Source organism: Anas acuta, chromosome 10 (genome assembly GCF_963932015.1).
Source record: "Anas acuta chromosome 10, bAnaAcu1.1, whole genome shotgun sequence".
Lineage (NCBI taxonomy): Eukaryota > Metazoa > Chordata > Aves > Anseriformes > Anatidae > Anas > Anas acuta.
Window position 1 is genome coordinate 2,259,202 of NC_088988.1, and position 60,948 is coordinate 2,320,149.

At 44.8% G+C, this 60,948-nt stretch overlaps 2 protein-coding genes across 5 annotated transcripts in view; both read left to right on the plus strand.

Annotated features, from left to right (window-relative positions):
* CA5A (carbonic anhydrase 5A) overlaps window positions 1-16,777 on the plus strand; it is a 23,399-nt gene extending 6,622 nt beyond the window's left edge. Inside the window, exons 1-7 of one of the 3 annotated variants that reach the window (XM_068693775.1) lie at window positions 1,169-1,518; window positions 2,856-3,053; window positions 6,331-6,449; window positions 7,816-7,911; window positions 8,070-8,132; window positions 10,007-10,162; window positions 12,044-16,777. In XM_068693775.1, coding sequence (XP_068549876.1) covers window positions 1,227-1,518; window positions 2,856-3,053; window positions 6,331-6,449; window positions 7,816-7,911; window positions 8,070-8,132; window positions 10,007-10,162; window positions 12,044-12,223 — 1,104 coding nt within the window. In that variant the 5' untranslated portion in view covers window positions 1,169-1,226 and the 3' untranslated portion in view covers window positions 12,224-16,777. Of the gene's footprint in view, window positions 1-1,168; window positions 1,519-2,855; window positions 3,054-6,330; window positions 6,450-7,815; window positions 7,912-8,069; window positions 8,133-10,006; window positions 10,163-12,043 lie in introns of those variants that run through there. The other 2 variants (XM_068693777.1, XM_068693776.1) reach the window with 2 other exon arrangements.
* A 2,607-nt stretch (window positions 16,778-19,384) lies between these two features.
* SLC7A5 (solute carrier family 7 member 5) lies at window positions 19,385-59,587 on the plus strand. Of its 2 annotated transcripts, XM_068693774.1 has the most exons (10): window positions 19,834-20,558; window positions 32,875-33,000; window positions 45,314-45,419; window positions 46,242-46,286; window positions 47,674-47,797; window positions 48,916-49,019; window positions 49,803-49,899; window positions 50,226-50,375; window positions 51,687-51,864; window positions 53,742-59,587. In XM_068693774.1, the coding sequence occupies exons 1-10, from the start codon at window positions 19,946-19,948 to the stop codon at window positions 53,795-53,797; spliced, it is 1,599 nt and encodes a 532-aa protein (XP_068549875.1). In that variant the 5' UTR covers window positions 19,834-19,945; the 3' UTR covers window positions 53,798-59,587. The 2 variants fall into 2 exon arrangements, 1 of the variants encoding a protein (XP_068549875.1); XR_011100063.1 differs by lacking the exons at window positions 48,916-49,019; window positions 53,742-59,587 and having other exon boundaries at window positions 19,385-20,558; window positions 51,687-51,826.
* Window positions 59,588-60,948: the final 1,361 nt, after the last annotated feature.

Below are 60,948 nucleotides of genomic sequence, written 5' to 3' on the forward strand. Positions count from 1 at the left end.
TGCTGAATACAAGGGCATAAGCATAAAACTACTGAGCTGTTATTAAGCCTGAATGAATAATGACCTTTAGGAGCAGCAACTGTTTTCAATTTTATCAAGTACCTATCTCTTCTTTTTAAGTTGTAGGAAGAAGCCGTGTGTGGATGGTAATAAGCTTAGCCATCCTGAAAAGCATTGACAGACAAATGAAGAATTCACTGTGTTTGCAACTGAATACTAAAAAAAAAAAAAAATACTGCATTTAACAGAAAGCGTACCTAGATGTGGGTGGAAGTAAAATGAGCTTCAAACCCAGATTCAAAAGATCCTAATACTTGTATATGATCACATTGCTTGTCTTTATTCATCTCCCGATGACAGGTCGTGTGATCACGTAGCCATTCAAAGCAAATCGCTTGCCAGATTTTGACCTCTTTTTACTCAGTTCAGGGGTGTTTTATAAATACTGTAGCGTGGATGCAATGGAGACTTCTTACACAGTATTGCAATCTCCAAAAGGTAAATAAGATTTGCAAAATGTTTTTAATAGACTAACAAGTAACTATGATTCAAAGCAAGTGGTAAGATGTTGAGTTGAGCATTCTGCTCCTGCCTGCCCAATGGACCCAGCCAAAATCGTAACACTTACGTCATCTCTGTGCTATCACAAATGCTATCAGCTTTCTGTGGACTTCTCTTGTTTGCTTTGTGTGCCCACTGGCAGCTGTAATACAGAAAAGGTGCGTGAATTAACCAAGGTTTTAACTAACATTTTATCTAAGGCCTGCCTCAGGCAGTTTCAGACAAATGCTAGACGAATTGGCCCTTCTTACAATCCTTGTAACAGCTGTATTTTGACTTTTAGCTTTTGGGGCGGATAGAGGTAGGTGAAGTGGCCGTAATGTTAACTTTTCAATGCATGGTGTGGGGTGGCACCGCAGGGCTCCATCTCTGTGGGAGAGGGATCAGGCTGGAAGCCTTCCTGCCTTCAGCTGGGAGAAACCAAATCCTGCAACTGGTGCAAAACTAACTAACTAAGGCTATTTGCTAATATCCTAAGGCATGTAGGCAAGCCCTCGCAGTTTTTTACCTCAGAGGAAATACATGTTTTGGACGAGTCACACACATGGGTTAGCTTGACCATATGGCTAACACGCACCCACAGGGAACCACAGTGTCTTCTCTAGCACTACCCCAAGACAAAACTCATCTAAAAACCCAGTATTAAAAAAGTCCCGGCCCTGCAGATGCCGCTTTCCCCGCTTGGCTTCGCCTCAGGGGCAGCGGGTGGCGCTGAGGGCGCCATGGCGGCGGGCGGGGCGCGGGGCCGTGCCGGAAGGGGCCGCTCCGTGCCGGGCAGGGCGGTGGCGGTGATCGGCGGGGTGCCGGGAGGTTCTTCACGGTTCTGTACGGTTTTGTGCGGTGCCGAGCGATGCTGCCGCTGCTACGCCGAGCCCTGGGGGCCGCCACTTCGTGGCGGGGGACGCGACGGTGCAGCTTGGGTGCCTGCTGCTCCTACCGCCTGCGGAACGCCCGTGAGTGAGTGCCGCCGCCCTCCCTCATGGGGGGCACGGGCGCCCCGTACTCCCTCGCCTGAGGAGAGCAGGGCTCAACCCCGAACCCCTTCGCTGTCCCTGCCCGGTTCCTTGCCCCTCTCCGTGCCGCCCCTGCCCTCCCGCAGCCCAGCTGAGGGCTCCCTGGGCGGGCGGGCAGCGCCCGTTCCCCCCTCCCGGCCGTCCCCGGGCTCCTCAGGGTTTCTCCTCGCAGAAAGTTTAGCCTCGCTTTGTCTTCGCTTCCTGCGCTGAAGCATCAGGAAATGGCAGTGATGGTGACAGGAGGCGGCTGTGGTGCTCTGGGAGGATATTTTGGTCCCCCGCCGCTGCCTTACCTGCGTGCGGTGACCTTGTGCAGGCCGATAAAGTTTGCCACTTGTTGAAGCCAGTGAGTGGTTTGATAAAAAGTTCAGTTTAAGGTAATTTTTTCACCTTGTGAAGGGCCATAAAGTGGCTGTGTTGAAGCAGCCAGCAGCACAGTGCTTTGGAGTCATGGTATTTTGGGGTCAGAGAATGGCCAAGGCACAAAAACCTCTGTGGGTCATCGGTGTCTGGGGGCTGCAGGTGAACAAGTGCTCCCCAAATCCACACAGCTCTCGGTTGTGTTTTTAAGCTGAATAAAATCCCAAGGAAACCACCTAAATGCGTCTACCCTGCTTGTGAAAGCTTGAAAAGCCCAAGCTGACCCCAAAACTGGTAGTTTAGCATTTTCCTGGTGCCAAGATCAGCTTTGTATCCTGACTGCGTAAGAAGCTCTTACTCAATATTGCTGCGGGTGCTTCAGGAGCACTGCACCCTCAGCACTGATGTAACCCCTGAGCACGGGTACGTAGGCGAGGGGCTGGCACCTTCACGGGAGTATTTCTGCATTGTAGGAGTCATCCTGGCTGGTGCCGTCTGACGTAGGTTAATGGCAGCGGTGTGTGAAGAAAGCTGAAGCGGTGTGGTGAGGCTCTGGCAAAGTTATAAAGCAGAAGCTACCTTAAAGTCCATTTGCAATAAGAGGAGAACAATTTTGTGACAAATAAAGGGGACAACTTCTTCGAAGAGCATTTTGCAAATGAAAAAGGTGTCACCACAGATACTAAGATCTTAAGTCAAACTAAGGCACTTCCCTGTGTAGCTCTGAGTCACACAACTGGCATGTTTTTCTTTCCTTATTTTTTTTCTTTTTTAACTTTCATGTGCATCAGCTGACTTGAACTAATCCTTTGGAGCCAATATTCCAAACCACCTTTTCTCGCCAAAAATTCTGAAGTGTTTAGTCTTAAATTCTGGAATCATGCGTTAGAGTCTGACTTGATTCTCTTCATTATCTTCTAGTGCATCCACTTTGGCAGAGTCCACTTTCAATTCCTGGGGGCAGTCGACAGTCTCCTATCAACATCCAGTGGAGAGATAGCGTTTATGACCCCTTTCTGAAGCCTCTGAAAATCAGCTATGACCCAACGACGTGTCTTCACATCTGGAACAATGGGTATTCATTCCTGGTTGAGTTTGATGATTCTACTGATAGATCAAGTAAGCAAAACTCAGATCTATTTAATGTGTTGTTAATGCTTTGAGTGGAGAAATCTTTGCATGCTGTAAACCCTTGGGTTCAATAACAACATCACAAATGTTGAAAATGGTAGAAAGCTTTAGCTAAACACAGGTTTACAGAGATGGAAACTGTAATACAGAAGTTCTGTGTCTAACTTTTACTGTGTGTTTATTACCATGGCTGTTGTGCACAGATCCTGTTGTAGGGTGAAATTTATTCTTTCTACACAAGCCCTAATGCCCAGCCTTTTGATAAGGTCTTGTAATAACACAGCTTTGCTTACATGAGTCAATCTTCAGTCATGTATGTGTGTATCTACTTAATTTTAAATGAGGTTCCATCATTCAGCTTTATTAAAGTAATCTGCCACTTATCTCTTTTGCAATGTTAACAGATATACTTAATGCATGTGAAATAACTAGTAGCAAAATGACTTTCACTTGGAAAGCATACATCCTTATCTCAATAAGCTTTTGTAGGTTTAAATAATACTGAGCTGTGACCACAGGGAGCAGGTGCAAGTGTTCCTGTTGCTATAGTCTAAGCATAAGTCCGTGCATGTAAAATCCAATTATGCATTCCAGCAATTTGTTTTGAATAAGCACTCTGACCTGAGCAGCTAATTTCTTTTTAATGCTCGGTAGAATTAAGTGATTTAAAATCAAGATATTGTTACCAAATTCCAGTTTACTGGCAGATTGTTCCGTTTGAAACTTGTTTACTGTTACTATTATACATCAAGAGGATATTTTGTAACGGTAGGTGAAGTGGTAGTTGTTGGTCAGGGATATTGAGAAACACATGATTCATGTCAATTATTCAGCTCCTCTTGGAGGGAAGAATTGTGGGACACTGGGCAAAACTGAACCTGTTTGACTAGAGGTGTTTATGTTTAAGATGATGACTGCTTACCATGAGAGATTCTAAAACTTCTTACGGGATTTTGCAGTGTTCTGGGGAAGGATGCTTTCAGTGTGCTAATGGACAATGCTGTGTCCCTAATGTCAGTATTTTTGGTTGATATTTGGGTAGAGGCTGATAAAACAATGCAGCAAAAGCAGTAGTGGTAGAATGCATGGACCTTTCAGGGACTTGTGAAAAGTGTTCTTGTTTTTATCTTTTTTATTGATTTTTATTTATTGCACCCAGGAAATATTCTCACCCTTGTTCACTTGAGGGCTATGATAAGTAATGAAGAAGCCATCTGTTTTTACAATGTAAACTTCAAGTGCATTAGTCAGAGGAGAGATTAAGATGGAGATGCACTAACAAGCTCATCAGTGATTTTTGCTTACTCATTTCAGCTCTGTTTTGCTTTTAATTTAAGTCTTTCACTTTATGCAGCCATACCCTGCTATCTGTTTATGCATTCCTGAAAAGTGTAATGGTTTGCAGTTCAGTGGATAACAAAGTCATTTTTCTCTGCAAGAATTGAAGTACTAGAGGGGAGTTGCCAGCAGGAGATTAAGAAATGTGCAATATTTAATACACAGGAACAGTATTTGTGACAAAAAATGCAAGCATAAGAGTATTGAGACTGTCAGTTAGAGGGGGACCTTTTAGAGGCTGAGTATTCAAAGTGCATCACAGCTCTGAAAGATCTTTTCTGCTTTATTCTCCACGACTAAACACTTGAGGTAAATCTTTATGTGAGCATTCTTGCTTGCCTCTTTCTGGATGGCTGCCTTTTCATCATCATCATCATCTTCCTCAAATGAATTAAAGCCAATGAAGGATGATGATGGCTGATGATGGTATTGAGCAAATCAGTGATAGAGTTCCGAAGTGACAGAAGCAACAGGTTATGGGTTGTTGCTGTATAAATGGCCTGTTTTCCAACTGCCTGCCTCTCTCTCTGCCACCTTTCTCTTTACTATTGCTATTTCTCATTTTTCTTTCTGCCAGCTTCTGTCTAACAATAATAGAAATCTAGAGAAGGAAGTTTATGAATGAACAAACAAGAAAAAAGCAACAAAATTGAAACAGAAGATGAAAGTGTGCATCCAGGATAGACAAAAAATGCCCAACTCCTCAGATGAGGCAAAACAAGGCTTTGGCAAAAGATGAAGGTAGTGCTACAAGGGGGTGTTTGCTTTTGAGCAGAACAGGATGAAAAAGAGGGTGTGGAGAAGGTATGTACAGAATGTGGTCCTGTCCGTATGCATGAATGGCTTCCTCTGCAAAGAAACAAGCAACTGATGTGATTCTTTCCTCTTACTATTAGTTTTTTTGTTTGTTTTTTAAATCTTCTATTTTACCTTAAACTTATCAAAACTGTGGTAAATTGAGAGGAAATGGAAGGTGAAAATGCTGATAAAGGGATTGTAAGCTCCTGTTTCTTTCTTGTCACTTTCTACTGCCTGCTATAAGAACTTGATTTTCTATATATGTGTGCCTGTGCCTACCTTGTGAGCAAAGATTCAGGTGAATGTGATTATTCACATGAATATATGCACAGATGCAAACACACAAGTGACTAATCAGGAATTGATAGTGTTAGAGCACAGAAGCCTTAATTCTGACTTGGAGCTGTGGGCCTCATCTCCATCCCATCACTGAAAGTTACCTTATTCCATTGTGATATTTTTTTTTAGTGATGGTCAGTTTTGTATTTCTGTTAAGAGCTCAGGAGCAGTGGATGAGATTTAATTAAATGTCAATATGCATGACTTGTTTGCATTACATGTGTAACTATCTAGTTAGAATTTCAAAACTGCTGGCATTAAAAAAAAAAAAGGGGGGGGGGGAGGGGGAAGCCTTTTAATGCCTCTCATTTTTTTCTCCTTAGCGTTAAACTGATTAACTTCTTTCCTGAAGTAGTGTTGGGATTATGTACTTTATACAGTAGTTTGCTATTAAATTGAAGCATGTTGTACAGTTAAGTAAAAATCAGCAAACTGTTCTCTATAGCTACGTATTTGTTATTAGTCCTTTGGAAGTAGTTACAGTCTCTAATTTACCAGATGCTCTGATGTAATAATTAGCAGGAAGACTTTGCTGGATATTCCTGGTTCAAATAGGAGGAAATGAGTGGGGGGAAAAAAAAGGACACAGAAAAAACAGGCATAATTTTTTGGTTTTGTTTTGTTTTGTTTTGTTTTTCATTGATGTATTTACAAAATTATGAGGTTTTCAGTAAGATAACTGCTTCAAATTCTTTTTTCTTTGAGCAAATTTATTTGAAGGGGGACTTTAATGTGCTATTTGTCTGGACAATTCTAAATCATATTTATTAATGTATGTCTTGTTTTTTAGTAATCGTCGGAGGTCCCTTGGAAAACCAATACAGGCTAAAGCAGTTCCACTTCCACTGGGGAGCTATAAACGAGTGGGGTTCGGAGCACACAGTTGACAGTAAATTTTACCCAGCAGAGGTATGATGAAAAATCTTAACGCGGATACCAGAGTCTACATCCCAGGCTGTCTGTAACTATTGTGCTTTTTCGAAAGCTCTGTGTCTGTAAGGAATTGCAGCTTACTCTTAAGGATAAAGCCTGGTAGGTGCTACAGCTCATCTACCTTTGTGTTAGTAAGCTCATATTGACTTAATTTTCTGGAGGAGAACTCGGGCTTAAAGTAAACATGAGCCCCGTGACTGAAAGTTTCAATGTTTTCTTCTCCCTGAATGCCCACAGTGGTAGCTGTGGGACAAGCCAATAGCAGGCAGCAAAGCATAATTGCTATTCAAGCTCTGTCAGGATGGAATGGCACAAATTGCTTGCCTTTCCTCCTTTTAAAGGGGAAAAGGATCACAGAGCAGACTTCTTCGCAGCCAGGACAGGTATTTGTTCTTGCTTAATGAACTCCCAGGTCCCAGCTGATGTGGTGCAGATCTGGTGGACAGCAAATGCTGAGGTAAAATGCACAAACTCGCATCTTGTGTTGTTTGTTTGTTATTTAAGTGCTTTACATCTGAACTGCAATAAGCTAAGAATTCATGTGAAGTGTAGGATCTCTTCTTGACAGTACGGTGAATGTGCTGCATGTCACCTGATGTCTAGTGGATGTCCAAAACTTTCAATCCTTGCTGCATTAAAACCACCTTGCTTATTATTACTGGACATGGTTTTATGCTTTCTAAACATTTATTATTGCTTAAGGTGGTTTATTATTAATAAAGGTTTATTATTACTACAGGAAGGCGTCCCTGCCTGTGGCAGGGTAGTTGGAATTAGATGGACCTTTAAGGTCCCTTCCAACCTGTACCATTCTATGATAACTTGCAGCACACTTCAGCACAGCTGGGATTTTTAATAAAATCTCAGAAACCTTTCAGTTATTAGATAATACAGCAGGAGAGCTGGGTATGTCAGGAGCCTGGAGCACTATGGAGTTTGACAGTTTAAATTCTGAACTGGCAAGACGGAACAGATCATGTCATAAGAGTAGGAAGGAAGAAGAGAATCAATGAAGGAAAGAGTTTCCAGCAGGTATATCTAAGGAAGGTTTCCTGTTGTAAATCTGATACATGCCAGAGCTCTGAGAGCATGAGGAGTATCACAAGTACCTGTAAGAAAAAAAAAAAAATTAAAAAAAAAATATATATAGTCATCAAAAAAGAAGGGCAGTACCATTATTTTCTAAAAACACTTTGGTCTTCATTTTTGTGCTCCCTGATTTCTGTAGTAGCTGACTACAGTGTTGCAAATTGCCCAGGACCGAATGTAGCAAAAATCAAATTTCTTGCTACCATTGCCCTGCAGTCTGCATGTGCTGTTTTCTCATTCATTTGTATTTCAGCTGCATTTGGTACACTGGAATGCTGTTGTATACCCATCTTTTGAAGAAGCTGTGATGGAAGGCAATGGCTTAGCTGTTATTGGAGTGTTTTTAAAGGTAATTTCACTTTGTATAATAAGCTGCAATGATACCTTCTTAGTTTTAATTTGTTAAAACACAGTTAGTAAAATATACCTCTAGATGGCTTTTTTGATTGTCTCAAAGTTCTGATTAAGGCAGATGCATAGAATGTAATGCATATTCATCTTTTGTAGCTAGGAGCACATCATGAAGGGCTGCAGACCTTGGTTGATGCCTTGCCAGCAGTGAAACACAAAGTAAGTGTCTTCAAGTATTCCACCATTTATCATTCAACATAGTTAATGGTTATTCAACATAAATGATAGTTTAGGCATAACAAAATGCTAGTAAATGCTTTAAGTGTCAGCAAGGGGGCTGATTGGTGTGTAGGGTAAGTTATTCAATATACTGGAGAAAAATGCTATTTTTAAAGGATGAGATTGTATACTTCAAGCTTTCCAAACATATTGGTTTAAGAAATGGTGCTCTTGAGATTGTATCCCCTTAGAAGAGCATGTACATGTTTAATATGCTCCTCATTGAAGCTTTCTTTCTTCTTCTGTGAAAACAGATACCATTTTTTCTATTTTCTTTATTTTATTTTATTTTAGAATGAACTTTCTGTGTTGTGTAAAGTGGTAGTTTGTTTCTTATGTAATTAAGACTTACTGATTTTTGTCTGGTCTTTGAGGAGATAAATTTTACTAGCAGACAATATATTAAAAAACTGTAAAATTTTCTGCTAAGGCAACGTGATTTTATCTTCATAGCTCAGTTCTGACTTCTGCCAGGAGAGGGAGTGCTGTGTCTCTCTGATCTGGTACACAAGCAGTTCATGTTCCTCCAGGTGTTGATTCCATTTTGAAAGTACACAGAAAAAAGACGTGTCAGAAATATTTCTGGCTTGCAAGCACACTCAGTTGAAGTTGCTGTACCATTATTTATTGCAGTGAGGATTGTTTTTACTGCCATAAATATTTGTTTTAATTCAGATATAGTGGAAACCCAGCTGAATGACAAACAAGTTGGTTCAGTGCAAAAATAGACTTACAAAAATCAGTAAATATACATCCATTATGGAAAATATAGTATTTTATAGCATCTGGATTTGAAGTAAACTCAGGATAAGGTATTTAAAAATAATAATAATATCAAATGTTAGTTTCATTGAGCTGCATGTGGGCTTCTCTGAAAGGATTCTTGTTTCCAAAGGATGTTGGTCACCCAGAAATTCATCAACACTTGTTTTAAAATGTTTGAATGCCCCTTTTGCCTTGCCAGCCTCATCACTTGACTTAAGCACCAAGCCTTAGGAAATATCATCCTGGTCTGGTGGAGGAGGAAGGACAGTTGATAACTGCTCTGTCTTCACGCCTTCCTTTCTCACATGATGAATGAGAATTCCCACCCAGAATCTCTTATCCAACTTCCTATTTTAAAAAAATTCTTTACTGCAGTATTTCTTATTCTCAGTGGGGAACTGATAAAGCCTATCTCAGGATAAACAGGATCTTCCTTCCCTGCATTGCCGTTATATCCAGGAAATACCCCAGGAGTAAAATATTTGTGTAGAAAATCATGGGTTCTGAAGCTCCTATAGCCTGACTGTATCTCACTTGTGGGAGCACACAGTCTTAGAGACATGAATAATGGATGTGGTTTAAATAGAATTTTTGTCCTTTTCCCTCTCCCTTCTGCCTAAAATAATTTAGTGGAAAAACAAAACCAGTATTGTTTGTGATCTTTTAAGCATATATTCCCTGAATTTATTCCCTCGTTCATTCTTTTTTTTGTTCATGTTTGCATCTACCTCTCACAAAGATGCAGTCTGTTGCTTCTTTACACATCTTTTTTTCTTCTGTGCTGAATTCCTAGTGGCTTGTGTGGAGAACGGAAATATTTAAATGTTTACTCACTAGCTGCCTCTGCCTCAAACCCAGCTTAACAATTTGTTACAAGTTTTAGGTTTTAAATTACTGTTTTATGTATATTATTACTGATATTCACAACACATAATTTTGCAGACGTGACATGTACAGTATTTAATCTTATTGTTATGATCTTTAAATCTTCTGTCCTTTTTCTTTTCTCAAATTGCAAATTTTAAAAGTAAGTTCTTTCTGGGATTTAGGACACTGTTATTGAGTTTGATGTCTTTGACCCCTCCTGTTTGATACCTTCGTGCCCTGATTATTGGACCTATGCGGGCTCCTTGACTACTCCTCCACTTACCGAATCAGTCACGTGGATAATTAAGAAGAAGCCAATAGAGGTCGACGAGAATCAGGTAAATCTCTTTCTAACATTTAATGCCATGCCTGTTTAGCTGTCTGCTGCCACAGATGCACAGAAGTAGCTGCTTCCCAATACTAGTAACTTTGTGTATACACAGAGATCAGCAGCTGCTTCACCCCAGTATTTGTGTGCGTGGGGTATCCTGACCTTAACAACAGATACTGAAAGACTTAAGACCTCAGCAGTAAGCAGTTTAAGGTGCTTTTCCAGGTTTCCAGACAATTGTATCCTGATCTCTGATAAACAATGCCTTATACTGGAAACCATGCCTTAAACTTATAAGGTTATTTACTAGAAAAATGTGTGATTTTGCTCTCTTTACCACTGTGCAGTCACTTTTGTGGTAGGTAGGGAAGAGAAAAGGCAAATTTTGTGAAGTTCTGACCTCCGCTCTCTTGTGCATATTCCTGATAGTGTGGCATTCACATAGAAGTCTTGCAGAGCCTGCAAGGGCTAATTCTCTGTTCTTCCCTTGGGCAGGCTCTGAAGCTACCAAAGGGTGGCAGCTCTGAGTCATTCACATGCCATTCTGACAGCCAAAGATAGAATTCCCATTAGGTTTTTTCCTTTGCCTTTTTGTAGGCATGTTTACTTGGTAGTTGGCTGTAATGTCCTTGATTTATTTATTTTTAAATATATTTATTAAACTTCCTTTTAAAACAAAGATTTCAGCAAATGCTAATTCACAGAAGTTAGTTCAAATGGAGGAGCTGATGATCAGTAGTCTGTTCTGACACCAGCCCTAAATTGTTATCATATGCCCTCTTGTTTTTAATTTTAGTACTTTGTTGTACAATGTGCTGTTATTCCTTGGCATGAAATAGATGTAGAGATGAGTAAAAAATGGTCAGAAGGAGGACAACTGTATTTGTTATTGGTAGTTTTCAGGACTTTTTTGTCTGTTCAAAGAAGTGGAATAAATAGAAAGGCCTTACAGCATGGAACAAATCTTGGCGATGGCTGCAAATAAGTAAAAAAGAGCTATGATCCTATCTACTTTTTTTTTTATGGTTTGAGGCACTGAAAGTTTCCTCTGCACTGTCCCTGTGTTTTCTATTTTTATTCTTTTTTTTTTTTTTTGAGACTTTGGTTAATAATGAAATGCAAGTGGAATCACAGGAGGCAAAATACATTTTTTTTAATAGAACTTCTGCATTCAGCTACACCATCTGGGAAGTAATATCTTAACCCTGAAGAATAAGCATGTATGTGATCTTAATGCTTTAGTATATATAAAGGAACAGGATGGCAAGAACTGAGGATTGTAAGACAGCAAGGAGAACTGAATGGATAACTTTTTTTTCCAATTCAAACTTTTACTCATTTTCTTGCCTCTTCTTCACTTATTCTTTTATGGCATAGAAAGATGTATAGTTGACTTAATGTTGTATTGCCTTTGTGAGCATTAAAAATCTGATCTGCTGCACACTTTAATCCCCAGTTCTCAACCACTGTTGAGAACAGCTACGCAGGTTGTTGCTTGTTGAGATTGTCTCTTTTCTGGGTGTCAACATACGCAACAGAACTCCAGGAAGGGTGCAAATTAAGAAGTTGGGAGAGATTTAATTAAAGATAGCATAAGTTCCAATGTTCAAATGGGAATTGGTTCTATCTAAGACCTAACACATTTGAAATCAAGTTTGCCTAAAGATGGCAGGTGATCCACAGCTCCTCTTCTGCATTGATAAGGATGATGACATAATCTTTACCAGCAGATGACAAAGAAGTCCCAGAAGGCCATGCTAAAGTTTCTCAGAATGGGAATGCAATAGTACCTCTGATAATTTCCAAGCAGGAATGACTGTGTGTTGTCATGTACTCCAAAAATTCTACAGTTAGCAAAGTCACAAAATTGGCCATTTCTCATTCTCAGCTGGAGGCGTTTCGGATGCTGCTCTTTACTTCAGATGGTGAAGAAGAAAAGAGGATGGTAGACAACTTTCGCCCTCTTCAGCCATTAATGAATCGAACTGTTCGTTCATCCTTCCAAAGCAGCCATGTCTTGAATATGGAAGCACAGCACTCGGACCATGCCCAGCAGATCAGACCATAGCTGGCCCATGAAATGCCAGTCCAGACTGCAGTAACTGGGTTTTACTTTACTTTGTAATTATTTTTTTCCTTTTTTTGCAGCGTGGGTATGCCATACAGTTTCACACTTAGCTAGTTTCAGTTCTGCTAAGTGCCATTTTTTTCTTTTCTTTAGGTAAATGATAGAAACTCTTAACAAACTTACTCACTTGAAAGCAGAGATCAATGAGGAACTATTTTGAAAGTTAAAGGGGAAAAAAAAGGCAGGAGATCTTCTTCCTCTTTCTGTCTTCTGAATTGTTCTGTCTTTTCAAAAGCTCTTTCAGTGACTTGCATGAATTAATAGTCCCAACTAAAAACACTTTAACAAGCAGATAGTGTGAAGAAGTGAGAAGTCTATTAATCCTGATAAAGCTCCTTTGTGGAACTGCTTCAGAGTTTTGGGAAGAGAACTATCATCTCTAGTCACATACACAGAGATGTTTTTGTCTTTTTCCTTTTTTTTTTTTTTTTTTTTTTTTTTTTCAAAACAACAAAAAGACTTGGTGCTCAGAATGACAAGAGGAGAAGGAAAAAAATGGCTTACAGAACCTAGCCTGTTCCTGTTACATTGACTGTAAGACCTGTGTTTGATATGGATGATACAGACTGTCTGCTCTATCTGTACCCCAAGCCAGATGCCTTTTTCCAAAACCTTGTAACAAATGGAGAAGCTTTTGATTTTTGCAGCTTTTACTTTTCCATGGTGATAATGTGCCAGGAGAAGAGATCAGGAGAAAAGAATCTGCTGGTATCTCAAGACTGGCAAGAGCAGCGAATTAGGTGAAAATGTCCTATGGAACCCAGGAAATTGATCACATCAGGGGAAAACAAAATTGGATGGGTACCAGCTGATCCCCTGCCCCCTCTCAGTGGGATTTGGGGGAAAATTTTAGTTTTGAAACCTAATTCAGTGCTAGAACATGGACAAAATGTGGCATTCAAATACCTGAAAGATTTTCTTCAGCAGTTTGTAGAGCACTAGTGCACTCTTTCCACAGTTCTGTCTTAAGCTTCTCTTAAGAGATACCTGCCTTCATGACAACTGGGGACCAGGTTATATTACAGCACCTTATGATAACAAAGTTAAGTGATGGTTGAAACTTACTTGTGGACCACACAAATTGTTGCGTAAGTTGCCAGTTGTGGAGCCTTATGCTAAAGTTCTGGTCCAATTGCCACAAACGTTGTCTACCTCTGAAGTATACTGCTAGCCATAATTTTCTTTAGTGCACCTTTCTCAGTGGCTTCTTACGCTTTACTGTATTTAACAGTGTGCCTGTGCATGAACTTGTGTACAAAATGTACAGTCTCATTTTCTGATGAGGAACACTTCTGTCTGTAAACTCATGATACAATCTTAATTGGTCCGCTTCTGTCATTAAGCAGTCACTGGTTGCTGGTGTCACTCAGTACGAACAATGCCAGGACGCTAGCTTGTCAATGATAAATTCAGAACTTCAAAATCAATGCTTTCCAATTCCAAGTGTTCACTTTAAAAGCACTTTAACACTTTTCAGTGTGACCCTAATGATTTTCAAGCTTTTGAATCTTCTTGTTTAACCCATTAAGTTCCTGCCTTTGCTTCCTTAATAGCTCTACCTCAGGCGTTTGCTGGATTGCAACAGTTGTGCCTTTCTCCTGGGCAATATAAAGTGTGCCCACTTAACTTTAGGGTGACTACAGAGTAAAGACAAGAAAATCTCTCTCCATTCCCTGTGTAATAGTGTGTAAATACATATATCTTCACTGCATGGTATATTTAAAATGGCAGGATGTATCTTTAGTTTCATCACCTCTTCCAAACCCTTACAGCTTAGTTGAACTATACCATGTATGTCTTCGGCATCATCAACCAGATCTCTTACTGTGTTTCTGGTGCACAGAACCATGTCAGTAATGGTTTTTCCAGAGAATGACAGGTTCTAAAAACAGTTTTAGAAGAGACATCTGCAGATGTGAAATTAGGAAGAGAATTCTTTTACTTTCTGCCTGAGTGTACTCAGGATCTAGTCATTGGTAAACTGGAGGTTTTCTTTCAGTGCCGTTCAAATGTGTTGTGTGTTTTTTTTTCTGAGCAGGACCCCTTGGAAAAATGGCAGTGATCGAGAACTGGCTGCCTTGCAAATTATCTTGTATGTATTTGAGATTTTTGTTTCCCATTATTAGCAGTTAAGATGGCTTTGTTGTTTTTTTTTCCTAACCTTTATATCTAAAAATGCAGGTGACTCAACAGCACTAAGCTAGATATACGTAGCCTGCAACAACCAAAATCTTTAGAACTGCTGCCTTATAAATTCTGAGGTGGATACAGTAAAGGGAACTGAAATAAGCTCAGTGAGATCAGTGAGAAACCTACTATTTGCTTTACTGGTGGAGGAAAACCGTTGGGATTATAAAGGGAACAACCTGGCCTAATTTGGATCAGTTTGAACTACCAGCTAAAAACATACATGAAAATCTACCGTGCTTAAAGTTGCAAGTTAAGACAGCATCTCTGAATTAGTACATAAACTCCCTTATGAGGAATTCTTTTCTTGTGGTTATTAGCTTAAGTCCTTAAAAACAGTCAGACCCTCCCTATCACAAGGGAATGGCTCTTTTTAAAAAAACTTCATGCAATTGCTCAAAGTTTTGTAGTTGCCTTGGTAATTTTCACAAAGTTTTTGATCTGATCTGCTGAGCTTGTTTCACTAGCTAACACAGCCTTGCTGGCCAGTATGTCAATGCAAAATGCACATTTTGTTCTTAGGGAACTACCGTGGATAAATGTTTAATTTTCAGATGTTTTGTTATGCTGTAGCATGCTCATATTCAACTAAGTTCTTACTGGTCATGTTTGCTCCATTGAAGGAAATTTCCTTCCTATTTGGGTAAATCTCTTTAGCATGTTAACCACCATGCTGATGTCTGAGATGTTGTTGAATACTCTGTTGTCAATGATCTAAGATGGAAAATTCTCGTAGAAGTTTACTTATTTTGTTAAAGTATTGTCATGGAAGTTTTGTTAGCTAATAACTGTATGACTAGATAATACACCTAACTTATACTCCATATATTTATATAAAATCACATCTAAATATTCTGACATAAAATGAATCAACTTCAGTTTCAGCACTGAGTTTTGAATATGTGTGGAAATGAGGTCAGCATAGAAAAATTTAACTGGACTGTGTTACAAAAATAAGTTTTACAGGGATTTTCTGTTACAGTTACTGGGCTGCTTAATGAATAGGTCTTGCATTGACATGTTAGTGGTTTAGAATCTCCAGTACAGATGGACAGTATCACTGCTGCAGTGCAGATTCTTGTTGAAATTAGCAGACCAGTAATGAAAAGAGAAGGTTTCCTTCATCTTTTTTGTTTGTTTTTTAGTTGTTTTTCTTCTGTTTGTATTTTTTTCCTAAACTTTTATGTTACAATGACTGTATTGCCCTTGTGAATGCTAACTTCAAGGAGAATGCATGCATGTGTATACAAAATTGTAGATGGGATATAACTCTTTTGCCTTATTCTTCCAGTCACATATAGGGAAAAACAATTTGGTTGAATCAGTGGATGTTAGCTAATATTTGTAGTGACTTTGCACAACTGAGTTAAACTGTTTGACAGGTGTCTGCGTAGGAATCTTCATGCTCTCCTGTTAGATGGTACAATAGAGAAGGGTCAAAACAGACAATTGTATTTGTCATTGCAATAGTAATCGCTTCTGTTACTTAATACTGTACTGGGAGACATTCCTGTGACAATAAGTATTATGAATTAAAGACTGTAGAGGAAATCATTTTGAGGAGGGCTTGTTGAAATGCGAGTAGAAGGCTTTTGAGCATAGATCTGTGTTGGTCAAACCTCCTTTCAGTATTTAAGTACTGCTCCTAATAGAAATCTTGTTCTTAGCAACTTCATAGATGGAATTATTTTAATTGGCATTGGATATTTGATCCACATTCCTACATTCAAGAACTTTTGCACCAGTGCACTTCAGGTACAAACCAACACGTACGTGCAAGCAGTCTTTTGTTGTCTTCTATTCTGGATGGCTTGCATCAGTATTCTTACTGCAAGTCTGACAGGAGTGTATCTTTTGGCTATGAAAGCTGTAGAAATTAAGGTTGCTTTGATCTCACAAAAGTTTGCTGGGTTTTAATGTACTGGAATTGCATGCTGCATACTTTTGAAGGAGGGTCCCTTGGTCTGTTCAACTTCATAGTCAGTAGTGTTTGTTTTAAAATTTGAATGCCTTAATTTTGAATGTCTTAACTTGTACGTGTTGGCACATCTCTACTTTTTCTTTCCTTTGTGTATCTAGTTTTCATGGCAGTTATTACATTGTATATTTTGATGTATGTAATCTACCTAATCATAATTGACTAAAATAATTGTCTTTGTGGCCAATATATGTAATGGGGAATGCTTTTTATTCTCCTAGGATACAGGCCTTTCTTTTCAGTTTTTACGTGATGGAAAGAAACTTGTAGCTGCTGTGTTTTTAAACTGTTAAATTAGTGTGCAACTATGCAATAAAGAAACAGAGAAACCAGTGTCTCTATTTCATTGTGTAACTAAGCTCTCCAAGCTAGAAAGTAGATTTTCTGTCAAGAAAATAATATAATTCATCCTTCAGAATGAGCCAGTTCATTATGAGCGGAGTCTAATCAGATGTCAGACATGGTGATACTTCAGTCTGTGACAGCCTGCTGAACCGTATTGTAGTTGCAATGAAAGAACAATGACCTCTGTGTTGCAGCTGCACTGAGGGAAGGATATCTAATTGTTTGTTACATTCAGCTAGATGCAACATGCTGTCTAAAATGGGATTGCAACTTTCTAAGCTCTTTACTAAGCTACCTTGTTTGATGTTTAGTATTAAACTTGACCTAAAGAAACTGTCGGTGAATTTTCTTTCTCTGTTGTGTAATTAGTGTTGATAAAACCGAGTGGTCTGATGTGTGGTATAACTCAGAGTTTCACATTTAGTGTTTTTTGTAGTGCTTCTACCATTAGATTTAAGAATGTTCTTGAATAACCTTTAAAAAAATTAAAATGAATTTTACTAGTGATAATTGACTAATCGAGTAAAACAAGTATTAATTCATCTACCTGACTCACTGCCTGCCAGGCTTAGGGTCTAGGTGTCATACAGATATGTTATGCTAAGCTGAATTTATTCAAATAAGTTTCCACTTCTGATAGAAGAGTTAGGAGGCTGTGTTCCTGGTTAAGGAATTCAACCCTAAAAATAGTTGCAGACAATACTTCTATGTAAGGACTCCAAAACTGTGGTAGGCAAGCCATTTCAGTAGGAAGAAAGATTGGCACAGGTTAAGAGTAATGCCAACTCCACTAATACTATTTAAGGGTTCAAAAAGCTAACAGCACTTCTTTACCTGGAAAAAAAAAAAAAAAAAAAAAAAAGCTTAGATGCTCTTGCAGTAGCATAGCTTGAGCAATTGGTTAAAGAAGTAGCTTGTTTGGTTCCAGTAGGCTGTCTTATTTTGATCAAGGCAGGTGTCCTGATAAATGGTTAACAACATGCACATTAATTCTAACAAATGACCAATTTACTTCTGGTGTTGGTAGTTATTTGCCTTTCTGACAAATAATTTTGACTGACTTTCTTTTTGATGTGGCAGACCTGAAGTGCCTGAGTATTAGCATATGGAGAACTGATTGTATAATCAAATCGTCTTCAAAGATTGTGCAGGATGACTTGAGGGCCTGAAGAGATTTAATGTTTGCAGTTAGAACTGATAATACTACTACTTAGCACTTGTGAAGCGCTTTGAAGATGTAAAGCACTATCTGAACACACCCTAACACCGCAACTGCGATGGAGAAACAGTTGCAGAATTAACTCTGGTTAATATGCAGTAGAGCCAGGTATATGTTGACTTCAAATGTGGCGGTTCAGTGGCAGTTGTGTTACTACTCCACTCCTTCTTGATCCCAGGATTTCTAAATAGAAATGATGTCAAAACTGAGCCTGAAGTCTGCAAATTCTTGGCTGCCAGGCTGTTAATAAATTCCTGTTTTGGAATAATTGGATGCAGAGAGAAAAAGATAACTTGGTCCCATCGTTGTGAAAGCTAATGGAAATTTCTGTGACTTAGCTGTAATATCAGGAGTAAAATACTTATTGGCAAGCAGCTGAGTTATTTGTCTTCAGGTAAGAACCTGGTTTAGAGCACTGGTGAAGTAAATCTCTTGAATGACTGTTCACTCAAGTTTGCAGCTAAATTTGGAGCACGCATCTTGCTCCAGTTCCAGTCTTGTCTGCTGGATCCTTGTGTAGCGAGGCTAACACCTAGGCAATCCTGTATGTAGTAGGCACTTGTTTTTTTCCTAACTGTATAGGCCTATGAATGTTTTGCCTAGGATAAATGAGATATGATGACAAGTAAATGTTGGTAAATCTTACTTTGAAAAATAATCCGTTTAGATTGCAATCATGTAGCCTGGGTGATGGGGCTAATGCTAAGCTAGTAGGCTGAAAAAAATACTTGGGATTTCAGGAAAATTGTGTGATTTTGTCCACAGTGTATTGCTGTATTTTTTATTATTATTTATTATTACTTTTCATAATCTATACGATCTCTTCGGGATCCCATTTCTCTTTGAAAACTAGAACAATGTGCTCGGTGCAGATGCAATTTTTTGTCTACGCTTTCTCCCTAAATAGGGATGCTTACATAAATCAGGGAGCGCCGGGGTCCTTATGCAGTTGTGGTGAGCAGCCAGTAGGTGTCAGCTTCTGATAAGTGCTTCTGGATGCTGCTTGAAGATCAAAAGGGGTCACGATGCCAAGTACCTGTGCAAGTTACCTGCAAGCGTTACTAAAGTGTTGCTTTTTTCCCAAAAATACAGATCTCACGTTTCTGAGGTGTCTTCCAGAAAACCTCCTGACCTACCCTAGTGCCTGTGCTGATGGGTGTCAAACTTGCAAGGAGGAGTGTGGTACGGGCAAGAAGGACATCAGCCTTGGGTTTGGGAGCTTGGGCACGGCTTCTTGTAGGACACCCGGACTCGCTTGCTGAGCTACAGCTCCTCAAAGGTACCGTGCCCAGCTCTCAAGGGCAGCTTTTGTTGCGCAGAGTCCAGGCTTCCAGGCTTTTTGCCCGTATCTCCTATCCTAGAAGGACAAGAGGCATTTGTTAAAGAATGTGTTCCTCGGGCACTGTTGTGAACTTGCATCCAAGGACATTCACGAGGCAATTCACTGAGACAGGGGCGTGGAGGTTGCTTGTTCTGCCTGTGTGCTTGCCAGGCTGGCTTTAAAAATATATATATGATCCTTCAGGTGATCGATGAGAAATGGCAGGCAGCTTTCTGCAGTGCCTCTGCAGAAAGGAGAGTGACACAGCAGCAGGCCTTGGCTCGGTGTCCGTGTGAACAAGGCTTTATACCGGCAGCAGAGGCAGGGGGAGACGCGAATTTTGCCGAATTTCTGGCACCGAGCTCCGCTGTGCGTGAGGCACCCGGCGGGCGGCGGCACCACCACCGCCTCCTCTCCATCCTCCTCCTCTCCTCCTCCTCCCCTCAGCGAGGAGGCCGTCCTGCGGGCGGCTTCCCCGCCTCATACGAGAGTCCCTCCCCGCTCGCCGCCCCCCCCCGGCGCCTCACAGGGCACAAAAGGCGGCTGCATGGTGGCGGCCCCAGCGCCCGCCCGCCCCGCTCCGCTCCGCGCCCCGCTCCGCGCCCCGCCGCCATGTCGGGCAGCGGCGGCCCCGCCGGCACCGGCAGCACGGTGAAGAAGAGGAGCCCGGCGGGCTCGGCTTCCTCGCTGGCTCAGGAGGAGGAGAAGCAAGCGATGGAGAAGATGCTGGAGGCGGCGGGCGGAGGGGCGCAGGAGAACGGCTGCGCCCGCTCGCCCTCGCCGCCCGCCGCTGAGGCTGAGGGAGAAGGGGAAGGGGTGGCCCTGCAGCGCTCCATCACGCTGCTCAACGGCGTGGCCATCATCGTGGGCACCATCATCGGCTCCGGCATCTTCGTCACCCCCACCGGGGTGCTGCGGCAGGCCGGCTCGCCGGGCTTGTCTCTGGTGGTGTGGGCCGTCTGCGGGGCGTTCTCCATCGTGGGGGCTCTCTGCTACGCCGAGCTGGGCACCACCATCACCAAGTCCGGCGGGGACTATGCCTACATGCTGGAGGTGTACGGCTCGCTGCCCGCCTTCCTCAAGCTCTGGATAGAGCTGCTCATCATCCGGCCCTCCTCGCAGTACATCGTGGCCCTGGTCTTCGCCACCTACCTGCTCAAGCCCATCTTCCCCACCTGCCCGGTGCCTGACGATGCTGCCAAGCTGGTGGCCTGTCTGTGTGTCCGTAAGTAGCCGCTGTCCTGCTGCACGGCTCCACGTGTCTCCTGCTCGCTCACCAATTTCCTCCTTGCATGCAGCAAAACCCAGCCACAGCAGCTGGCTCCGTCCCCGTGCTGGTTGCAGGCACGTTTTTTGGCTCTGTTTTGAATGATGCGAGTGGAAAGCACGGCACCATCCCAAATAATTCAAGCACGAGGATTCCCTGGCTGGCGATTTTGGCCTAGGGAGCCCCTGTGATTTGGGACTTGCAGCAAGCGCACACGATAAATGCGGTGTGGGTTCGGTGCATGTGCTGGGATGGGATTTCTGCTGCCCCCAGCACTTCGGGGCTGCTGTGTGCGGGTTGGGGTGGGAGCTGCTGGGGCCGGGGAATTATCTGCTGCCAGCAGCTGGTGCTGAATGTGGCCTGTGCTGCACCACCCAGCTGTTTGCTGCACCGCTTTTGAGGCATTTCTCAGCTCCATGTGCACGGACACCATGCTTGGAAACTGGGGTTATTGCTTTCTTTTTTGCTAGCAAATGTTAATTCCTGTGAGCGGGTGCCTCACAGAGGAGTTCATTCGTGCCACAATGAACTTAACGGCTGCTGGTGTCTCTGCTGTGCCACGTGCTGCTGCAGCTCTCATCTTTTCTCTGGTATCTTGAGGTCTGGGGCTTTGCCAGTGAAGCCCCATTTTGTGTTCCTCTGGCAGCTGCAAAGTCACCCCATCCAGATCCCCCATTCTTTAAAATTTGGATGTTTTTCTGCCTTTCTTCCCTTATTTCCTAGCCAGTCGGTGTTCCCCTCCACTGGTAGTTGCTGTGCCATTGTAAATAAACGTTCAGAGAGGAGCTATTCTATTTATTTATTTATTATATAAAACATTTATTTGGTGTGGGAAGTTAGTCGTGTGATTTTTATTTTCTGAGGTTGTGAAGAGAAGCCCGTTTGTGCTGTCCAAAGGGAGATTGTGTTAGAGTCCTTCACCCTCTGAGGATCGCAGGCATTCACAAGTTGTAGCACGTGGTCTTTGCGGGAAGATATATTATCTGTAAATGTCTTCATACACAAGGGACCGAGTCTTTTGATAGATACTGTATATGACTAGCCAGCAGATATAATAACATAAGCAACAGCAGGGCAGCAAAGTGTACAATAATTAACAACATAATCAAGAATAACCTACTTTTCATCTGCAGGAACTCTGCCAAAAGAGCTTGGTTCAGGTGTCTCTGTTCCCATTTTACTGGTCAGAAAATAAATACAAGCGTAAAGTAGACTTGCCTGCAGCGAGATCTCTTCAGAGACAGGGCGGATTGCATCATGACACTTCTTGATGCCAGCTCTCCTTCCCACTTTTTCTTCTCTAATAAATAGTTTAAGTTTCTGCAGCTTTCTTACGCTAGCAATTAGTACTTTTCCCGAAGCAGAATTTGTTCTTGACCCTTTACCTTGAAACGCCAAAGAAAGAGTTGCTGGTTCCACAAATCTGCGTCATTTCCATGTGTTTCTTCTTCAAGCTTTACTCCCACCACCCCTGGCTACTAGATTGTTTATGCTTTGGGTTAAATCTTTCTTTGTCTCCTCTGCTTTAAAAGGTTAGTTCATCGCGCATTGCCTTCAGCAAGTTAGTTCTCTGCAACTTTGATTTCTGGAGTTAGCTTTCCTGCTGTCTGGTGCCAAAACCACATCATGAAATGGGAACAATAAACGAAGTAAATCTGGTCCAAGGACTAAGCAAATCACACAAAGCTTCCACGGACTAACAAGCCGCTTGCTACGTGGTTGTTCCAGGCATGCCCCTACCCAGTGACTGTGTTTTTTGTTGGTTCTTTTTTTCAGGAGCCCTAGCGTAGGAAATCTGGTCATAAACTCTAGAGCATATGTTAATGAGTTATCTCGAAGAGGGAAAGCATGGTTTGAGAAGCAATGGGGGAATCTGGGGCCCTGAACAGTTGATGACTTATGCAAGCAAAGCCCAGCCATCTAAAACAGTACCAGCTGTATTCTTTGCAAAAAGTTTGAGTGTCAACATAAAATGTAATTGACTGTATGGTTTCTCATAAGAGGAGAAATACAAAGTTACTTGTTTCCCCTCCAGGTGTTACTGGTGTTGAACAGTTGAATAAATTACGTGTTGTTCAGTATTTGCCACCATGGAATGCAGAAACTGAATTCCTAGGCATTAAGATAATCTGAATAAATCACAGTCTTGAAAGAAAAAATATGGTTGGAAGAGGGAATTTTTTTCCTCTTAATGTGCTGAAGAAAACAAGGTGGGTGGTAAGTAGAATTTAACTTCAAAAAGGTATTTTCTGAAATCAAGATTGTAATCTACAGTCGGTTGGTATGCGAGGCATATTCCACAAGACATCACGGATGCTTAATTAAGGTTGTCAAATAAAAGTGTGAGAATTCATTACAAGGAAGTCTTCCTGTAGCAAGATGGGTCAAGCAGTTTGTCATTGGTGTGGCTTATTTTATGTTCACTGCGAAACACCCAGTGCTCCCTAGGTGTAAGAATTTGCAGGTAGCTTAATTAGCGGTTTTCAGGCAGTGGGTTACTTAAGTAGCTTACGGTCATATAAACTGCATGTCGTTTAATGTGAAAGATTAGATGTCTGATACTTCTAAGGCTGATAAATCATAAAAAGCAAATGCTAAAGGATAATAAATGCAAATTCCGCCTGATATCTAAGTATTTTTTAACAGAATAAGTTAAAGTTTGTGAAACTGAGAATTTTTGGATAGGCATGAAAATTCAAGAGCCATTTGAATTCTCTTAATATGATCTCTTGTAGACTAACTTTGCCCCTTTTAGAGAAGATGGACAGAGAGTTACTAGGTCCTGACTTCTCATAGTTGATAACATCAATATTGACAAACTGATAAACCTTAACAAAAATCATTAAAAATCACAGAGCACAGCCCAACGCTTGTGTATGTTCTGCAGGTGGCTCAAGGATAGGAAGTTTCAAATTATCCGGTTAAAGATAACATACATAGTTCTTACTTCCAGCTGCTAATTTGAAGATTTTCAACATGTGATAGCTCTTTGAACTGTAGTACAATAAATTTCCTGTAGAGAAGGGAGACGGGATAATGTTGTTTCCAGACATGAACTCATTCTTGCTTGGTGTTTCACAAGTGCCTGAACTGTTCTTCCTACACACATTCTTATACACAGCCTGCTTCGCACCCCTTGTGTGCTGCATAACAGGTTATTTTATACTTGACAACATAATCTGCTCCAGAGAAGCTTGAGAAACTCTGCCAGTTGCATATAATTTTACTCTTGATCTCCAATGTCAAATGACTGATTTGAGTGTTAGCTTCTCAAGCCTTTTATCACTTATTAATTATATATGCTAATCTGGCAAGAATAACCCCAGTATTGCTGCAGTGATATCTGCTGCTGCCAAAGCTCCAGTATTTTAATCTTCCTGCAAAGTTCTCTAGGCTTCCTTTGCCACTTCTGAAATATTACTTTGGGCACTCCTTCTGCTAGCGTGGAATTCCAGCAAAATGAGCACATACTTGTCATTTGTCTCTTGTTATGAGCATCCTCGTAGTGGAGGAATAGTAGCAGTCAGTGCAGAGTTGAGTTATATCTACCAGCACGTGTCATATGGAAGCTTAAGTGCCTGCCAGCCCCTTGAGTGCGTGGTGAGTTAAAGGAGAATAGCATCAAATCCAGGGTCTGGCAAAAGTGTGCAAGCACGTGCCTTGAATGCTTGCCAAATTATAGCTATAGTCTATAAGTGAATATTCAGTGGCAGCATTTCAACTAGAAACCGCTCGTGTTGAAAGCAGGAACGTCTTTATCTGGTACCGATGTTTTACTTTAAACAGCTGGTCAAACAGCTACCCAGATTTAAAGTGAAGCCATAGGTGGATTTTGAACTCATCAGCTATTAAATGGTAAGTAAAGCAAGCATAAAATACCTTATACATGTCTAAGATGGGTTTATTCTGCAGCGTTGATGCTTGGAATTAATCTGTCAGGCCAAGCGAGGTGTAAAGCTCTGAAGGCTTTTTTTTTCCTTTTCTTTGAGTAAGGTGGATTCAGTAACCAAGCTGCATCTGTAAATGTGAACTTGTTTGATCAGAATGGAAGGAAGGGGTCTCTGTAGGATCCCTGCTGTACAGCTGATGCTGCAAGACAGAGATTGCTTTCTTAAAATCTGCGTTTAATTAGAGAGAGGAGCATTAATGAAAATAGCCTCTGACACTAGCAGGACTCTCCTGAAATGGATGAGGGCTTGGAGGACTCTTGTAACACAGCAAGCAACTACTGCATTTCTTGGCACCCCTCTCTTGGCTCTCACAACAAATGTCCCATTAAATTTTATTGTATTTGAATGATTTACATTACCACTGAGATCCTTTGGAGTCTTGCTCTTCTAACATGAACAAATTGGGAAGGCTTTTTCAGAGAAACTCCCCATAATCAGTCTAATTCAAAGCAACATCGCGAAGTATTTCAAGTATTCCGGTAGTCTGGCAGTCCCAGTGTGTCCCAATCCAAACGCGATGGACAAGGAAGCAGTTTCTTGCCAGGCAGCCTACAGAGCTGAATTCTGCCCCCCTGCACGGCATAGGTAGAGGGATTTTCACTAAAACCTGCCTGGAATTTTTCATTAAGTTCATGACCCAGGATTTAGCACTCAGTGCTGAAGGCCAGCCACCCTCCTGAGGATTTGTGGAACCTAATTCAGTAGAGCGAGGGGAAGGTGTGTAGCATAATTGTGATCCAGGTAAGAATCTGGAGTAGCTGACCATCTGTTTTGCAAGGATGGTGACATCTCCGTGGGGCTTAACATGCACATAAAATATTAGTAAGGTTTTGTTTGCTGTTTAGAAGATAATTCATATGAAATTATGGTAATCACGTGCAGCTTGAGATCCAGGCTCTGTAGTATCTGCAAACCTGAAATTCTTCGTGGAGCTCTTCCTTTGGGCAGTCCCTGGTGCTGCCTTTCTGCCCCGTGCTGCACTAGGTTGGCACAGCTCTCGAGAGATGGCAAGTAAGTGCTTGTTTATTTAATCTTGCAGAGTTCTGGAAATTTGAGGGTGTGGATGCTTCTGGGAGCTGTGATACATGACGAAATACTCACGTTATCCCCCCTTGGTGCTAACTTCTCTGTGTGCCTTTCCTGAGCCTGGTACAGCACCAGAGACTTTCTGGAACTGAAAGTTGGCTGAGAGATGGAGCTGTGACAGCGGTCAGCTTTACAGCCCCTCTCTTTGTGGTCCTGGGCAACACGAACTGAAATGAGAAGCATTCCTTTCCCCAGGGTGGTGGTTCTTCTGTTCTTCCCACCTCATCTGGAGGTGGTTATTGTTATGTGCATCTTGTTGCTAACCCTCTTCTTCCTCTGGTCAGTGTATAGATACCTCTTCCCTCATTTCTTTTCCACTCTGTAACCAGTGAAAGCACCGACTTTATATAGCCTCCATGCCGCACACCACATTTGTTTTGTTGGCTGAAGCTAGCCAAAAGGGCTGCTTGTTAGAGACATCCAGGGTTCATGGTCTCAGCGGGGAGGTGGCTCTAGAAAGGATCCTTCTTAAATCCAGTGGGAAGGCAGCCTTTGCCTTCTTTTACCTGTCACTTGTTGATGTGCTCATCCCCTAATTCCTCAGCATTGCTGTTCTGGGAAGAAAAATGAAAAGGAAACTGCTTCCAGGTGTGATTATTATTAATACAAGTTAATTTTAGCATAGACACATTCTCTCTGGGGCCAAGTGCTCCTTTCCAATAGCCTCATTTCTCCAGGGAGTGGTCCTTGAAGAAATATCTGTGGAGGAGGTTTTCCTTCTGCCTTTTCTCTCCACCAATGTGCAGGGCATGAGGCTTCACCCAGTATCTATCAAGGTGAAATTTCCCAACCCGTTTTCTGTGCACACCCTTGTATGCGTGTCTGGTGTTAGGCTTGTGCTATTAGAAATAGGTACCTGAGGCTACAGGGAGGCTCTGTAGCTTCACAGCTGCCTGAATGTAAGGTGGTGGTTTTTTAGCCTTAGTAAATAGTTAAGGTATTGGTTTCACAGAATGATTGACGTTGGAAGGGACCTCTGGAGATCATCTAGTCCAACCTGTTTAAACTACTGTAGTCAGTGTAGTGCCCTTACTTGTTTGTACTATGTAGAGTAACTCTTATTTTAGACGTGTCTAACCTCTTGTGGGCTTAGGAAGCAGTTCTCACCCGGCAGAGTGTTCTCTTTAAAGCTTGTGGACTACTTTGTTTCTGTGCTATGTACTGGTGTCATCCCTGTGGCTTGCTTCTCGGTGGCCACGTACTCAGCTTGCCTTGTCTCTGCTTGAAACGTGTGTGCACGGCCCCAGCTAGGAGACAAAACATGTCTGCACTTTACAAAGAGAGGAAGGAGCAGCTCTGGCTTTAGGATGCAGCAATAGAAAAGAGCTTGGAACTGTTCTGTAATTACAAGGAGAAAATTAACATTATCTCATGGCAGGAGGTAAATGGAAGCATCGTCTTAGGATTGTAAGGACTAAGTACTTTAGAAATGTGTGAGATATAAACAGGAGTTACTGCATGATTCATCCTGTGTGTGGTCAGCATTACAGTCCCTGTTTTCCTGGTAGGAAAGCTGAGGTGGAGCATTTCTCTTCATTCTTCCTCATTCTTTCCCACAACGTGTTCCACAAATTTCCCTGCCCTACATTTCCCTTTCATTCTGTTCTCAAAATATCATGAATAGGGTAAAATATCATGAATTCGTGGGTAACTTGCAGTAAGTTAACTAGATTTATATATTAAGGCAAGCTGCTTAAATACATTCATCTTCATTGTAGAGGTGTATACAGAATTATATAGGAAGTAGGAAGCGCTGCAAACCACGTCAGGGAAACATACAGGAAATAAAATAAAGAACAAAACTGATACTGTGCAAGGCTCCCCAGGTAGTGTGTGACCTCACGCAGCGTGAAGGCAGCTGTACCAGTATCTCAAGAGCTCTTACACCCGTTTCAGAAGCACTTCACCTGAAAAGCTGCTAAAGATCTTGGGAAGGCATTAAGCAAACACTCGTGGTCAACAAGTCACATAGGCTGCTGGAATCTGATCCTTTTTTCCCCGTGAATGAGGATGAGTGCACAGAGCTGTAGATCTGCTGTTCATCCATTTGCATTTTTTCAAATGCAGCCACCTCGAACGCTGTCTTTACTCCATCTCCGGTCCTTGGCTGCCTTCCATTACCCGTTGCAGCCCTGCCCTCTTCTAGGGAATAATTGCCAAGACCATTTCATCATAAATGCCAAGCCCTGGCTTACCTGTATTAGGGCTCCATTCATGCACTGTTTGCATTGGGCAGAACTACATGCTCCCACAGGGGAGCTTTACTACATCCTGCCCTTGCTTTTTAGACACGGGAGATGTTGTTGCACATAGTGCATTCATCATGGCCTTATTCTGTGTGGGGACTGTCACAATCCCTTTCTGTATCTGCTTTGTAGGGATTTATTCCCATTGTCACACAGAAATCATATCTGGGAGGGATCTTGGAACTTGAGACCACAAAGCTCAAAGGAATATGCCCATAAAATAAGAGGGAGTGGGAGTAGAGAAGATATTGTGCTGGATCCTATGTTGTTTTAGTCAGCTTATCCTTCGTTCCTATCAGTGCAAGGGGGAAATCACCCAGTTATGCCTCTGAGTGCCAGCAGAACAGGTTAAGTGACGTGCCTGAAGCCATTTGGGACTACTACATTTGGGACAGATAAATAATTGAAACCAGACCCTCTGTTGTCTTTATAAAGCCAAATGTCTCCTTGAAAGCCCCTGGCTGCCAGGTCCTGTTACCTTCCCTGTGCCAGGGGCGGCTTGAGTGGCTTGGAGTGCAGCTCCCCTGGGAGCTGGGCTATTTCATACGAGAAGTCACCAGAAGAGATGAAGGGGTGTGCAGTACTTTGTATGTTCTGCCTACAGCTGAGTATCTTCTTCATTTCTACCAAGGATTTTTTAAAAAAAAGATAGCACCTTCTTTTACATTTCAGATCTCTGCAGCACTCTCACTCCTGTTATCCCAATTATGTGAAGCCTTTGGAGAGGGGCTGCTGGATCAGGCAGATGGTGTCACTTCAGATTGTGCTGAAATTCTTATTCCTAGACTCACTCCTGAGAACAGCTCTGATAGATCACACCGAAGGGCTGCCTTGCTGCCAAGCTGGTTTCTGACAGCCGCCAGCAGCAGTGGCTTTAGGAAGGGTGCTACAGAAATTAGGGCAGCGTGGTCTGATCTTTCCCTGTGTTGTATCATGGTGCTGATTTATAGCGTAGCTGTGACTGTGACTGTGAAGCTTTCCCTGTTGTTCATGTAAAGCAGTTCATTTCAGGTGAGTGGAGAAGCGCCAGGAGTCCCTCAGCCCCTGCTTCACAGGGCAGCACCTCAGATTAAAGGAATAAAAAAGGGGTAAAATGTTGTGTTTTAAGAAACCCCAGCCCTCTGGTCTCCTGAGAAGTTTAGCAACCACTGGAATTTGTGTTGGAGTTTTACTGAAAAAGCACTTGGTCTGTTGCTTCATGTTGGTGTCTGTACGAGTCTTTCTAGTGAGTGAGACTGTTTTTGTTTTGGTTTTGGTTTGTTTTGTTTTAGCCTGTCTGATGTTGGAAAACATTAAAGTGTAATAACTCTACCACACTCCTTTAGGAAAGACAAATATTATTCCATGGTGGGAAAAGCAAAGCAGAGAGATCGTGGCGTGAAGGACTCTGAGTCATGACTAGCATGGAAGATCTCAGCCCTATTCGCAGTCTCTGGCCCGAAGTGTTTTCTTATTTTTCCAAAGCCTGGTTATCTGGCACTGATATGTTTCTGAGGGCTGAATACAGAAGCTTGTGGTGCTTTTCAGTTTGGGACCGTGTAGAAGCTCTTGCCTTTTATGTACACTGCTGCAGTCCCGCAGCCCAAGCAGCCGACTTCATACAGAACCAGAACATGAAAAACGATCCCGGCGAAGTCGGTAGTTACCGGGGAGGCTGAACCAGCGATTGTCAAAGAAACAGAATGCCTAAATGGGGAAGAGAATGTAAATGGTGCACCTCCAGGGGCTGCCCTTGCTAACGGGAAAAGTGTGCTTTTAGATGGGTTAGCTCATCCTTTAAATATCCCTCTGTAAACAAGGGGAGATTTATTTTTAGCATAATCGCTGGTCGAAGTGAATCCTGGATCCTCGGTTCCCTCCCCAGCAGGATTCACCAGAGGTGTTTTTGGGAGACGAGCTGTCCTGTGTGCTTAGTGTCATTTCACAGCTTCCTTCTCTCCTCTTCCCTGCCTCCCCGTTGCACAGACACCCAGCATGATGACTTTGCTATCTATTTTAGTATTTTATCCTCTCCTGTATATCTGTATGGATGTGTCCGGGTCTCTTGCTGCAGGGTGATAGAGCCGTGGCCCTGCTAACCTGGCACTGCCGGCCTGGTGCTGAAAGGCCTCCAAGGCCGTGCATGTGGTGTCTGCGTCAGGGCCTATCTGCCTGGAGCAGCACGTGGCGGGGGGGCTGTGTGATAGAGGCAGCGTGACCAGCCTCAGTGCTGTTCCTCATCGCCTGCTCTCTGCTCTGTGTGGAGGCAGGTCGCCCAAAATGAGGCAGGTCGCCCAAATGAGGCAGCTCGGCCGAAACAAAGCGGCTCGGCCTTGCCACCCTGGGTCAGTTCGCTCATCAACTCCAAGTGCCCAGACACCCTCGACATGCCAAACGGGCTTCAACTTCATGATTCCCCCAAAAAATTGAATCTGAAATTCCTCATTTACTGCTGCCTTTCGTTCTTGTAGTTTAAATTGGATCCCTTGCTTTGCTTTGTGAAGATTTCCAGCTCTCTTTTTTCCAAGCTTTATCCTCTTGTGTTTAAATGATGTTAGGTCCTAGGGCTTTGCAAGGGAGAGGAAAAAAGCCAATGGTCCTGAAAGAAGGCATCTGGGACATGCCTTCTGCTGCACTGGGCCTGGCTTTGTTCTTCCCCACCTAAAGATCCCCTACAAGCTTTTTCTACAGCCCTTAGCTGAGCAATACATGGAAGTGTGAATCCTCTTAGCCTGCTGCATATCGCCGTTGTGCTGTGGTCATCGCAGGCCCTCAGACCTGTGTGTGAATGACTGATGCAATTTGCATCCCTTCTTGCCTCTGTGTGCTCTGAGTCACCAGGAAATCCTGTCACTCTGTGGCGCTCACTTGAGCGGGAACCCTAAATTTAATCATTGCTGTCAGCCCCAGAAACTGGAGTCCCTGAAGACTGGGGCCTCTGATGCCAGCTGTGGGCACATCTGAGTGTTTCTAAGTTCCAGCAAGGCTGTTCCTGGGCTCTGGGATTTCCTGAGCAATTTCCACTGTGCTTTCTCACAGGCTGGGCAAGATGCAGGGCGGCAGACAACTGATAAGACCCTTTTAAATGTCAGTGCTCATTCCTCCTCCCATCATTTTACTTCTCACTTTGCATTTTTTTGTGCTAGTCCCACTCATGCCCTGCCTGGAAAGCAGGATGAGAGGCTGTGGGAGCGTGCCTTTGCTCTGAGCTGACAAGCAAAAATTGGAGAGGGGAAAAAAAAAAAGGAGAATTGGGGTTTTCCTTGTGATGCTTAGTGCGTGTCGGGGGTCTAAGGGCACAAGCCATGCAGCTTCTGGTATTTCTGCCTTTATCAGTCTTCTGATCCCCTGTTCTCAAGCACCCCACGGGGCTCAGCCCCATGGGGACAGGCTTTGGGCTGGAGTCTGACCTGGTGAAGGTGCGGCTGAGCCCCCTCTTATTTCCTCTGGGGGCTGATGAAGGCTGAAATACCTGCACCAAATACTCTGGGCTTTTAACTGTGAGTACAGATATAGCCGATAACCTCTGGAGGGTCATCTGTGTCCAGCCTGAATGTCTGGGGGAGCAGCTGCTTGGCTCTGGCAGGGGCAGGGGGGGGGTCCTGTGAAAACGAGCTGCAGGATGTGGGAAAGAGCCTTTGCCAGAGTGAAAGGGAAATGGGTGGCAGGCATCTGAAGGACCGCAGTAGCCAGGTTTTATTCGAGCACATCCTGTAACAGAGCAGCGCTGGTTGCCTTGCTCTGTCCTCTCCCAGCTTTAGAAAAACTTGCCTGGCTCCTGCAGAGTAAAAATACAAGCTGCAACCTGAGTGGGAAAGGATCAGAGCCCGCAGGGAGAAGCCTCTGGCTAAAGAGGGAAGGTTGACGTCCATCCACTCCTCCCCGAGCTGCTCGGTGACTGGTTGGCCCTGGGGGCATGTCGCGGGCCGTGGTGGTGGTGGTGACAAGCCGGCTGGCAGGACGTCGAGGGGACAAGGGGTGGCTTAGTGCACGGGGACAAGGAGGAGGGGAGGGCATCCAGCACGTGGGGCACTGTCACTCTCTCTGTGACATTTGCCCGTCTCTGTAGCAAGCACTGGGGAGCAGGAGATGACCAGGGCACAGAAATAGCAAGTGGCTTGGACAATCAATAAAGGTTTTAACAATTATTTTCTCCGAAGCAGTTGAAACTCAGCCAGTAAGTGCTGTGTTTGGCAACAGCTTGAGGATTTCATCAGATCTGGATTCCCTTCCCTTTGCACTGCTGACCTGCAGGCTTTTTTTGTTTCATAGGTTGTTGATTGTGTCAGGGCTGCTTGCTTTTCTTTTCTTTTGTGCAGTGGGCAGCACAATGTGGCCTTGGTAGCCTTCTAGGTGCTATTGTTAACCAAGTAACAATATATCACTTCTGGAAGTTGTCCTGACATTTTTGTGGTGTTTCCATGCAACATTAATTGGATCAACTTAAGAGGGATTGCAGCCGAGTACTTTGAGTCTAATGGTTGCGGTAACCACTTTTATTTGTATGCCCTCAGAAATGTACTTTGCAGTGCAGAAGGGCAGTTCCCTGTCCCAAGGGGTGCATGCACCATTCAAACTGCCTGCTGCAAAAATGAGAGAGAGAATAAAGAAGTACATAGCTGCAAAGTCTTGTTTTTTGACAAGTTACTATTTCAGATCCCAAACAAAACAACTCAAAACTTGAAATTTGTTACTGAAAATGTGGCAAATTTTTGAAGAACACAGAGTTCTGAACTTCAGGCTGAAAGAAGTCAGTATGTGATCCTCAGTGATTGAAGGCTGCTTGTGGCTGGTGTGATATTGGAATGGTCTCGACTCTGTCAAGTCACTAGAAAGGAGCTCCTGAAACCATCGCATGTAGTTGCACTCGTGAACTTCATGGAATGTGTTTGTTGCTTTTTTTTTTTAAGAGACACTTCACATTTGTTTAGGTTTTGGCGAAAAGCAAATACCAATTTGTCATAATTTGTTTTACTGAAAGCTGATGTGTCTCTTCTTGTCCGTTTCTTTCAGTGCTCCTCACAGCAGTGAACTGTTACAGTGTGAAAGCTGCTACTCGTGTTCAGGATGCCTTTGCTGCGGCAAAACTGCTGGCACTGGCTTTGATCATCATTCTTGGCTTCGTTCAGCTTGCAAGGGGTGAGTACATTTCCTTTTTCTTTTGAATGTGGTGTGTAGTTGCAGCAGAATCTAGGAATTGGGGATAAAACCCAACAGTCCTGTCCCAAGTATTTCAGAGCTAGCAGAAGTGTATTGCAAGCATCTTTTGATTTCTTGCATGCTCGTCCGATATTTCCAGCTTGTGCTTTGTAAGGGGCTGAGTGCACTTGTGCATTTTATTTACAACATTTTTTATTTACCTCACTAAAGTATGGAACATCTAAGGCAAGTTCACAGGGAAAGCTCATGCTAGAAAAAGGCTCAGACAGCTAGCTCAGCCAAGGCTGCAGAAACCCGTGCTCTCACTGTATAATGAACTCATTAGGACTCTCAGCTGACAGCAGCATTCATGTCTGTCAACTAACAACCAAAAAATGTTTATAGAAATGGGAAATAAAGCAAGTTTTCTGCCCTCCCCCTTTTTTTCTTTGCTTATTTGCTTTATATACTTTAAAAATCCTCTCAAAATCTAGGGAGATACTTTGTTGCAAACCCCTTTGATTAACTAACCTACACAGACAGGCTTTACTGTCTGCTTTTTTTGTGTGTGTGAGTTCTGTTTAAAACAAACAAACAAAAACATTCAGGGAATAGTACAAACCCTACTTGTTCAATGTGGATAAAAGTAGCTATATAACAAACATAAATAGACTATGGGTAGTTCCTCCTGTCTCTGTACTAGCAGGGGGCGGTATGTGTATGCACGTGAGCATTTTAATTCCTGTCTCAGCTATGGGAACAAGTGCTGTCTTTGCAGAATTTCTTGCTTTATCAGAGGTTTTATTTTCTTCCAGCTCAGTGCTTGCACTCAACAGGAACCTTGTTTGAAGCTTATCACAGAATATACCTCCCTCCTCTTCATATCTCCCCAGACTGCTTTGCTGAACTTTTCCCCCCCTCTTAGAAGGAAAAGTAAAAATAAACCTTTGATAGTTCTTTACACCATTAGAAGTCTTTACATTTTTTTTTTTATTTGAAGATAATAATCTTAATTTGCATTTTCAGAATCACCTTCCCTCCTTCTGTACTGACCTTTGGTCCTTCTTCTTGAGGGTAAATCACTCTCCTGGTCCCTCATGTAGATATATATGTTAATTCTATAGGTTTATAATCTGTAAACAAGATGAGAGTTTGGTTTTGTGTATAAACCCCACCCTTCCTATATTCCTCTGTCTCAGCAGCTTTTTTATCTCCTGATAACTTGTAATCTTTGTTTTTTCTCTTCTCCCAGTATTATAATACGTAGTCTTTTGGCTGCCAGTGGTACATCTGATGAGTTATAAATGGAGTCCTTTGTGCAGTTCTCCCTAGCAAAGATGTCCTGGTTGCTGCTTTCTCGTGCCCTTAGCTGACCTTACAAAGTGCACAGCTCAACAGGATAACGGGCCAGGGCTGAACAAATGGCTTTCACCTTTTGTGCTGCCTCAGAAAAGCTGGTCTATGCTAAAGACACAGCATGTTTGAAGCTGCTTCCCTCTGTGTACATCTTTTGGATGGAGGTGGTATGAAACCTATTCCAGTTTCAACTCTGTGGTGGGTCTCAAGACGTACTAACTGTGACTTATGTGTGTGTTGCCATTTAGTCTTCTGCTAAATTAATGTATAGCTGACATTTAGTCTTCTGCTAAACAACCTTGCCACCTAAGACAGAATAAAAATTACAACAGTCAAAGACAGTAGTTAGATTTTAACACCTGAAGGCAAATAAATTTTCATCCTGTGTGTGCACACCATACTCATTGTAAAAGAGAGTGGATCAGACTGGCAACCTGGGCATCTACAGGGGACATTCCTTACAAAGCCTGCGTTTATATGCCCTCCTAAGTGACACACTACTGCTTGTCTGAGTTTCTATTTTACAGCCTACTGCCTAGGATTCTGCCCATGGTCTAACATGGATTTTATTAATCTCCTTATGGAAGTTGCAAGCTCTCTGCTAAGTCATTAAGAATTTGCAAGCTCCCTTCATATGCCCTTCCTATTAGCTTTCACATACATGTGTCTTTTGCAACTTTCTGTTTTTCTTTAAATTATGGCAGATAACACTCTTATGTAGCAGGGATACATCAGGAAACTGTCATTTTTCTTTTTTTTTTTCCTTCAAAGGAGAACATACTGCCATCACTTAAAGCATACTAAAAATGGGAAAACGCTGCACTGTTCTCAGTCTTCACTTGGATGAGAAAAATGAGTGCAATCTGTGAGTCGAGTGAAATTTTAGATTAGCTGTTAGAAAAACATTTTTTAACTATACTGCAGAGCTCAAGTAGATTGTCCAGAGAGGCTGTGAGACTTGTTTCAGCAGAGATTTGCAACAGCAGGTTAGTAAACATCCCTCAGGAATGGATCAAATAAGGCGAACCTGCCTTTGAGCAGGGAGACAAAGTCAGTGCGTTGGAAGCCTTCGTGCCAGTGCTCCCTGAGGTTGTGCTGGGCACTAGTAGAACAGTGAAGAGCTGCTGGATCTTCTCCAGGCAAAATACTACAGGCCCAGTTTTTTGAAGTGCTGACACTTTAAAATGGTAAGTTTTTTCTTCTAAAAGCCCAATTAACCTCTGAATAGGTGGATGATCTGAGCCCCTTCACCAGGCCAGTGTCCTGCTTTTTCAGCTCCTGTGTGTGCCCTTGTTTTCTTTTATGCCACTCACAATGCTCCTTGGACAAAGAGGACTCTTGGTGCTACCGCTATGAGCTCCGAAGGTTCAGTCCCAAGCTGGCAATGGCTGCTGGGGCGAGATACACGCCAAGTGGAAAATCCTCCTGTGGCGATTTCTCCGGTGCTGAAATTTCAGCGGTGGAGGAGGTGCGTGTTCCCATGACACTCCGGATAGAGGCAGAGCACAGCCGATTAGCGTGCTTTAATGGTTGCTTTCCCATTGCTGTTTCGTGTTTACAGTATCCATAAACAGAGGAGCAATGCCACAGTTTCTTGCTCAAATGTGGAAACTTTTGAGACTTCACAGAAGTATGTCCTTCTCTGCGTTGACCTTCCGCCTTCAGCTTTTGTTGTTTTTATTTCCTGTTATCTTGCCATTGAACATTTTCATTATTTTCCAAAAAGCAGTAACATCTCAAGACAAAGAAGTATGTGGCAATATTACCACACAGATCACAAGCAAATCCTGTGTTCTTTCTGCGGACAGCTGTTTCGTATCTTCTTTCATGCCCTCAAAAGGAGGGGAGAAATTGGTTTCCTACTTAAGACAGCCTTTCAACTTCTTGAGGCTTGACTCAGTATAACTGATCCACTTGAGACGCAATTATTTCACTAATATAAAAGTTAAACTTTTAAAAGCCTTTGTGTGACTGAAGCTGTGCTGCTTTAAAAGTTCAGTGTCCTGGCTTTAGCCTATTAGTGTGTAAAACCTTGTATTTGTACCCCCATCTGTACAGCCCTCCAGTCTGTACCACCCAAATAGCATAAATAACTTGTGGCATAGACAGGATCAGCATTTTTTCACTCTACTCATAGAAAGAACAAGGATTTTCTTTTTTGCTTGTTGTGTTTTAGCAGCTCTCCCAGATTGCCTTCTGTCAGCCTTGTCTTGTATTTTTTGACCATGCTATGTACCTGGTGAGCAGGCAGCAGGACTCGGCTGGGAGTTGGGATGCCTGGGACCAGACAGTGCAGCCAGTTTGGAAGGTGACTGCATGTTTTAGGGTTGTTTCTGTGACACACAGGTGTGTAGTTGGGTCCACAGCTGTGCTCTTCATACCCAAATCACCCTGCAGGTCATGGTGCAAAGTCACCTAGGAATGAAACCATCGAGAAGCGTGCTGATCTTTAAGGATGCACTCATGCTTCTTATATGTAAGGAAATTCAGCAAGTTCTCATATAAAAAAAAAATCTAGAATCGTATCTCAGAATTACAGGAATACTTGACCTTCCTTTGTGGATGTTTTAGGGTTCCTTGACCGTGTATCTAACCCTGAGCAGCACAAGCAGTGAGGTTTCTGGCTGCTGCACAGTGCTGGGCAACAGACCTTGCTGTGACTCCTGGCCAGAAATTCTGTTTAAAAAAAATGAGCTTTTGGGACTCAAGGAAACAAAATGTGACACTCAATTAATTTTATTGAGGTTATTGCCCCTTTTCCCTCTCAATTTCTGATCTTAAATTTCTTGTCTGCAGTGCCTCAAGTGCCTGTTTTGTTGGCGACAGTCAGCATTGTCTGTCTAGCTCCCTTCGTTGTGCTTGTCGGAGGCCAGCAGAGCTGCATTTGCTGAACAAGCACAAGGTGAATTAAGGACAAAGTACACAGGTTTAACTCCAGACATTTGCCATGGAGAATTTTGACTAGGCAAGGAATCTTGCTTTTCATGTTGCCCTTTCTTTAAATTGGTGTGTGTAATATTAGCCAGCACTGGCACAGCCCCCACCGATATTGTTTGCCCTCTGTAATGGGGTATTTAGGGATGCCCTTCTGGCTGGCAAATTTTAAACTCAGCATGGGAGGGTTTCTAAAAATGCAGAAATGAAGGTCCAACCATTCAGTCATGAATTAATGTGTTTCGCATGTCTGTGAAGCCTAATAAAAATGCCATCTAAGTACTCCAGCTGCAGAGCAACATCTTGGTGCTGTGTGTGTATGCGCATCTGGGTGGTACTTTCATTTTCAAATCCTTTTCCTAGAAAAAAAGCCTATTTGATCTCTTTCTCTGTGAGGGTTATTTTGCTAGTTTCTTATCCAAACTTTTTTTATTTGCAGTGTGTGTGTGTGGCTAATCCTGCGATTAAGACCTGAGGGAGTTTACTCCCTCTTCCTTTCCTCTGAGGTTTTCTTCTCTGCTGCCAGTGGCAACATCAGCTGAATGTCCAAGAAAAGCCACTTGGGCCAAATCTGTCACAAGAGTCAAGGATTGAGCAGATAAATTCATCAAACAACAGAGGAGGCAATACAGCTCTTAGCTGAGGGGGTAGGATTTCACTCGAGGGGTCCTGCTGAAATGACAGAACTTGCATTTCATGGCAGGTAATCAAAATGTTAGGCTACTCCAAGCCCCTCACACACAGATACTAGGAGAAAACAAGCGTTGTCATTGTCTGAGTTGTCTTTCTTGTGTACCTACACTTTGTCACTCAGACATTTAGAAAGAACTAAGTACTTAGCATACTAAAGAAATCTGCCACAAATTCTCCTTTGACCAGCTCTCATAACCTCTCATGTTCATAGAGTAAACCCAAGAATGAATCTGAACAGCAAATCAGTATTTAGGAGTTTGTTTTTAAGTTTTGTTTTGTTTTGTTTTTTCATTTTCTGCCACACCAGCCATGGCCTGTTTTTTTGATAGCTGCAGTTAGATGCAGCAGGCAGCATTGTCTCTGCATGCAGCAGGGTGGCTGCTGCGTCGCTGTCTGTGCTCAGAGGTAGCAGCTCACCCAAGGGATGTCTCTAGGACACAACCCAGGACGTGGGAATCTTCTGGTGGTGGAGCTGTAGGTGTCTGAGATGCATTTGGAGGCCAAAACCAAACCAGATGGGTGTTTACCCAGATGGATCATGATTAACTTGCACTGTAGACCCGCTTTGGCAGAGATGAGGCAAAGCCTATGGTTAGTAAATGTTCCTCCAGCTTTTGATTGTGTCCCTGCAAGTTGGGGCTGAGGCTTGTGCACAAAAGATTGCAAGAAGAGTGTGCCCTGCAGCTGCCCGTGCTGTTTCTTGTTATATTGGCATTCAGAAATTCATATTTCATAATTCCCAACAAAATATTTTACTAAGACTAAGCTTTGAAGAAAAGCACAATAGCTTCCCTTACTCACCCTCTTGTTAGCAGAGAGCACGGAAAGTGGAAGCCTGTGCTGAAGGAGGGCACGAACAAGGAAGCTGGGAAAGCTGCCAGCATTCTGCACCTCTAAATCACATCAAGCACATGTTGGAGATTAATCAGGCATCTTAATGCTGGAGGGCTGATACAACACAATTATGTTTTATGGGCCTCTCACTCTCTAATCTTTGATTTCATCTCCAGCCAAAGGTGAATTCAGATGCTGGGGCCAGGTGGGCATGGCAGGTTAGTGTTATGCAGCTTGCCTGTTCTGGTTTGGTGGTTCGTTTCTGCTCAGCCAACTTGTTTCTTGCCCGCTCTGCCCAGAAAATTCTTGGCAATTACGGATTCAAGGATAGAGTTCAGCTTGCTGGGGCTTTTGTGTTTCACAAATGTGAAGTTGCCTGTCCAAAAATAAATAAAATGCATTTAATGACAACAAACAACAGCAGCAGCAACAAAATTCAGAAGCAGTCAGTGGCCTGTGCTCCTTGTTGTGATCATGGCAAGCTTGAGAGGCTCTTCCTGCATGTCCTGAAAGCTTGGGTTTTAGTAACGATGATGTGAACCGTTTAATATCTTATGTGGGGGTTCATAGCTGCATTAACTCCTCAGGGTAGAAATGTACCCTGACATCTGAAAAGCTTTTATTCCAAGGAGTTGTGAATGTAGCACGTTACGTGTTGCTCATGTTGGTTATTCTGAAGGAACTGCCAAATACTAGGCTGGATGAAGGTGGGTGTCTTGTGTTGGAGCCTAAGGAGTGCATCTTACATGTGCCCCAGGGCACCCTGCTCTCTCCTGTTGTGAGCTGAGTGGGTGTTAAGGCAGCTGCCATGAGAGGCTCTGTTGACTTCTCAGTTTTCCAAGTGCAGCTATCCCAGCAATGCAGACGTATTTATCTAGAGAGTAGCTAATACTTTGGTATTTGCACTTTGCTTCTTTGCACCTCTGTCTGGGTGTCCTCTCTTGAGTCTTCGGGTGCAGCAGAAGCAGTCGTTGATGCCTAAGGCGTATCAATACAGTCAGCAGTCGTGTGTGTGCATGCATGTGTTGTTTTGCCTGCAGTTTTATATTGATCCTTCTGCACTGTTAATGGCCTTGCAGTTAACAGCCTTCATTTCTGATTCAAGGAGGTCTGGGTGACGTGCTGATGATCTGTCCTGCCCAAATGTTCTTGGCTGTCTTGCACATCAAACTGTTTGGCTCTAGTTAGCCCCTCTTTGCCTTTTCTAGAGCCTGGTCAGGTGGCTCGGTTTTGTTTGTCCTTCTCAATCCCAAGTTTCTATGGATGTGGATTGAACCCGTTGTGCAAATAAGCAAAGAAAAACCAAGCTTACGGCAAGTGGCTGGAAACCCAGTGGGTGGTTTGTCTAGGGTTAGCACCTTGCTGTTCATCTACCCTGATCGGGGTGGACAAGGAGGCATTTAGGAAATACCTTTCTATGCAGTGCCGAGGATCAAAGCGACCCTGTTCTTCCAGGGTCTCTGCATTGCCTCAGTTTTCTGGCTGCTGGACAAGGCATGGGATGTTCTGTGCCGTGCACCTGGCTGCCTGCAGTTCAGCCTCACTCCAGGGCTTGCAATGCTGCTCCTGGGTCTGCTTATTTATGTTTCATCAGCAAACGTTATGCTGGCAGACACGGAGGTTGTGAAAATCCAGGAGGTGTTTGCACAAGAGGAGGAAGGTAGAAGCAATGCTGGTTGTATCAGCGAGATGCAGAGGAGGTAGGAAAGGTAAATAAAACTTGTCTGGCTCGAGTCGTGCTCTGGTGGACCACTGCAAAAGGAGGAGGTGGGAAGCTCAAGATCTTGGTTCCTCAGCTTTCAGAAACTTCTCAGGAAGATTGTGTCTGCAGCTAGTGGATGTAGGCAAATTCCCATGCAGAGCAAGGTATTTAGGAATTTCTCAATCTAGGAAGGTGAGTGAGGGAGTCCTCTCCCACTCCTGTTAGTGTGTGTACACAGCTCCAGGGAGCAGCTAACTCTTTTGCAGACTCTAGACTCCCTGAACGCCTTGAGGTCTGTGATGGACCTGATAGGGTGTTGTGGGGCAGTGAATCCAGCAGCACGGACCCTCAGCTTCAGCCCAAAGGAGAAATAATAGCTCCTTATGAATGGTATTTACAAAGCACTGGGAGGAGAGGCGTTTTCCATAAAACAGAAGGAAGCAATTGAAATGAGAGGTGCCATAACTTGTCCACAGCCCGTGATGAGAATCAGGAACGTAACCCAGGAGCTCTGGCTCCTCCTTGGATACTCTGCTGGTCCAGGATTTCCAGAGTTGTCTTTCAGACCGTTAGCAAACACCCATAAACTCGCCTGCTACAGGGCCCAAGTTTAAATGCTGCGGTACAAAACTGTGTAATGCAGAGCAGGAAGGCCAACAGCAGTGATTGGGGAGAAGCAAACAACTTCTGCAGCTACCAAGTGGGCACGTCCCGGGGAGCTGCAAGCTGCTCTCCTAACCCTGGCGCCTGCGAGCTCCTTATTGTCTTGTTTTTCTGACTCAGTCAGTTGAACTTTCACTGCTTTTCCCAGGAAGTGGCTCAACAGCTGAGTGGATCTTCTCCTTTGGGTTTTTTGTTTGTACATACAACATATTTTTCCCTGGCTCTGTTTCCTCTGCGAGGGAGATGCACTGCATGCCCCCACCGCACGCCCCCTCTCCTGCCGAGTGCTCTCCATGGCTGTGTTCCCTCCCCTCGCTGTTCAGGCAAGTTAAAAATCCTTAATTATGATTAACGGCTTTCTGCAACAGAAGATTGCTTTGCTGTTAAGACTGGAACGGACACGACCGAGGCGCAAATGAAACATTTCTCAAAAGAGAGGGTCTGAACATGCCGCGCGTGGCCTGAAATAGGGCCCTCCCGCAGGAAGGCCCCAGGTGACCCATCGCTCGCTGGCGCAATTACCAGAGTCTTGGCAGCTGGCAAGATCAGCAAATGGGGTTTATGTCAGAGCTTGTTACTTTAATTTGGTTAATTGTAGAGCAGAGTGCAGTTGAACAGCCAGTTCAAACCAGGTTTCAGATCACCAGGGTGCCAGGCACGGGCAGGGCACTGCCTGGAGAGCGGCGGCGGCTGTCTGCAGAGCCCGCAGCAGCAGCGTGGCACGGAGAGGATGCAGGAGCCCGGAAGGATGAGCAGAGCTTGTCTTTGCCCGCAGCAAAAAAAAAAAACAAAAAACATCCCATTGGGCTGGGATGTGCTCGCTGACAACCCCCTTGCTCTGTGGGAGCAGTCGAAGCCGTGCTTGGCAGTCTCGCCTGCAAATTTGTTATTGCTGATTTGATCCGAGGTCTGTCTGGAGGCTTCAACTGGGTACGTTCGGGCTTGAAAGAGGCAGTTGGGGAGCGTCTGTCTGGAGCACAAGTTCATGCCTCCGTTTGGAACAGCAGGAGCTCCTAAGTGCTTCCTATTTGAGAAGGGAGGTGAGACAACCATGCGGCACCATCCAGCCCAGTGTCCCCAGTCTCCAGCAATCACCTGGGGGTGAGCGTAAGAACAAGGGGGGACATGGTGGAGGTCAGAGCTAGGTGTGGGCACACTCAGAGCTTACCCGCTGTGTTTTACAGCAGGAAGACATCTGGCATACCTTTCTGGCATAGGTGCTGGACTTTGTTGGCCTTTTGGGTGTGTTGTGTTTGTTTTTTTTTGCCCCAAGATGTGTGATGTGGTGCTAGTTATGTCTGCGAAGGTGTCGCCGGCAGGCACAAATGATTATCTTTCTGGTGATCTGCTGGCTGGCAGGGCAGGACAGGGCTTTGTAGTGGTGGCAGGAGGGGATGGCTGCTCAGCCGAGATGTCACATTGAGGGCAGGCTTGGTAAGGAGCCCGGGCTCCTGCCATGCAACCAGGAAGCAATAAAGCATGAAGGGAGCAAAAACAGTGGCAAAGAGGCATCACGGACACATGAGAATAAGACCTTGTCCTTTTGGAGTGGGAAAAAATGTCAGGTGCTCAGGTTATTTAATCATTTGCCACCTCTGGGCCAGGGGCTGCAGTGAGATGAGTTGGGTGTGTGTTAGGACGAAGTGTGTGATTAATTAGTTAAGTCCCACCAATCTACCCCTGCATCCAGCCACCGCCTCCCCCACCCACAGTGCAATGAAACATCAGACTTTGTTTGTCTTTCTTTACTCCAGTGCCACCTCCATGCTCCATTTTCCCTCTGTTTGTTGGTGTGTCCTGGAGGCAGACTGTCCCGATGCGCAGCCAGATGTCTGTACAGCTCAGCGGGCCACCAAGCAAGGCATAGACTCTTCCTAGCCCGGGGGCTTACAGATGCCTGCTGTCCCCACGTGGCTGGCACTTCCTCAGTCTGGTTTCGGGTGATGTTCTCCTCCCTTCCTGGCCAGCTGCATGAGAGCAGCAGCTCAGCCCTTCCTTGGTGGCCACAGCACGCAGCTTCTGGGCCAGGTTTGGGAACTCACAGCACAACATGCAGATGCATCAAAAGACTGAACAGTTTCATCTGTGAGCTTTTCTCTGTGACAGAGGCTTTTGGTGGAAGCTGTTGTCCAGCTGAGGACAAGAAGTGGAAGTCTGAACCTGGGGGATGATGCTGTTTGTGCCCTGGCTCCTCCTGGATTGGTGAAGGTGGTGATCCCTTGCCTTGGGTGATCTCTTGGTCCCAGTGAGAGCTGGGTGACTGGCAGAGCACAAGCAGACCTTTGAGAGGAGACATCCCGAGGGGTGTCTGAAATGCCTGGAGATCTCTCCTGCTCTCCCAGACCATCTGTGCATGGTTCCAGTAACTAATTATAATCACTGTTAATGAAAAGTGTATCTTATTCCCATAACAAAAGACCTGGAAAGAACTAGGCTGGTAATTATTCAGGAGGTGCAGAAAATAAACTAAGGAAAGCTGAGGCTGAGGGATCAAGCAGAAAGTGATACCATGCACACCCACCTCCGGCTCAGCATTGTCGTTCAGAGCCAGGCCAGGGCATTAATGCTAAATTAAGATTATATGTCTGAACCTGTAAGCCAGGAATTAAGGTCAAACTTGCAGCATTGCATCAGTCTCTTTGTGTTTCCACCCAGCTCTCCTGTTTCAGTACCTCATTTCATTCAAGCTCTGGCAGCTGGGCCCTGCTTTGTAGCCTCTATCAGTTTCTTGGCTGATTTTAGACGAGTCACATCAGTGTTTTATCTCAGTTTCTGTATTTTCCTCTGCCCGCTGCCCTGGTTTTGTATCTGCTATTTTCATATTATTGCTACCAACTGTGGATGGGGGAAGGAGGATACAGAGCCCTGGTTAGGGCTGAGCAGGAGGGAGAAATGAGGTGAAGAGGAGCAATGGAAAGGATGGGGAACAGAGCCTGAGGGATGGGGGGAGAGGGTGAAAGATGAGATGCAGTTCTGCCATGCACAGATCTGGAGCAGCGCCTCGCAAAGCCCCACAGCAGGAAGGATGCTCCAGCAGTGCTGCTGCTCCTTTCCCCTTCTAGGAGCATAATGCCGCGTGGTAAAAGGTCTGAGCATCCATATTATGTTACCCAGCATCTGCAAACAGCTCTTGGCAGCATAGAGGGGTGAAACTTCCCAGTGTGACATGGAAAGAACGTGCCATTTGAGGAGAAAAAGCCTTATATTGTTAATAACCCTTTTCTTTCCCCAGAGGAGAGCGCGGGGTACCGTGCGCTAAGAGCTGAAGGGTTAAGCTCCAGACGCTGCTGACTGCCATGTGATGCAGTTGCTTGGCTGATTAGTAAAGATCCCTGCCCTAAGAGGAATCACAAGGGCTGCGAGAGGGCTCCCTGGGTGCAGACGTGTGGTACCAAACCCTGCCTCGCTCCCCTTCCTTCCTCACCGAGGGAGCGAGCGCTGCCTTCGCGGAAGGGAGGGTGACTTCGCCAAGCCAGGCGCGCACGGAGGCTCCACATCAAAAGGCAGGGAACAAAACACCCGCAGGGCATTTTAAAGCAAAATAAATAAACCTTTGGCTGCTCTGGGAGACTTCTTACCAAAAGTACAATTGGGACCTCTATTTATGGCTTTTTATTTCAAAAGCTGATCCATAACAGGAACTTTTGACACTCGAGCCCTAAAGAAGCGAACTTCAGATATTCGAGCTCTGAAAAATCTAACTTCCCACAATCAAAGGGACTGCCGTAACCCTCTGCTTTATCAGGTGGCTGGAGGAAATCCTGGGTTTTTATCGAACGAAAGCAGCTTTCAGTTGAGAAGACAATGCGACGATATCTGTTTGCGTAGCATCTTCCAGCCGGAAGGTCCCCAGAATGTGTTTTTCTTTGCAGGGAGCTATCTGGGAGATTACCTTGGTGATAGCACGGTGCCGTGTGAGAAAGTTTGAGTACTTGTTAATGGCTGGCTGCCCGAGATGGTGCATTTGGGCCTGATTATTTGGTGCATTACACCGGCTGAATTAATCACTGTAAAACTGGAGGAATCAGCACAATACACATGAGTGCAGGTGCTCCTCGACACAACCCAAAATGCATCAGCAGGATAACCAAGTGTCTAACAGTGGTCCTTTCTTGTTTTTCTTCTCTGCAGGTGATGTGACAAGCCTGACTCCCGAGCACTCCTTTAAAGGCACGAAAGTGGGCGTGGGGAACATCGTGTTAGCTTTGTACAGTGGTCTTTTTGCCTATGGAGGGTGGTAAGATGCAGTTTTCTTCCTTTTTTTAAGTGTATAAACCTAAATGCTAGTGTGCTACGCTAATTTTAGTGTAGACCTAAAAGCTGTAGGTCCTCCCTTTTGTCCCTAGCTTGTGTTCACATGAAGAGTGTGACCCAGGACCTTCCATCTCTTGTTAGCAGAGCAGAGGCAGCTAGCTGCCCTGGCTTTGCCCAGTAATTTAAAAAGTCATTCTTCACATGCAGTTTCCAGCCAAGTTAGAGAAGCACAAAGAAGTGGCAGTGATGGTGGGATTTAAAAGAGGCAGTAGATTATGGGTTGCTCAATTTATCTCCTGGGTGATATTAAGAAAAAAAAGCAGGAGGGTGGTTTTATCTTGTAGAGGAGGGATTTGCTGCATACCAACAGATTTGGGTAGGGCAAAGCAGAGACTGCTGTGTCCACCTCTGACAGCACCCAACTGCACTTTGTTGTCAGCCCCTTTGAACGCTTCCAAGCTCAAGGAGCCTGCTCCATTTGCAGTGAAAACAGGCTACTTGCAGCCATCACCATTGCCTGGAGGGTGACTCTGTCACTCGTGGGCCCAGCTTTTAGCCTGCAGCCACCTCTCCTCTTGCAAGGAAGTTGGCAGCATGGTGTGCGAGATCCACCAGCACTGTCCAGGCTGTGTGCTTTTGCAGGTTTTGTGCTGTAGATCTTGAACTAGGCATCACCAATTCTAAGTCTTTCAGCAAGGTTTGGTCTCTCTACCCCACCTAAAATTCCCTCGCAGACATTTAAGATGAAGGGTTTACTTTACTCATGGACTAACCAGACTTTATCACTGTTCTTTTTCAATTACAGGAATTACTTGAATTTTGTTACAGAAGAGATGATAAATCCCTACAGGTAGGTGTGGGTCTTGCGATGATTTCTATGGGAGGAAAACTTGTTTTTCTTGGGAAGGCCTTGCCTTGTGGCTGTCTCGTGCATGTAACAAATTGCTAATCAGCCCAGAAGCCAAGATCTCTTTCTAGGGAAGTGGAAAATTAGATAGGCTAATAGCATTGTTCTTCCCTGGATTAGGGGAAGGGGAATAATAATCTCAGTATGAGAAGGGCTGCTGCTTACACAGCTTTCCTGTACTGCTGATGTTATCTCTGTTGTTGTAAAGCCCTGTTTCCTTAGCATGGCACCTCTCTGAATTACAGGCGAGGAAGAAGCACTTACAGCTTTATTACTATCTTGTGTAAACTCCCCCAGCAGTGTTTGTACGTACATGTATTTGTCATGTGCTCTTCCTTTTCTGTCAAGCATTCGGCCACCTTCTGCACTGTTTCTGCCTTCCAGAGCTTTGCAAGGGGACCTGATGAGATGAAGATGTGCCTCACCAGAGTGAAAAATAGCTTTTGCTTGTAGGGAAGTTGCAATCCCTCTGTCAGCATGGGCTTTGGGATCAGTTGTGCAAGAGCCCATTTCTGGCTGACCCTGGCAGTGATTAGTGCTTACTGGGAAGTCTAAGATTTCACATGTTCTTTCCTTGACAAACATTTTTATAAAAAAAAGTTTTTGCAGTTTGCAATTATTTTCTTGTCTTCTGAATGCAGTCGTGGTATTTGACTTTCACCTCCAGTGGCGTTTTTGAACTCCACTGGACCAATTGTATGTAGAATCGAGCAGGCTTTCCTCTTTCAGTTTCTGCTCACAAATGAGGTTAGGCTATTGGGAAAGGCAAATTTGTACCAACACAGCCTCATCTTTACAGACGTGCTCAGCTTGTGTTTGAACCCACTTGCTTTGAACTCACTTGCAGCAGGCAGCTGCACAGAGCTTAGGGCCTAAAAACTGCCCACTCAGTCCCTGATCTTTCCATCTCCCACAAGAAAGCCACCAGCACAAACACTTCTCTCTTGTCCAGAAGAATGTATGTGCTAATGCTGCTAGCTGGGAAGAGACATGGGGTTTTAGTTTTAATTGATTGCCTTTGCAGTGGTCTTGGATTGCTGCTTGCCCAGACACCCAGAGTCTCTCCATGTAAAAAGTCCCTTCTGCCATAATCCTTCACTCTACATCTGTCAGCCTCCAGGCTATCACTGTGTGGGCATTTTCTCCTCTCCTGGAGGAGCAGAGTGTGGTTAGAAACTGTGCAAGCTGAAGGGCCAAAGGGGAGCAGCATGGCTCATGCCAACTTTAAGTGAATGCAGAAGGGCTGCAGCACGAGCCCTTAGCATTCCCTGGCATCAGTGGCTCCCCTCCGAACTGCAGAGCTCCATTACAATTTATATTTTCTTTCTAGAAACCTGCCTCTGGCTATCATCATCTCACTACCTGTAGTCACTTTGGTTTATGTGCTGACAAACTTGGCTTACTTCACAACCCTGTCGACGGACCAGATGCTGGCGTCCGAAGCCGTGGCCGTGGTAAGATAGGTGCACTGCTGATATGACTCATCTGTTTTTCAGGGCTGCTCAAATCAGACTTGCAATCTCTGCGTACGTCTCCTAGGTTGTTCCACGCTGCTCATGGCTGATTATAAAAAATAAAAAATAAATGACAGGAGATAAAGAGCAACTGTGACGGGAGCAGGGAAGAACAGCATGCTACCAAGTGGGATTAATCTCACACAATAGCGAGGGTGGGTGGTCAGTTAGCACTGCTCTTCATTCGTAAATACACAAGGTTGCTGCTGGCTGCATGACTTCCCATCAGTTATCAGAGCATGATGCTTATGGGAAAAGGTCACTCAGTCAATACTGAATTAGACTGTTTTCTCTCTGTATCTTCCTTGTTTTAATTAAGAGAGAAAGACAGTACTTCTATTAATTAAAATGGCATTGCGGTCAGAAATCCTGATTGCTTCAGAAGTGAGCAGCATGGTATGACCTTGCAATCAGAGTGTGACCAGGATTGTTCAGTGCTTCAGGGGGAATCTCCTGGTCCAGGGTAAGTTAGCCTGGGCCATCAGGTGACAGCATGACACCCTTCAGACTGGGGCAGAGCCCCAGCTCCAGCCTGCAAGTACGCTGTGGGGAGTTACTGGAGATACCAGCCAGCGTTGTGGTGCTCTGGTTGTGTTCGTTCGCATGTCTGTTGAAATCAGGATGATTGTGATGGCCTGAAACTGCAGTGAAGCAATGTGGGGTCAGTCTGTAACATTAAACTATGACTGGGTCACTGCATTTATACGGAGCTGTGTCCCAGTGTCCTTGCTCAGCTCCACACGTGCAGTTGGCAATGTCCGAATGGCTGAATCTGCTCGCAGTTTTCATTTGGTCTTGAGCTTTTGGACAACTGCTTCAATAAATTTTGTCTCCTGACCCTGAGGGAAAGGCTTTCTGCTGGTTTTTTGCAATTCTGTAAAATGCTTTTTGAGGAAGGAGGAGCAGCAAATGGCGAAGTGGAAAAAGCCTTAATAGCTTGAGCCATGAAAGCATGTTAATTGTTCAGATTTCTGTAAATGTTAAAGCTGTGTAGGCAGCTGTGAGTTCTCTTGGGCATTCGGGTGTGACGGGACTGTCTTGTTGCCCCTCCTGTTTAGGACTTCGGGAATTACCACCTTGGCGTCATGTCCTGGATCATACCCGTCTTTGTTGGCTTATCGTGCTTTGGATCCGTTAATGGATCTCTCTTCACTTCTTCCCGGTACTACTTTTGCTCAGTTTTGTGGCATTTGTTTACAAGCAGTGGTTAATGCCTCTTGGTTTGGAATAAGTGTCCTCTGAAGAGTGGCTGTGGGTAGACACAAAGTCTAAAGGGTCTGGAGGCCATGTGGGAAATGATGGAAAAAAAAAAAAAAAAAAAAAGGCTTTAAAATCATATCCAGTTTAAAGGAAAGCCTTGCAGTGGTCTTAGTTTTCTGTCCTCTGGGCAAAGTCCTGTTGAAGTTATTAGAACATAAACAAACACAGGCTTGAACCTCAGAAAAAAAAATGGTTTTAATGAAAACCAGAAACTTACGAAACTTCAGGACTGAGAATTTCTCCAGAATGAGGAGAAAGGATGGGGCAGGACAAGGGCTGAGGACGTTCCAGGTCTGACATGCATCTCCTGGGTTATCTTAGGAAAGTCACGTAATTGTTCGCTCTGGAAAGGAGGATATAAATGTATGATTTCTTGCGTTCCTTGCCTATCTCCAGACTTAACTTTTTAAGACAGATATTTTCCAGTGTGCATACGTGCAGAACACTGGGGGCTGACCCTGGAGGGCCCCACTCTTGAACCAGTGACTACCAAAAGAAGGCACAGTTGGCATCATGCAGTGCACCACTAAGGTGGAAAACTTGGGGTTTGGGCATTTCAATCTTGCTGCCTCAGCACTGTCTAGTCTGATCTCGAGCTGTCCCTGCTTGTTTTGTGTAGGAGACAAACCCCAGCCTGGGGCTAAAGGTTGCAGTGGTGATAACTGCTCTGTCTCCCTCACCTCAGGCTGTTCTTCGTTGGATCCCGAGAAGGACACTTGCCTTCCATTCTGTCTATGATTCACCCTCGGCTTCTCACTCCCGTGCCATCCCTCGTCTTTACGGTAAGCACCTGGCTCTGTGATGATAAGCATTGACCTGGTATTGAGAAAAGCACTGGGGGCACGATCCCATCAGAGTATTCCGAGAGGGACTCCAAACACAGCCATTTCTGATTTTCCTTCACGTCATATCCTTATATTCCACTTCTGTTTTAAAATCATTCCAAGTACCAAAATAGCATAAAATAAGTTTTTAATAAAAAAAAAAAATCAACCTGCTTCTTTTTGTGGCAGATAGCTCTTGTAAAATTCCCCACGTTTAGTGCTATAATATATGTGGTTTTGCCTACTTTTCCCTTTGCTAATGGCTTTTATTTTTCTGGATGCAGTGCATCATGACCCTGCTCTATGCCTTCTCCAATGACATCTTCTCAGTCATCAACTTCTTCAGCTTCTTCAACTGGCTGTGTGTGGCTCTGGCCATCATTGGCATGATGTGGCTGCGTTACAAGAAACCAGAGCTGGAAAGGCCCATCAAGGTGAGAGCAGTGCAGGAATTGCCCATCAGGTCCTCCCAGTGCTGGGTCTGCTCATTTGTGCTCAGAGGGAAGGCCCTGCCTGCTTGGAAACAGCTGGTTCAAGATGTTTGAGGGCTTAAAGGCTTCACTGGGGGAAGTCCCCGAGCTCTGGGGAAGTCCCTTCTCCGCTGCAGGGGAGGTGCAGCAAGAACTGCTGCTTTTCCTGTTTGGAAAAGGGACTGGGATTGCAAGGATGTCGCCATCAGGGGAAGAGTTGTGCAAGCTAACACAGGTGTCCCAGCTGCATCAAAATCTGCCAAAAGCAAATCTGGGCACTCAGTGCCCAGGGGATGAAGATGCTGTGGCCATGGGAACATCTGAGTGAAGGATGCTGTGGGTGGCAGAGCTGTGGGTGTTCTGGTGGGGCAGCCCAGTGAGAAGCTCTCAGTGACTAACATATTCCCCAGGACAAGCTTTGGGCTGTGTCTCTCAGTGAAACGCTCTGTACCATCGTGGAATTCACTTAGAATAGTTTAATAAAGCGGACAAACCCACGCCTGAAGAGATGAGAACTTTGTTCTATTTGTCCTTGGCCAGCTTGGCAGTACTGCATCCCGTCTGGTAGGAGGCCAAGATCATGTCAGCCACAAGCATGTCTGCCTTCCTTAAAGGCATGTTTCTCACTCATCCCCCCCCCGAGCACACTCAGGTCTCTGCCAGGCAACAGGGAGCCAGAGAGAAACAAACTCACAGACCTGTATCAGTGCCTTCCCAGAGTAACTCTTTGCGTTTCCTTTGTTTTTCCCGTTGTTGTTTTGGTTTTTCCTTTTTATAAAAACTACAACAACAACAAAACCGAGGCTGGTCTCAACAGATGCCCTGCTCAGAGCAGTGTAGCTGAGTCCCTTGGGAAACGAGATGCAAAGGCTTGTGCTGTGGTTGGTGCTGAATTTGATGCTGTTGGTTCACGTGCTTTTTATAAGAAATCATTCAAGTATGGAATCGAATGTCAGAAACTGTGCTGAGAAAGGCTCATGCTATCTTAGCAAGCTACGCCTCCATGTTTTGGTTTGCTCTAAGTGCACGTTAGGTGTTAGCCTACTTCAGTCTTCTCCAGGACTGCTGAGGAGTGGTAGCTGACTTGGTACCCTGTGGCAGTTCAAGGTCCCAGTCGCCCAGTTCAGAGCACTGGGACAGACAGGAGCCCTGTCCACAGAGAGTCATTAGTGGGACATGAAATCCTTCCCTCCCCAGGATGGAAAAACTTCACTGGAAAGTTTTCCCTGTTCCCCTGATACAAGTTCTTACCTGTTCTTTGGGTTCTTTTTTTAGGTGAACGTCTGCCTGCCCATTTTCTTCATCCTGGCCTGCTTGTTTCTCATCGCTGTTTCCTTCTGGATGACACCAGTAGAATGTGCCATTGGCTTTGCAATCATCTTAAGCGGGATTCCTGTTTACTTCTTCGGGGTCTGGTGGCAAAACAAGCCCAAGTGGGTTCTCCAAGGCATCTGTAAGTATTACTTGAGGAAGGGCAAGGGTGCAGCCTTTGGCGTTTGCTCCAAGAACAGCAGTGCTTCCTGGTGAGCGTGCTGCAGCTCGTAGCACTGGCTCCCGTCTGTGTAGTGGAGGCTTCAGTGTCTTGGCTCTGATCAATGTCTTTTTAATGCTAACAAGTTTTAACCTGATGATTACCTTATCTACCAAGCACCCAAAATGCACCTTGACTTGTGGTAGTTGCAAAGTTTGGGCCAAATACCTTTTTTCTTTTTCTTCTCCTGGCGAACTGGATGTTGTTTTGTAGTGGAGCATAACTTGGTGAACCCATTGTTACCTTCTGCCTCCTGTAAAAGCCCAGAGTCAGGCCTTTATCAGCAGAGAATAGCTTTCTAGTGGCACCGGGAGGGAAAAGAAATAACAGCGTAACAGTTTGAGCACAGTTAGCCAAAAATTTGAATGCTGTTAAGTTGGGAATTGGTCCCAATTCATCACTTAGCCAGTGCTAATATTTCTGATCGGGTCAAAGCTCTCCTAGGCATCAAAACGTGACAGCAGAGTAGAAGGAAGAGAAAATCCCATGTCTCTTGGATGTGTTCTCTTCTGAAGCTGATTTCTAGGTTATCTTTGTGTAAGGTTTTCCAACAGCTGGTACTGCACCGTGGCGTGTTTTGAAGGGATGGAAAGATTGGGCTTGGACACGTAACCTCTGTCTGAACACCTGAATCAAGAAAGTCAATCCATGTTGTCTAAGTAACTAAACTCTACCATCTGTCTCCCAGCTCTCAAACAGCAGGCTGACCTAGAAAAGCAGACGAGCAGAAATGTCCAACCTCAGCCGGGTGCTTTTTATGTAGAAGAAAAAGGCATTAAACAAAGCTCAGCAGTCCTTCTTCTTCTTTTTTTTTTTTTCCCCTCTCACTCACTCATTTTTTTTATTCTGAGTATTAGGCTCGGTTCCTGGAAAAGCCATTTTTGCAGTGTCTGGTTGACAAATTACCATATTAATTATTTTTTACCACCAAGAGCTTTTGACGAGAAAATATTCTGGGGACACAGAATGATAATCCTGCAAGTGCCCCATTAGGAACACGTCAACTTTAAACATGTGTATATACATAAGTTGCAGATGATTTGATCACCTCTGACTAATCTGAGCTTATTTTTGCTTGCGTGTATCTAGAATCGTGTTAGTTTTACCTGGCAGGTCTGTTTAGGGATGTCCAAATGCACAATGAAGCAGCAGAAAGCACAGGTGTGGTTGGATGCCAACCTCCATAACTAATGGGTGGAAAAATAAAGTTACTCCAGTTGAGCACCTCTCCTGTACACACTTAGAAGTGAAATGCTTCCCTTCCCATCTCTGTGCCCATGCTATCCTGCATGGCAGTGTGAAGCAGGGGGCTCTGCCTTGTGCTCAGCACGCTGGGCTGGTCATCTCCCAGGTTCTTGAGTCTAAAGAAGCTGTGCACATACGGCCAAGGTTTTCAAAACTGGAAGGAGAGCTGTCAGCTCATGTTTTCTATGCCCGTTCCTGCTATTGTGCCTGACTCAGTTGGGACTGTTTGCAGTTCTGGCATCCAAATGTAGTTACCATATCACCGTGCAAGTAGAAACTGGTGTCGAGAAGTACAGGAGCCTCTCAGGGCAGTGCAGCATCCTTGCTTCAGGAGCAAAGCTCCCGGTGTTACATGCTCAAATTCTAGGCATGAGTAGAGAGCAGCCTGTGGGTCATTTGCTTTCACTTCTTAAACTGTATTTGGACTAATCCTGCTCAGAACCAATGCGTGTGCTCTGCCCCTTTGAGGCAAAGTATAAAGAACTGTGTCAAGATGTGTGTCAGGCCCTCTGTGTGCAACCTCTTTGACCCATACTTTGCTTTCTCCCCTGCAGTCCACGCAACTGCCGTGTGCCAGAAACTGATGGAAGTGGTTCCTCAAGAATCATAAGCAGGAAAAGCAGAGACATTCAGCTCCAGGAAACGCACAATATTATTTTAAGACGACACAAGGAGAAAACACTTCTGATCCCTCATAAAGAAAACCCAGGCATTGGAGCACCCCGGCAGAGCTGCTTCATGTCTGACACCATGCCACCTGCCCTGCCTTGCCTCCTCCAGCCTTCCTGTTGCCACCTTTTAGCCCGGCAGACGAGCAGCCCCGAGAAGTTCTTGGTACGAACGTGGACCAGGAAGAGGAATTCCTACCGCTGGCTTCCAAGGGGTCCTGCGTGTCCGGCAGCAGCGAGTCCAGTCGGCCTCTGTGTGTGTGTGTGTGTGTGATATTGAGGACTGTACTTCAGTTCTGTGTAGGGTAACTCGTTAGGGTTTTTAAACCTAAAGTTAGCAGTGAGCTGTGCATCCCCCAGGCTGTGGCGGATCTGCTCTCGAGCCCAGTTTGAGCATCACCAGCTGTGCAAAGGTGCCTGTGGCAGGGCTGGGGCTGTGTGCTGAAACACAGCTGCAGGGTGGGCTTGAGCCCGAGCCACCTGCCTTACCTGGTCACGGGGGTGGTTGAGAAGCTAAGGTTGTCTAAGGACTTTGACTGATGTCACACACACACACACCCCCCTAAATACCTGCTGCTGGATGCTCTGGGCTCTGCCCAGGTTGTGCCACCAGCAGTGATTTAGGCGAGGCAAGGCAGAGCAGAATTAGTGTCAGAGAAATGGTGTGAGGAGGCCTTGCCTGACTTCCCTTGTGTTCCTGAAATGAGCACTTGGGGTTCCTTGCCATGGCTTTTAACTCTCAGACCCAAGCTATCTCCCTGCTATTGAGCCAGTTCTCTGGGATGCTCTCCACCAGAACAACCCCGGGGCCCTGTGGATTAGCACTGGGTCAGGCCCAAGGCCCAAGGGTGGAGTTCTTCCCAGGAAACCCAGGGAATTGCACGAGTTAGCAGAAGGTCAAGACAGCTTGCTTACTCTATATTTTCCATAGGTAGGCTGTCATCCAGCGTGGGATGAGCACCATTCTGCTCTGCAAGTGGCCCTGTTCATTGCCCTCAGCTTGCCCCTAAACCAATGTCAAAGATAAAATTCTGGTGGGATTCTCCTGGCTCCTTTGCTGGGAACTACCTGCGTTGCCTGTCCCCGTGCCCTCCGTTACGCCGTGTTACCAGTGCCTGCAGGGGAGATGGGACCAACCGGCTCTGGGGGGGGCAGAAAGGGGCTGATATCCCCAAAATGCTGGAGCCTGTCTTTGATCTTGGTCTGCTGTAGGTTGTTTAGCTCTAAGAAGCAGGGACCGGAGGCTTCCTGAACAGTTTGCTCGTAATGCCTCTGCAGTCGAGGTGACAGTCAATTGGAAATCCAGTGCATCTTGTCCCTACAAGTGAGCTGCACTAGTCTCTGTTACAAATCTTCTCTGTGCTAGTGCTTTAGCAAATAGGTGGTCAATTTTTTTTTTTTCCTATATATTATTTTTATAAACTAAGCTGTTTGGAAGCTGGGATCCTCCAAGAGCTAACGCTTCCTACTGGATTCTCCTCTTAGCATAGAGTCATTTTGGAAAAGAGGCATTAAGGACACCAATGGTACTAGCTCATGCTTTGTCCTTTTAAGAAGCTCTTTGGCAAAAAAAAAAAAAAAAAACAAAAAAAAGCATTTATGTTCTAGCAGGTGGCAGCTTCTGTTCCAGGGCGTGTGACAATGACTACAGTTATGCCAACAACTATCCACGTGCAGCTCTTTGCTATTGCTTCACCAAGCACACACCTTTGCTTCGAGGCAGGAATAGGTGAGACAATCATCATGCTGAAAACCTTTGGTTATTCCATGGCACTACAGTGTAGAGATATCCAAGCCAGCTGGACTGCACTACAAATGTATTAATTTAGAGCACTGCTCGAGATGAGTTAAGCTATGGAGAACTGCAGCTGGTTTGGGTATGTCTGCAGTGCAGAACTACCCAAAGTTATGGCCAGTGCGTGGCTGTTCAGGGACCTACGTGCAATGAATTGGAGCATCTCAGAGCCTGTGGAGAGACGTTTGCATAAATAAGGTCATGAACCGTAAAACCTGAGCTCAATTTTCCCTCCTTACAAGGAATCCTCTTCCAGCTGAAGGCTGAGATGTTTTTGCAGGGTAGTGATTGGAAATCACTCCTTATGCTGGACCTGTTTCATGGCTAAAGAACCAGTCTCTCACCTTCCACGTAGCCTGCATTTTTTGGGCTGTAATGGTCTCAGGACTGGTTTCCTGCAGGGCCTGGATTGAATTTAGAGGCTCTCTGTGCTGATATATACCAGCAGAGTTAACTTGTGATGCAAAGGAAATGCACCTCAATCCAACATAAATTAACAGTCAAGTCCAATCCACAGAGAGCTCAGAAATGGGTCCAAGTCTCCCAAACATGTGGGGATTGCTTGGTTTGGGCATATCTCTTAATGAGTTTCATCAATGATGAAGACCATGAATAAAAAACATCCTCTTGGTGACCCTGTCACACTGGTTTTAAAGAGGAGATGTCACACTGAGATTTATTTTTTTATTAACTGATCTTAATTAAATCCTTAACTGGCTTGCTTGCTTTTTAAGAACTTTGATTGTTTTCCACTTGCTGCTGAAGATCTTCCTTTCGTTCTACTAACCTGCTGGCTCTGGCATCAATGTCATAGGTTTCGTGGTGACCTCGCCAGCGTGTCCATGGCAAGAGATGTATAGGGAGGAACTGAACCAGGCAGCAGCACAGAATCATGCAGATGTTGAATTTGGTCAGCCACAGCTCAGATGTCAGCCTGGTTCAGGACAAAGTTCACCTTTCAAAGCCTGATTCCTTTTATCCCTGTTTTTTTGAGGCCGATAGTTCCCCTCCACTAGAGCCTGGTGGCAAGGCTGTAAGAGAGAGGGGTTCTTTATAGTTCTTTATGCTAGAGATTAAGGAGATAACGAATAAGGGGGTAAAACTGAATTTCATTTCAAAAAGCAAACCCAACTAGAGCAATTTCTCCAGTGGGTGGAACTGCTGCTACCATCTGCTGTCCAGGGCAAAAGCTTTAACTCGAGCCAGCGAACGGGAGCGTCTGCTGGTCGTGGTCAGTGGGCTTTGGTGTGGAAACAGAGCATCCATCCCAACGGGAGACCTCCTCGCTGCTCGTTTCCCTCCAAATGGGCCTGGGATGCCTCGCTGGGGGTGAGGGGAGCAGTAGAGACCTCTCATGGAAAGTTTCTCATCATTCCCAGAACTGGATGTGGATTTTTTTTCCGGTGTTTTTACTGTTTGCTTGTACTCTCTTGAGCCTGTGATCAGTCACCCTGTCGTAAGCTGTGCACAACCCGCCAAGGGAGGCGAGCCCTCCCCACAGAGGACACCTACAACCACCGTGACCGTGCGTTTGCCTTCCCCCACAGTAGCTAGAGTTAAATGAGGTACCTCGTGGCTGTATTTCATGTGACAGTGTTCTTGCAAACACGGCCCACAGCTCACTGTAGCCTTCGTGGCAGCGGAGCCCTGGGGCCGTGGCTACGTTTTTCTGCCAGTGATTGCTGTGCCCGCAGTTGGTCGTTGTGCTAATCCCCTTTCCATTATCACTCTTCTTCGATGCAGCTTGGTTTTGAGTATTTTAGAGTCCCGGGGAGCCCGTTGTTAGGGGTATTCGTGGAATAGCATCCCACAGGGGTTGGGTAACAGCGGGGTGGGAGCCGGTGGCTTAGCGCGGGTTCCTCTTCCCAACCCAGCTGTGAAACCTTCTCCCAGGCTGCGAGGGGACCTGCCCTGCCCAGCCCTGCAAAGCACTCCCGGACAAAAACAGGGAAGCTTATTTTTGTTGTTGTTTTTTAAATTTCCTGCAGTATTTGCGGTGTTTGCCATCCCAGACACCGTGTTCTGGTAAACACGCTATTGTTTTTAACAGCACCCTCTGTGGACAGCGAAGTTCAAAGGGACTCTGTCGCTTGAACAAACATTAAAGACCCTTCAACTGGATGGAAGCCCCTGCGAGGCCGCTTTGTTCTTCTCCACGTGCTTTCCTTGTGGGTGGCTCTGGCAGGGGAATAAATTGGGGCTCCTCTGTGGGTCCATGCCATGTGCTGGGCTGTGCCACGGGGCCCGGAGGGACAGCAGTGTCTGGGCAGAGCTCTTCCTCGCCACGCGGTGTCGGGACGAGATGTCTGCAGGTTTCCTCTTGGTCTGCGGTGGTGCCTGTGCCTTTCACCGAGGCTACAGCGTTCTCGGGCTTTAATAAAATAAAGATGAAAACAGCCAAATGCTCTCCTTACACAGCGCTCTGGCTGTTCTTGTGGGACACCAGCTTTTCCATCGGCGGGTTGCGTTGTTCTGTTCCTAGTGACATCAAAAGGGAAGGTGCAGAACCACCGGGCCCTGGTGGGGTTTGGCATTTAGAAGTGGCTGAAGCCACGCTTCTTGCTGCGGCTTGAGAAAGGGCAGCCCAGGCGTGATGCTCCAGTTCCCTCTGGGGCTCGTGTTGGGTTTTGCTAGCGGTGCGGTGACCTCGGCAGAGCCCTAAGTGGGAACCTCGTGTCAGCCCACAGAGCCCCACGAGCATCTCTGGCCATGGGAAGGCCGGCACGGCTGGAGCTGGTGGCATTTGGCTGCCAACCAGGGCACGAAGTGGCGATGGGAATCAGCTCCTGCAGCTCCTCCAGCGCCCTTACCCACGTCAGGGCATCCCACGGGACCCCAGCATCAAGAGGTGCTCCAGGGGCTCGCTTCACGAGCTGAGGAGTCGCACCCTGTGCTGGTTTTGCCCACACTCACCAAGTTTTGTGGTTTACACGGTCCAAACTGGAACCAGCAGCTGGGGGGGAGCCGAGGGCCCTGCGTGGAGCTGGGGGGGACGAGAGCAAGCGGGGCTGGGCAGAACCAGGAGCTCAGGTGAGGTCACCCCTAAGGAACCGATGTCCAGAGGGTTTTCTTTGCTTTTTCTTTGCCCGTTCCTTGCGTGAGAAGGGGTGTTGCTTCCTCCAGCTGTTACGTGTTGATGAGAATAAAGAAAGTATTTTTTTAAACACTGAATTAATTTTTAAGTGGCCTAAAAGAGACTTTCTATCTGCACCAAAATGATTCCTGTCGGGTGACATTCGTCTCGGCGCAGGGGCTCGGCGAGCTCTTGGATGTGACCCGGCCACGTCTCCTGCCTGGGACGAATTTCACACACACAAAAACCCTGGCTCGCTCAGAGGGCACAGCAGGCTCCGTGTCCCACCTAAATCCCTCCACAGGGCCAGTTTTAGGTGGTACCCGGACCTTGCACCAGCCCTCAAAATGAAAGCCAGGGTGAAATTCACTTCTAGTGAGTAATCCGACTTTTCAGCGATACCTTTCTTCTAAAGTTCATATTTTTGTTGTGTGCTATTTTTTTTTAACAGAAAAAAAAAAAAAAGATTTTAACCTACAGAAAGAAAATGTAGATCTGATTTACAATTTTGTTGTATTTGGTTGCTTTAAAAAAATATTTTACTAATTTAAATGTTGCTGTAGATGACACTATTTATTTTAAAGGGTAAATATCTTTTAGTCTTAATACTTCTACAGTAAATGCTATTTACAATGTTTGTGTTCCTGTTAACACAGCTATTCCACAGCTGACCGAGTGCTGATCAGCCGGTAGTAACTTAAATCAAATTGCCTTGTAAAACAAAATGTCTCCTGCAATGTATTTTTTTTTCTAGTATTCTTGATTCTTTTATGTCTGTGGTTAACAAATCTGTTAAATGTTTGGGTTGTTTTATGTTTTGGGATTTTTTGTTTGTTTTTTTAAACAAAGAAAGCTGAATTACAACTCTCTCGTTGCTGGTTTTTGCCTCCAAACCTTTGATTTTGCACGAGGTTGCCTTGTTCATCCTGCATCCACCCGCTCTCCCTGCATGCACCCGAGCCCTGGGTTCCCAAGTGTTCCTCTACAAGCACAGCACCCCTTCCTCTGCCAGTCCCCAGCCTCCTGTTTGAAGCCCAAGCTGCCCCTTTCTGCTTTTGCATAACACAAAGGAGGCGGCTGGGAAGCTGGGTGAGCTTTGTGCAAGAGGTGGGAGGAGGAGAAGGCGATGCCCTAGTTCCTGGGCTATGGCTGCAGGGGGGAGATGCTGCTCAGGCTGCTGCTGGAAGCTCGCAGCCAAAAGAAATGCCTAGCAGTAGGAGGATCTCCGACTTCGTAAGGGAAAAGCAATCCTCTGGTGTGCTTCCCTCTTCCCCATGTCCGTGTTTGCCAGGGATGCTCCATGGGGTGGGGTGACGGGAGGTGACGGGGGGCTCGGGCACAGATGGGGGCAGGTGGGAGGGCTGTGGGAAGGCTTGCGGTGATCGGGTACAGAGGAAAGAGCTCAGAGTTCCCTCCTGAAGGAGAAGGTGGTGCTGACGCTATCCGTCTGACACACATGCAGATAACCACCGGGAAAAAATGGGCCCAAAATGGAGCTTGGAAAGGCTGCCAGGAAAACCCAGCAGCATGGGGAGTCTTCGGTGGTGCCAGCCCATGTTGCACTCATTGATGCTGAATTTCAGGCAATTCAGCCAATTTTTTGAGAACAATTAGAGAATTCCCAAGCAAGGCGATTGCTGATTTGGTAGTGCCCATAGTGGCTGCTTCAGAAAGCAACAGTTGGCGAGAGAAGGCGTGGTGTTACGTGCTGAAACCTAACAGCCTCCGTGGCCCCCGCCCAGTAAGTGCGGAAGCATTCGGCTTTAAATACATATTGGTAATAAAGGAGAAAGTTAGAGGTGCTGAAATGGGAGCGCCTTCACAAACTATTGTATGCAACAAGGGGCACGTTCTGCATTAGAGGCTCTTAGTGGAGGTATTGGAGTAATCTAAGGAAAACCTCTCCAAAAGCCAGCGTGGCCAAACAGCAGAACAGAGCGCGCCACCGTCATCTGAAAGAGATCCTTCAAAAACTGACGGCTGTGGCCAAAGAAGGAAAACAGAATAAACTCTGGTAAATTAAATGTAAAAAGCTCGATAAGACAAGTCAAACGTGGCATTCACCAGTGACAGCAGCAGCATGAGAACAAGGAGGGCTCCGAAGGCTGCAGGAAGCCTGCCAGAGCCGCAGTGGGGCCGGTGCCGCGCTGCAGACAGATAAGGTGGTAGCGGAGGAATGAAATGAGTTATTTGCATTCACACTTGCTACAGGCTCACTTGGAGAA

Bases quoted from the DNA above. Each gene is read 5' to 3' on its own strand.
- SLC7A5 (XM_068693774.1), top strand. From the start codon at position 19,946: ATGTCGGGCAGCGGCGGCCCCGCCGGCACCGGCAGCACGGTGAAGAAG. The intron at 49,020-49,802 runs GTACTACTTTTG...CCCTCACCTCAG, and splicing joins TCTCTCTTCACTTCTTCCCG to GCTGTTCTTCGTTGGATCCC. The intron at 49,900-50,225 runs GTAAGCACCTGG...TTCTGGATGCAG, and splicing joins TGCCATCCCTCGTCTTTACG to TGCATCATGACCCTGCTCTA.